Source organism: Malus sylvestris, chromosome 3 (assembly GCF_916048215.2).
Source record: "Malus sylvestris chromosome 3, drMalSylv7.2, whole genome shotgun sequence".
In the NCBI taxonomy this organism is placed as follows: Eukaryota; Viridiplantae; Streptophyta; class Magnoliopsida; order Rosales; family Rosaceae; genus Malus; species Malus sylvestris.
The window spans coordinates 13,622,837-13,683,784 of record NC_062262.1 but is presented as its reverse complement, the minus strand read 5'-3'; the positions used below and the strand labels follow the sequence as shown (position 1 = coordinate 13,683,784).

The 60,948-nt window shown below is 37.1% G+C and overlaps 5 protein-coding genes and 1 long non-coding RNA gene across 9 annotated transcripts; 2 read left to right on the top strand and 4 right to left on the bottom strand.

Annotated features, from left to right (window-relative positions):
• The first annotated feature begins 815 nt into the window (after positions 1-815).
• On the top strand, positions 816-2,080 carry LOC126615711 (uncharacterized protein At4g22758-like). Its single transcript, XM_050283589.1, has 2 exons — positions 816-1,535; positions 1,651-2,080. The coding sequence occupies exons 1-2, from the start codon at positions 1,130-1,132 to the stop codon at positions 1,836-1,838; spliced, it is 594 nt and encodes a 197-aa protein (XP_050139546.1). The 5' UTR covers positions 816-1,129; the 3' UTR covers positions 1,839-2,080.
• Positions 2,081-6,078: 3,998 nt separating this feature from the next.
• Positions 6,079-9,487, top strand: LOC126615312 (histone deacetylase HDT1-like). The gene is made up of 9 exons (XM_050283131.1): positions 6,079-6,226; positions 6,730-6,800; positions 6,888-7,107; positions 7,817-7,867; positions 7,961-8,121; positions 8,453-8,530; positions 8,642-8,726; positions 9,007-9,118; positions 9,199-9,487. Exons 1-9 carry the CDS (start codon positions 6,214-6,216, stop codon positions 9,257-9,259), a joined length of 852 nt encoding a protein of 283 aa, XP_050139088.1. The 5' UTR covers positions 6,079-6,213; the 3' UTR covers positions 9,260-9,487.
• An 878-nt stretch (positions 9,488-10,365) lies between these two features.
• On the bottom strand, positions 10,366-14,168 carry LOC126615311 (splicing factor U2af small subunit B-like). 3 transcript variants are annotated; one of them, XM_050283129.1, is made up of 7 exons: positions 13,846-14,168; positions 13,093-13,179; positions 12,893-12,974; positions 12,628-12,754; positions 12,115-12,549; positions 11,824-11,846; positions 10,366-10,574 (listed from the first exon to the last, which is right to left on the bottom strand). In XM_050283129.1, exons 1-5 carry the CDS (start codon positions 14,080-14,082, stop codon positions 12,135-12,137), a joined length of 948 nt encoding a protein of 315 aa, XP_050139086.1. In that variant the 5' UTR covers positions 14,083-14,168; the 3' UTR covers positions 10,366-10,574; positions 11,824-11,846; positions 12,115-12,134. The 3 variants fall into 3 exon arrangements, with proteins under 3 accessions (XP_050139086.1, XP_050139087.1, XP_050139085.1); XM_050283130.1 differs by lacking the exon at positions 11,824-11,846; XM_050283128.1 differs by having other exon boundaries at positions 10,366-11,846; positions 13,846-14,167.
• A 14,850-nt stretch (positions 14,169-29,018) lies between these two features.
• LOC126616468 (uncharacterized) lies at positions 29,019-30,041 on the bottom strand. The gene is made up of 2 exons (XR_007621171.1): positions 29,685-30,041; positions 29,019-29,604 (listed from the first exon to the last, which is right to left on the bottom strand). It is a non-coding gene; the product is annotated as an uncharacterized LOC126616468 (long non-coding RNA).
• Positions 30,042-31,072: 1,031 nt separating this feature from the next.
• Positions 31,073-36,695, bottom strand: LOC126616460 (uncharacterized). Of its 2 annotated transcripts, none has more exons than XM_050284518.1 (8): positions 36,514-36,695; positions 35,798-36,254; positions 34,961-35,575; positions 34,652-34,801; positions 33,941-34,087; positions 32,597-32,644; positions 32,027-32,469; positions 31,073-31,883 (listed from the first exon to the last, which is right to left on the bottom strand). In XM_050284518.1, exons 2-8 carry the CDS (start codon positions 36,120-36,122, stop codon positions 31,275-31,277), a joined length of 2,337 nt encoding a protein of 778 aa, XP_050140475.1. In that variant the 5' UTR covers positions 36,123-36,254; positions 36,514-36,695; the 3' UTR covers positions 31,073-31,274. The 2 variants fall into 2 exon arrangements, with proteins under 2 accessions (XP_050140475.1, XP_050140476.1); XM_050284519.1 differs by having other exon boundaries at positions 32,027-32,343.
• Positions 36,696-49,987: 13,292 nt separating this feature from the next.
• On the bottom strand, positions 49,988-55,565 carry LOC126616462 (glucomannan 4-beta-mannosyltransferase 2-like). The gene is made up of 9 exons (XM_050284524.1): positions 54,772-55,565; positions 54,527-54,625; positions 54,014-54,266; positions 52,539-52,649; positions 51,892-52,028; positions 51,672-51,785; positions 51,367-51,566; positions 51,036-51,278; positions 49,988-50,699 (listed from the first exon to the last, which is right to left on the bottom strand). Exons 1-9 carry the CDS (start codon positions 55,099-55,101, stop codon positions 50,537-50,539), a joined length of 1,650 nt encoding a protein of 549 aa, XP_050140481.1. The 5' UTR covers positions 55,102-55,565; the 3' UTR covers positions 49,988-50,536.
• Between the last annotated feature and the right edge of the window lie 5,383 nt (positions 55,566-60,948).

Here is a 60,948-nt window from a genome sequence, read left to right as displayed (position 1 = left end):
TTAAGGATATTCCCCTGGACGATGTGGGATGTCACAGTATATAATATTATTTGTTAAAGAAAAAAAAAAGAATCACATTTCAAAAACGCAACAATTATAAATAATATATTTGTAACTTTTCTAGACCAAAAAATTAAATGCAGTAGCATCGAATTATTAATTTATGATAGTTAACAAGTAAATTAGTGGGTGAGATAAATAATATGTTAAGAAATTAAAGGCGACAAAAGAAGAAAACTAATTTCAAATTCTTGTTTTATTTCCCAAAGAAAGAAGAATGAGAAATCTTGCCAAAGTTGCTGCATTATGAGATTGAGACCCCTTTAAATTTTTCAAATTCCGAGTCAGACTTTGGTTATATATTAGAAAGTTATAGGGGGGGGGGTGAGACTCTTTATAAATTTTTTGACACATTTTTGTACAACATTTTATAATATTGATATGAAAAATAACAGTAAATCGTGAGGTATTAGAGATAAAATGTGCATCTAAGAAGTTACTAAACTATCTTCAACCCAAATAACTGATAGAAAAACAATCGTAACCCCAATTATATATAATTATAGTCGAAAATTCGGTATATAAAACACCAAAAATACACTATGTAAAAATTAATCAAATTGCAAACTCGATATTTTTTCCATCACAAAAGAATTCAAGACACGAGAGAAATCCACGAAATACTGAAAGAACAAACAAAACGACGCTCCCTCTATTTAACGGGCAATAGCCAGTAACCGGTAACCACGCTAGGAAAATTCGTGTTAATTTCTAGGCTACCCCTTATCTCGTTGCGGGTATAAAACCCATACGAGGGCGGGGGCTGGTTTATCGATCGATCGTGAAGCCTTGTTAAGCTCTCTCCACCCTTACGTTATATTCTCGCTTTTGCCCTCGACGGATTTATGGTTATTACGGTTATACCAAGCAGGTTATGATTGCTATCGGCTGCCGGAAACTTGAGAGCCGAAGCTCTTCCCCTGCTCTCGGCTTCCCTCGCCCCAGGTTCTTCCGATACCGCCGCTTGAGGTAACCGGAACGGCGGAACCACTCCACCCGCTCAAAACGAAACACCACAAAAGTAGTTATTTCCGTTTTCGTCATCGACTGTATTAGTTATTTACGGAAAATGCCGAGCCCGAAGATTTCTAGCCGGAGGGGGCAGCCGGAAGAGAAGAACCGCAGGCCGAGACCGCTCTCTGTTCGATCGTCATCGTTCCACGGCCAGTTCACGGATGCGGCGGCGCCGCAGCTTCGGAGGCCCAAAACGGTGCCGGACATGGCGTCGTTCAGGAACGCAGTCGGAACAACGGTGTCGTCGACGGAATTACGGCCGAAGCTGACGAAGCTGCTCCTCAACGTTACGATCCAGGGGAGCGTTGGGGCCGTACAGGTTGTGATGTCGCCGGAATCAAAGGTCGGAGATCTGGTCGCGGCGGCCGTGCGGCAGTACGGCAAGGAAGGTCGCCGTCCAATCTTGCCTTCCGTTGAGCCGTCGTTTTTCGACCTACATTACTCGCAGTTCAGCTTAGAAAGTAAGCGCTTATTATCCTTTCGCTTTATAAATCAACGGCCACCATTTAACTTCGTATATAATTGATTGACACGTGTCCAGCGCGTATTGATTGCGATAATTTTTTGTTGGGCCAGGTTTGGATAGGGAAAAGAAGCTGATGGAGTTGGGATCCAGGAACTTTTTTCTATGCCCAAACGCAATAGCGGTGGGCGGTGGCGGCTGCGGGGGAGCGACGGCGTCGTCCGCTTCGTGTTCGAAAGAGGCGGAGAAAGTTTCACGAACTGGGTTTGCGTGGCTCAAGTTCATGGATTTCTTGTTGTAATTGGGATAATTAGTTTTCGCAAAATTAATTAAGATGTTAATTTTTTTTGCAAAAATGCATGTGGCAGTGTGTGTATATCATATATGTAGGTGGGTAGTGTTCCTTATTAGCAAAACAAAAAGGTATTTTGGTCACTGACTTTAGCCCTCCTTATTTATTCAGTGGCCTCCTATGTGAGTGCACTAAATTACAAAATATTCAAGTTGATGTGCAAAACGTGTATCAAAATTATTATTCTTTTAGTTTTTTTTTTTTGTTATATATATATATTTTTTAAGAGGACTGATGTTAAAATCGATTCTCTAGTGACTACAAAAATCTAATTTTTGGGAGAGAATGTGTATAATGATTGACAAATGTGTATAGGGCGGTGTTATTTACACACTTATTTTTCAACTATCTAATTGAATGAATTAAAGATGATCAAATAACAAAAATAACAGAGGTTGTGTAGAAGGTAAAAATGAGTGTGAATACTATCATCCATATGTATAATAGGAAGATAATTTAGCTTAAGTCTCAAATGTCTATATGATTGACAGACGAGTTTGATACAATCAAATAGAAAGCCCCAAGGGTGACATATTCTAAGAACTCACACTATATGATTGAATAAATCTCTCTCTGTCCGTGCAAGTTGAGGACTCATTTCCCTTTTCAAACTATGATTCGTGTTATTTATAGAGAGACCTCTTATCAACGATAGAGCAAGATCCATTTTCCATCATATCTAAGGAATCCCTTGGGTATTTGGATATTTTGTTTTCATAAATGATCTAGTCAATCATGAATAATTGGTTGTGTGATCATAGATATGAAAATACATTTCTCCCTCCGTCGGAACAATAGGAGGGGTCGAAGGGATAAGACAGCTTCACCAAAGTCAAGGTAGGATACAAACCTGAACATTACAGTCAACAACATCCTTCACAACATCAAGGACAAGCCTTTTCTTAAACGGCTGAAGCCCTTATGTACCTGAACACCTGGCCAAAAAGCAACCAAACGAGTATTGCTCCTTCCACCAGTGCACAAGTCATACTACTCGGAATTGCCAAACACTGAGGGACCACATTGAAGAGCTCCTTGATCAAGGCCAATACTGAGAGTCTATGAGAAGCAAGGGAAGGGGAAAAGCGAGATGACGGAAAGCCCAAAGATAAGTCTGATAGGTATGAGCTTACCGATAATGAAGACATGAGCATTACAAAGAAGGCAACTAAAAAAACTTGTGTGTTGCCACTTAGTACTATAGTATAGCGGTATTCTTCTTCATTTGTAAGTGAGAGGTCTTAGGTTCGATTATCGCCAAAAGCGAATTTGAACCACATTATTGCTAGCCCATTGTGAGAATACTCCTACTCCCTCTCTTTTAATGTAGATAATATCGTTTTTTCAAAAAAAAAAAAAAAAAAAAAAAAAAAACCCTTGTGTGTTCAACTTATTAATTAGTTTTTTTGTTCAATGCATATTAATAAGTTCGTAATTTCTTTAAATTCAATCAAGTTTGCTTTTATTCTCAATATTTAGATAAATTAAATACTATTCGAAAAATTTGTTGCAGATTAAGTGTGAGATTGTTTTCCTTGCAATGAATGATTAAGAAAACTAAATCACAGCATAACATAGACAGGATCGAGGATCACAAAATGAAAAGAAATGTGAGATTTGAATCATTTAAAAGTATTAGAGATATATGTTTGAAATCTAGTTGAATGATCGAGAATCCCTTCATTAATGTCCAGCTTCAAACTTGATTTTGAAAACGGAAACTTTATTTGGATCAAATTATTTTATTTTCTACACCAACTAAAAAAATAATATTTCAATTCAACTTCCAAGTTTGCCCATAATTAAATAAGAAATAGCATCTTACTCTTTACATCTTATTCTTTATTCTTTATTTGTAATTTTATTTATGTTTAATTTAGATTCTTTTTTTTTTCAATTAAATTTTACTCTTTTACCTCTTAGTGTTTATTATTTATTTGTAATTTTTAATTGTGTGTAGTTTGGATTTTTTTTTAAAATTAAATTGTTTTACTTTAGAATTTAATTAGGAGCTGGTATTTTGGGATATTGAAAGCCTCACCATTTTGGTGTGCTCCCTTTGTTTATATATATAGATAAGAAAATAAAAAGGGAAGTGTTATTGACACTCCAAAAATCTCATTTTACACTCTCGTTTGGGCCCAAAATATCAGTTTGGGCTGAGTATAAAATTATTCTCGGCCCAGAAGGCCTTACGACAAGGTTATCAGGGATCGTTTAGTTCTGGATCGGTTAGGTCGTGGGCTTCCAAACCTGGGTTGGTTAAGTCATGCTGCAAGGCGAGTCGAATCCTGGTGCAATGAGGAGTCTCGGCAAGATTAATAACCCGGAAGTGAATCCGGCACAATAAAGGACCAGGTTCACAATTATAGTGAAAATATGACTGGTCGAGTTAGTGTTTGATCAGGAGAAGAAGTCCTAATCCGGGTAGGTTTTTAACTCGACCTTGAAGGTATCCGGTGCTATAAATAGAGGAGGTTGTACATCGTTCGAGGCCCCCTCCAATTCAACACACAACTGCCCTGCGCAAACTCTCTCAACAACTTTGAGATTTTTATTTTCTCTTTTCGCTGACACATCTTCCGTTGGCATAAACAGCACTGTGAAAGCAACTGGTGATATCTTAAGTCGGCATAGATAGCTCTGTCGCCGTAGAATCAGCCGATCTCGCAGCATCTTCCATTGACATCAACAACATTGCGGCGAGGATGGTTGGTTACCTATCCAAGTCTCGGTTGAGAAGGATTTCCGAATCCTTATTGATTGAGGTCATCTCATTAGCCTTCTCGGCGAAGTGAGGTGTTACAGTTTACTAAGCTCGGCGCATTGCACGCCGAGTTATTTTATGATTGGATACTCTCAAGTGGGATTTAGAGTTCGGCATTCAGACGGCCAAACCACGTTCACTATTAAGACTTATATTCGCTTTGAGTATTTGTGCCCTTACACTTTGGTGTCAATTCAGTGTGAGTTTACTCTGACAAATAACATCACTGTGGCCGAACCCGACGACGGCGATTCGTGAACTTCGTAAGAATAGTAGCCTTGTCTTCAGGTTCGAGAACCCAAGAGGCCGAGACGTGTTCCTTCCTCGGTCGCAATCGCAAGACGCAGAAGTCAGCCGCGCACCCAACGCAACATCAATAAATTTACTCCTTGGCCGAGCTCGGCCGACTAGTTGGCACGCCCTGCATTCACCGAATAACGTAGTTAGCTTATAGATTACTTGGCCTGCGCGCCACATAGACTTGGTAGTTTTTAGGGTCAACAACTCCTCATAAATGTATTTTTCTTTCCAAATATAGAAAATTTGGAGTATAGAATGAGATTTTTGGAATATCAATAACAATTCCCAATAAAAAAGAGCGACTAAGCCAAAACCTAGCACACCACTGTACCATCTATAATTTCTTGCAAAACGAACCCAAGTGAGCGCAAAATATCTCCTCAAGGTCGTCCACGACTGTTATATCCTTCAAGTAATTTTAAATTTTGGAAACTATTAACACAACATCAAAGGTCGAGTATCCATACATACGTGTGATACGTGTGACACAATCAAATAAAAACGAGGGTGATGATGTTTCCCCAAATCCTCCAATTGGGGATTATTTATTGGATATTAGGGGTAAGTTAACAAAACCATACCCTCGAAGAGCAAATCCATGTCGTCTACCTCCACTCATAATATCTTCTAAATCCAATAATTAAAACTTTGATTATATGGCTTTGGATGAATATTGTAAACTGAAGATTATGAACATAATAAATTGGTCTTACGGTTATCTTCTTCAAGTTTGCTTTGATTACTACTAAGGAAGGAAGAGGATATTCTTATCCGAAAGGGTGTTTAAGATATTAAGATTTATAATTTTCCGTTGTGTTAAAATGGTAACTGGATTAATATAATTCAGTTTGGATTCATATAAAATTTCTCGTTTGAAAATCTATCTCTTTTGTATTATAATTCGGATTAATATCCTATCAGAGGCACATAACATATTTTAAAATCTGGCAAGTTGGTAATTATATTTAATTTGATTATAACCTTGATTAGGTTTATTTATTCAACATAGAAATACATCCAACGGGAAGTTTTCTTTTGAAATCATTAGTTCTGATATGGGCTTCGGCCCCGCTTTAAACTAAAGCCCAGGCCCAACCCCACACTGCGATTGTGAAGAAGTCTTCAAAAACCCTAGCACGAAACCTGGCAGCAAAGCGCTTATAAAACGCCCCTTAAACCCTCCATCTTCCGCCTCTCCAGTCGTGCTCTCTCAAAAACCCTAGCCCCCCTTCTCTCTCACTTTCTCACAGTTGTTCAATGGAGTTTTGGGGTAATTCGTCTCTACCTATATCTCTTTCTATTCTTCGTCTCGCATGAATTCATTGTCTAGGGTTTCCTACTGTTATGATCTGTGCTCTGGTCGTCTGCTCTGAGAAAACTTCCTTTCTGTGTTTGATAGTTTGAAAATTTTTGGCTTACTGGTTGTGTTTTTTTTTTTTTTTTTGCTCTGCATTCCTTTACCGATAATTTTTATGAATGTGATTCTGCGATTGAGATTGTTGTGGTAGCTAAAATTCTTGTGTTCAGAAATCGGTGTAATCATTTGACTTGATGATTTCCATGAGCGTTTCGGGTTTACGGTCTCTTAAAATGGTATCCTGCATCGTTTCCTACTCGGGTTTTTGTAGAAAATGTGGATTTAAAAGGACAGTGGTGATTAATATGCTTTTTGTGGTTATGTAATGAAATGTATATGGATATTTTGTCTTTGCAGATGTTTTGCTATTAATTATTGTTGTAGTCTGAATAACGATTCCGTTTTCGTTGGTTTAGGTGTTGAAGTTAAGGCTGGAGAGCCTCTTAAGGTGGTGCCAGAGGAAAGCTATGTTATCCACTTGTCACAGGTTAATTGATTTGTCCACTAATTTTTGTTTTGAATCACTGTACATGGCATGCGTTCGCAAGTTTCTTAATAGTTTCTTGTTCGCTAGGCAACTCTGGGCGAGTTAAAGAAGGGAGGTGATCAGTGTGTTATCCATGTCAAGGTTGGGGACCAGAAGCTTGTTTTGGCAAATCTCTCATCTGATAAAATGCCTCAGATTCCCTTTGACTTGGTCTTTGACAAAGAGTTCGAGCTCTCTCACAACTTGAAAAGCGGGAGTGTCCACTTTTGTGGTTATCAAACTTACATTGCAAAATATCCTTTCAATTGTTTGTGTTTATGCTAAATTGATTGTTGGAGCATGATATTTAAACTTTCTTTCTTAATGTGTTAATCTTGTTATGATAAGGTGGAGTCTCATGTTAAAAGCGGTTTTCAGTTGGTTGTTTCCTTTTGCTATTTTTTTTTTTTCAGCTGGTTGTTACTTTCTTTGGATGACCTTTAGTTGGGTTGTTGAATATTTCTTTTCATTAGCGGGTGTAGTATCGTTGGATTGGGTGGGGTGAGCACCTTAAATTTGGGAACATGTTAATTGGCTTATAGTACTTTCTGGTTTTACATTGTATTCTCAAAATTTGGTATACTGTAGTTTTATGAAGTTTTTGTTCAGTTGTCTTTTGCAGAAATGCATGCAAAACATGCAGCAGTTCTATCTATTGCTTTTGGGGATCAAAATTGTATGAGTTCATTATTATGTTTTTTCCTCCATGCTAGTTATCATTCGAGGAAAACAAGTTTTCATTAACTGGGGTTTTGTATTGCATGGAACTATTATAATGCTGATTTTGTAATTTAGTGTTAATGAATGTTGCAATATTTGGTCTCTCCATTTGTTCCTTGACTACTTGCTGTTTCTGCTGCCACTGAATCCGACGAGGACCAATCTGGTAAGTTCTATTATATTTTACTTCTCTGTTTTGTGTTTATCGTTAATGTATTATTCAATGTCAGCTGATGTGGTTACAATTTTCCTTGTAGATTTTGATAGTGAATCAGAAGAGGATCTCCCGCTGAATTTTACTGGCAATGGTAAATGCTGCACTTGGACTTCTCTTTTTGATTTTGTTGCGGGAATGTGTGGGAAGTTCAGTTCATTCTAACCAGTTTTTCGATTGTGCACAGGTAACATTGTTGAAGCAAAGCCAGCTCCACCCAAGACTAATACTGTCAAACCAGAATCTTCTGGAAAGCAGAAGGTTAAGATTGAAGAGCCAATTAAGGATGAGGATGATTCTGATGACTCAGATGAAGATGATTCTGATGATGATGAAAGTTCTGATGAGGTAACCAAAAGGGTTTCATAAGAATATAGCTATCCCTTTACAAGTATGAATTGAGTAGTGTTATGAATTGTACCAAAAAAACTACAGATTATGAACTATTTGCACACAAGTTAACTTATTTCAAATGTTCTGGTTTTAACCAATGTCTAAAATTAGTTCGAGTTTTATTTTCTTCCCCTTTGGTCCTGAAGATTTGTTCGTGGGTTGTGTTTCAACTTGTTTGTTGTTGGAGGTTCTTGGGTCAAATGTTAACTTTGGATTTAGCTTTTAGATTACCAGTTTCTAGCTTGTATCTAATAATCACTTTCAAAATTTGCGTTTCGTATTGTAGGACATGCTTGGAGCTGATAGTAGTGATGAAGATGATGAGGACAGTGAGGAAGAAGAGGACACCCCAACGCCTAAGAAGGTAATCAAATGAATTCATATGGTTCCTGTTAGTGTGTTTGTCGCTTCCAGTTTTTGAACTTTTATTTTTTTCTGTGAGTTCTAATTGTTCATAATTTGATTATTTATGCAGGACTCCAAGAAAAGGCCCAATGAATCTGCCCCGAAAACTCCTGTCTCTGCTAAGAAGGCAAAGCAAGTTACTCCACAGAAGACTGGTACTTTTCCTTTTTCTCACACACAAAAAAGCATTTTTAGTTTAATAACGCTGCAAATGATTCTTTCTGTTTTCTAGCGTTAGTGGGCATATTGGGAATGTTTCTTGCATGTTTTATGGAGGACATGTGATGTAAATGCATAACGATTCAGGAAACTGCACAACATGCAATACAAATTTCTAGTTCGATTCAGAAAACAAGAAGCAAGATAATTTCCCTCGTTTTACTCAGTGCTTGGTTTTATGGACTTGTGTCGTTAAAGTTGTTGCATCTGTTACAGATGGAAAGAAGGGTGCCCACACTGCAACACCACACCCTGCAAAGAAGGGCGGAAAGACTCCACAAACACCTAATTCTGCTGGCGGCGATCACTCTTGCAAAACATGCAGCAAGTATGTGAAGGCTATAACAGTTTATTGGCGTTGGACTGTATTTTGCTGGTGGTATTTATGTATTGTGTTGCTTTTTGCAGGTCATTTAACTCTGATGGCGCTCTTTCGTCTCACAACAAGGCCAAGCACGGGGCCAAGTAGAATGAGAGGGACGTGCGGAAGCAAGCGTTGGACGCCTATGATATGTTAATTATTTTGATAATTCAGAGTAGAGAGGGTGATGTGTTAAATGTTTTGGGCGTAGCGGTTGTCCTCGAGGGAGGTTTTTGAAATATGCGGCTTGTTATTTATAGTTAATATCTTGAATTGGACCTATGTTTTCCTCATGAATCTCTAGTATTTAAATCTCAAAGTCTAATTTGATTTTAATCGCACTTTAATCCAATTACCTGAGTCTTAAATTTTGTAAACATGAGCATTTTAACGAAGGAAAATGCTAACCGCTTAATCCCAATGGCTGGAAAAAAAACATGAAAATTGGTCGGGGTCAATTTTTATTTATTATATCGCTCGGCTAAAATCTTTGACAATTTCTAGCTCATGTGTTCAAATGATTGAAGCACGTTCAAACAGGTGAAATTCCCAGTCATTCTTGGTCCAGAATAAGTGAATATCCGTGGCTCGTCAACTGTTGTCTCTCTTTTTAGCTCTCTTTTTAGTCTGGAAAATTTAGGATTAAACTTGGCTGATAGGGATTAAGATTTCCCAATAAAAGTAGAAAAAATAATGCTTTAAAATTCACCAAAATAATTATATACAAACAAATAAATAAAAACAGAAACCGAACAACTTAATATGATCATTCCACGGACGGAGCCAACAAAGGCTCACTGGGGCGGATGCCCCCACTCAAGTAATTTGTTTATTTAGTTGCAGACTACAATTATATAATATACACGGATTATCTTTGAAGAAAATATATGTATCTAATATCCAACCATTCATTCTACTTATACTCCATATCAAATATTATATGGGCAATAGTGCTCTTGTTTTGTCATTCAAACCTAAAAAACCTTCTTCCGCCTATCATGTATTTATATTTTTCTCATCACTTTGCCACTTTCCTCTATTATATTCAATTTTTTGTAACATTGGAATTGTGATACATCATCATTTGAAACCATCCTTAATATCATATTGCTTATAACCATATTATAATAAGATTTTCTTAGTTGTTTTCCGTTGCCCCCACTAAAAAAGATTTCTGGCTCCGTACCTAGATCATTCCAACTAGAAACATCAAATAATAATCCTTGAAATCTCAAATATGTCAACCAACTCGTTCAACAACATAAGATGAGAGATTTTGGTTGTCAGACTCAACCTGCACCATAATTAGACTACCACTACAACTACCAACAGTAAACAACCTACAACAGTCGTTCGAAATGAAACCTGAAACGTCGAATAACCACAACATTCTCCTGAATCCTGAAACACTGCACCATCAAACCTGTACACAAATTCCATGGTAAGCTGCAATGAAAAGAAAAAGCTACGGACCATAGAAGCAGGGAAACCTGAACCTGCAAAACTTGTAAAGAATGTAAGATCTCGACTTTTTTTCCGAAAATTGAAACAGAAAAAGATATTAAGCTACAAAGGGAGAAGGAAACAAAACCCAAGACTGAACCATGATATTCCATCATTCACTACTCTTGATTTGTGGTGGTCACAGATCCTGACTGAAATTGTGATGCATACAAAACAAGCATACAAGTTTGCAACACATCGACTAGGGAATGCTTTCATGAACATAAATAAGAACGAAATAAAACCTTTTTCCGTCTTAATTGAACAAGAAAGATATACGGGGCCTATTTCATACAGAGATGCAAGAGTGACTGCGATCCGGCCCTACTTCCCAAACAGAAATTCTTAGCTGAGGGGGATGGCTATGCTAGAATATTATACTACTATGAACTAAACGTTATATTATTTTCTTTACAGATTCCCAAATCTAATTTACTTATTGTGATAAACTTTTGATAATTTGTGCTTCAAATAATCAAGCCTCTAAAGAATTTCCTATTTGAAGAATAACACTATGTTTGGATGAAGGAAATGAACTTAGAATTTCGATAAAAGTCAGAATTTATAAATTGATATGCACCAATTCCCTTGTTTAGATTCATAAACATAGAAATTTAGAATTTCCGCATGGTAAAAAAACTTGGAATTTAGGACTTTCAATTCCCAAGTTTAAATTCCATGTAAATATGTGTAATTTCCCAATTTCTATGATTGAGAGTTAAAAAAAAAAAAATTTCTGTATTCAATTCCATTGTTCTTTTAGGTTAACCAAACAAGAAAATTTACAAATTCTTGAAAATAAAATCCTGTCATTTCAATTTCCATCATTTTAAAATTCTTTGGTAATCTTAAATTTCTTCATCCAAACATAATTTAATATTGTTAGGAATGCTATCTAGGGTATACACTAATTGGTTTCCTTACTCTTGACTTCTCCCTATCCTCTATTTCTTTCCTTTGCGTCACTTTGTAGTTGTCACGGATGATGGAATGGTAATAATTTTCTACAAAGGACAAACTGATGAAGGAACACTGTTTGAAGTGAATGGTCCAATCTAAGAGTAGAGATCTAGGGCAGTAGGGAGGAATGTATTGAGGCATATCATGCAGAGAGCACACAGTCACACAATATGAATGATTAAAAATGCAAAGTTATTCCAATTCCATACCACAGAATGAACCTGCACACCACCTGCACAGTGGAAAATGTGCTGTAAGCTATATTTATTGAACATATGCTTCTTGTTGAAACATAAATTTCTTTCGTGATTGGGCATGTATAATATATATTGACGAGGGTGTGGGTGTGAGGGTGAGAGAGAGAGAGAGAGAGAGAGAGAGAGAGAGAGAGAGAGAGAGAGAGAGAGAGAGAGTGTGTGTGTGTGTGTACATGTATAGAGAAGAGGATAGACAGCGTGAGCAAAAACCAGAATAAAGCTGTATAATCTCAGTAGTCATACCCTCATTTCTCTGGAAGTTGCTATTGTTGCTGTTCCTCACGGCCATTGTTCTGTTGTTCCATTTGTGCATGCCCATTAATGTTGCTTCGGTCAATATTGACCTTACTAGCATTTTCATCCTGTTCTCTTTCCCTGTTCCACTGCTCAATTTTTGCCCGTCTCTCCTCGCTTCCTTCTCTAACAGGACTCTGGTTTCTTCTTCTTCTTCCAGGGCTTCTACTTCTACTGCGTCCTTTCCTTCGACCAGGGCTTACAGTCTTGTTCCTCCGGCTCCAGCTTTCAGGATAGCGATCCTCATCATCATACCTTCTGCTATGACCCCGGCTACGGTGAGAGCGCTCTTCATAGCTACGATGCCCGTAAGGGCTGCGACTCCTGCTTCGACTGCGGCTATGCCTTCTCTTATAGCTCCCAAATAATTCACGCCTCAATTCCCTGACACTTTAACAAAGTAAAAATAATATTAGCTTATCAGTACATTCTGCAATTAAAAAAAATAACAAGAAAACTTACCTGCCAATCCTTTTCAGGTGCATAAAATTGCAGTATCCACCACGGTTGCATGTGTTCTCCTCATATTGCCTGCAGGTGGCTTCACGGAAGTCTGTCACCGGTGAATAGTCAACAATGATAGGACGACCTGCAAGTGATTTACCAAGGGCCAGAAGTTCAGCATATAATAAATTGTAGGCCTAACATACAATATAAACCATAACCAGTAGAAACCTTGAGAGTTGAGACCAAATTCTAAAGATGACGGATGCAGAGAAAAACTAACCAGCATAAAATCTTCCACTCAGGTTCCGAAGCGCATTTGCAGCATGTTCTTCCTCCCTAAACTGAACACACACATTGCCCACCTGCCCAAATGAATGAATTTCCCAATAGAATCAAATATCAATAATCTTTCTGTTGAAAGAAAAAAAATAAACAAGGAAAACCGAACAAGAGCTTAACTCTCCGTTGAATATAACATACCATGTGGTCGGCTAGGTTGTCGCAGACATTCAGACTTTCAATGTCGCCATACTTGCTCAACTCGAGAAATAAATCCTCATAAAACTCCTGAGAAATGCCATAACACGCTTACAAGATATACACATAATGAAAAGGACTTAAACAAACACTCTTATAAGGTTTCAACTATTTCACAGCCTTCATATGAAGCATTCGGCGGTCTAAGATCATATAATTAACAACTAAAAGTTTAAATTAATCCCTAAAAGTTTATAGATGCACTTTTTAATCCCACTAATTCTGAAAACTTCACAAACGGGGAATCTGCATGATATGATCTGTGAGTAGTGATTAGCTTAATCACTATTAAGGGTTTAATTCTTGGGATTATTAGGCTTATTCCTGTTTTAGTGTGGTTTTGATGAGTTGTAACTTGTATAAGAGCGCACTAGCTCTCAGTATTCAAGAGCTCTGCTCTCTCTCTTCCTTCCCTCTCTATCTCTATCCTCTGTTACTTGCAGGTTCATTAAGGGCCTAGAGATTTGGATCATTTCACTGCATAACAAAAAACCCTAATCCCACAGAAACAACACATAATTCAATGATAAATCTAACAACCCTACCAATAAAAACAACACAAAATCCAAGCGATTTCTGTTGAATCACGAGTCATATAGCATAAACCAACATCAAATTAAAGCAAGTACGGCAAAAGGGTTCTCAATTTTCGACACAAAGAAGAAGAAGAAGAAGAAAAAGAAGGGCGAGGAAAACCTCAAAGTGCCTCTGCATCTGGCGGGGGTCGATGGGCTGGCCCTCGGCGTCGACGCCCGGGGTGATCATATCGGGTCGCTGGTACATGTTGGAGAGCAAGATCGTGGGGCTGACGCTGGGCTTGGTGTGGAGTCTGGAGCAGCGGTCGCCGTGCCTACACGCCCCAATTTTGAAGTAGAAAGGGCAGTTCACTCGGTCCTTCTCCGTCCCGAATATCGAAGCCAAATGCTCCGCCATGAGTGTCTTCGGTTCTGCGGTGTTTGCGAATCAATGGGGAAGGGCGGAAGCTTGCAACGGTAGCCGGTGGGGGAGGGTGCGCGTGCGTCTCTAAATATTGAGGGAAGGGGAGATAAAACGACGTCGTTTTCAATTCTGGTTCTTGTTCTCCTAGAGAGTTCGTTTGGACGGTTGGACGTGTAACGTGTTTATGTGAAATTGGGTTCACGCGCCCATCAATTACACCCGGCCCGTGAAATTCTGTACTCGGCCTAGCAAACGAGTCATGTCGGTCGTGTTCGTGTCGTTTTCGTGTAATACCTGTTATCTTAACAGGTCGTGTCGTGTCACACCCATTATCTTAACAGGTAAAGTGACCCGACCCGTTTAAAAAAAAAAAAAATTTTTTTCTTAAATTTGCACATACCACACAATGCCACATAAATATTACTTCAAAACATTAAAACAAAATTTTCATTTAAGTACTACATCTACACTTGAAAATAAGAGTCTAATAAACAAACATCCATACACTACTAGTTTATTACAAAATATTAAATTTGAAAGGATATGCAAAATGAAACAGTTTTTGTTTTCAAGGTTGTGAATCCTTTCTCAAAAGTTAAAATCTTGCCAATAAAACTCAAAGCTTACATGTTATTCTTTTTACAAAATCATCAATTTTCATTGATCACTAGTGTAAATATTTTAAATTGAAGATCGAATTCATTCATTGTATTCATATAGGGTCAATGAGTGTAACTGTAAAAAATCATCAAAATCGGAGTTAAAATAACCGTTAAATCGTGATTTTTCATTTATAACCGTCGAAAAGTTTTGTTTCGTTACTTGATCTCTAAATGTTTATTTTTTGCAATTTTTGGCATATGCGATCTTGAAATATATACAAACATGTTTGACGGTTGGATCATTGAAACTAGTTTCGTAGAATGCGTACCTATCAAAACAATAGATTCACTAACACTTGTTTATTCATACTTTCATTAAGTATAACATAAGATTTTATATCCACTAGTGTAAATATTTTAAATTGAAGATCCGAGTTTATTCATTGTATTCATATAGGGCCAAGGAGTGTAGTTGTAAAAATCATTAAAATTGGAGTTAAAATAACCGTTAAATTGTGATTTTTCGTTGATAACCGTCGAAAAGTTTTGTCCTGTTACTTGATCTCTGAATGTTTATTTTTGCGATTTTTTGCGTATGCGATCTTGAAGCATATACAAACAAGTTTGACGGTTGGATCGTTGAAATTAGTTTTGTAGAATGCGTATCTTATCAAAACGATAGATTTATTAACACTTAAGAGTTTATTCATACTTTCATTAAGTATATCCACTAGTGTAAATATTTTAAATTGAAGATCGAATTCATTCATTGTATTCATATAGGGTTAAGGAGTGTAGTTGTAAAAAATCATCAAAATCAGAGTTAAAATAACCGTTAAATCATGATTTTTTGTTGATAACCGTCGTAAAGTTTTGTCCCGTTACTTGATATCTGAATGTTTTTTTTTTTTGGTGATTTTTAGTGTATGCGATCTTGAAGCATATACAAACAGGTTTAACGGTTGGATCGTTGGAATTAGTTTCATAGAATGCGTATCCCATCAAAACAATAGATTTACTAACACTTAAGAATTTATTTATACTTTCATTAAGTATAACATAAGATTTTGTGGTATCCACTAGTGTAAATATTTTAAATTGAAAATTGAATTCATTCATTGTATTCATATAGGATCAAGGAGTGTAGCTGTAAAAAACCATCAAAATTGGAGTTAAAATAATCATTAAATTGTGATTTTTCGTTTATAACCGTCGAAAAGTTTTGTCTCGTTATTTGATCTCTGAATGTTGTTTTTTTTAATTTTTGACGTATGCGATCTTAAAGTATATACAAACATGTTTGACGGTTGGATCATTAAAACTAGTTTCATATAATACGTATCCCATCAATTTCATTAAGTATAACATAAGATTTTGTGGTATCGACTAGTGTAAATATTTTAAATTGAAGATCGAGTTCATTGATTGTATTCATATAGGGTTAAGGAGTATAACTGTAAATAATCATCAAAATTAGAGTTAAAATAACCGTTAAATCGTGATTTTTTGTTGTTAACCGTCGAAATTTTTTGTCCCGTTACTTAATCTCTAAATGTTTGTTTTTTGCGATTTTTTGCTGATGCTATCTCAAAGCATATACAAACAAGTTTGATGGTTGGATCATTGAAATTAGTTTTGTAGAATTCGTATCCTATCAAGTTCAATAGTGTGTGTGTATATATATATATATATATTTATTTATTTATTAAGTAGATTTAAATTTATTTATTTTGTACGTATAATACTTAAAAAATTGAATGATATGTATATTTAAGCTGATCCAATGGTCACCAATTTTTAATATTTAATATATATATATATATATGTGTATAATTATTATAATTTTTAGGGGTATAAAATTTTTAAATTAAAGGGCTCAAGCATGAGAATAAACAGTTGCACAGGCTCGCACATGACTATGCTACAAACATAAAGAGGAAGCTCGACCAGCTGTAGAAATCTGATAGTCAGATTTTACTTGATCATCAGAGGTTTGTGGGTTTGTTCCAAAGGCATTTATTGCCTTCGTCTTCTAGGGCTGTACTGCGTAATGAAGCTCCAAATAATCAACCTTCGGTGCCTCATCCTTCTGGGGTTTTGCCTAGTACTGAGACTCCGAATAATCACCCTCTGGTGCCTCCTCTTTCTGGGGCTCTGCCGACTGCTGAGATTTCTCCTGAGCAACCTTTGTGAATGCTCCCTCTTGTTTGTTTATTTTGATTCATGTATATGTACATATTTGTAACTTATCAGAGATATCAATAAACAAGTTTTGCTTCCTTTCAACGTATTGTGTTAAATACACCAAGGCCTTCTTCACTTTGAATTTTTCCTTTCGTTGAAGCTTTGTGAGTGAAGCATGTAGGTTGAGGTAGTGCTCCCTTAATTTCCCGAGTGAGGAAAACTTCTCGTTTGGAGACTTGAAAAATCCAAGTCACTGAGTGGTCGTGAGACTTCCGAGTATCAAGGTGCAGTAGCATATGGTAAGAGTCTCCCAAGTCTCCGGTCGAGGGAGTTGATGAATGAAACATATCCTTTCTAAGTGGTAGCCCAAAACTCCTTCTTCATATATATTTGTTATGAAAGTTGTTAGACCCAAAGAAGAGGAGGCCTAGGCAATTATTTTTTTTTTCAAATTTTTTTTCTTTCGAATTTCCGAATTTTTGAATTTTCGAATTTCTGAAAAAAAAAAATTAAATATATATATATATATTTTAAAGCTTTGTAGGTGAAGCTTTGGTGTTGAAACTTGGTAGGTGAAGCTTTGAGGTTGAAACTTTGTTGGGTACCATGAATTGATTTTGCTTCAAACTATCTTGATCAAGATAGTGTAAAACTTTGGTAGGTGAAGCTTTTGTGTTGAATTTTTGTAGGTGAAGCTTTTGTGGGTCAAGCTTTTGTAGGTGAAACTTTTGTGGGTCAAGCTTTTATGGGTGAAGCTTTTGTGGGTGAAGCTTTTGTAGGTCAAGCTTTGTTGGGCACCATGAATTGATTTTGCATCACACTATCTTGATCAAGATAGTGTGAAGCTTTTGTAGGTGAAGCTTTTGTGTTGAAGTTTTGTGGGTGAAGCTTTTGTGGGTCAAGCTTTTGTAGGTCAAGCTTTTGTAGGTCATGCTTTTGTGGGTCAAGCTTTTGTGGGTGAAGTTTTTGTAGGTCAAGCTTTGTTGGGCACAATGAATTGATTTTGTTTCACACTATCTTAATCAAGATAGTGTGAAGCTTTTGTAGGTGAAGCTTTTGTGTTGAAGTTTTGTAGATGAAGCTTTTGTAGGTCAAGCTTTGTTGGGCACCATGAATTAATTTTGCTTCACACTATCTTGATCAAGATAGTGTGAAGCTTTTGTAGGTGAAGCTTTTGTAGGTGAAGCTTTTGTGTTGAAGTTTTTGTTGGTGAAGCTTTTGTTGGGTACTATGAATTGATTTTGCTTCACACTATCTTAATCAAGATAGTGTGAAGCTTTTGAGAATTTGTAGTTGTCCTCCATTAATGAAGATTTTGTTGGTGAAGCTTTGGAGTTGAAGCTTTGTAGGTGAAGCTTGGAGTTGAAGCTTTTGTTGGGTACCACGAATTGATTTTGCTTCACACTATCTTGATCAAGATAGTGTGAAGCTTTTAAGAATTTGTAGTTGTCTTCCATTGATGAAGGTTTTGTTGGTGAAACTTTGTAGTTGAAGCTTTCGTTGAATTTCCCTTTTTTTTTTTTTGGGAAACTAGAAATTTGAAAATGTGGGAGAGACAACATATACAAATTTTGCTTCCACACTGTTGAGCAAGAGATTGGGATGCAAGCCACACCTTGTAATAGTCGAAGGTTTGGATGAACCATATAAATTGAATTTGCTTCGAACAATCTTGAATTTGTTTCAAAGGTTTGAGAATTGTAGTTGCCCTCCATTGATGAAGCTTTTGTTGGCACCATAAATTGGTTTTGCTTCACACTGTCTTGATCAAGAGTGTGTGAAGCTTTTGAGAATTGTGGTTGAACTCCTTTGATGAAGCTTTTGTTGGCATCATAAATTGGTTTTGCTTTACACTGTCTTGATTAAGAGTGTGTGAAGCTTTTGAGAATTGTGGTTACCCTCTATTGATGAAGCTCTTGTTGACACCATAAATTGGTTTTGCTTCACACTGTCTTGATCAAGAGTATGTGAAGATTTTGAGAATTGTGGTTGCTTTCCATTGATGAAGCTCTTGTTGGCATCATAAATTAATTTTGCTTCACACTGTCTTGATCAAGAGTGTGTGAAGCTTTTGAGAATTGTGGTTGAACTCCTTTGATGAAGCTCTTGTTGGCACCATAAATTGGTTTTGCTTTATACTGTCTTGATCAAGAGTGTGTGAAGCTTTCTACGAGTTGTAGTGTTTGCATTGTTACAGAGGGGAAATGTTTGAAGCAGATGCAAGAGAGCTGAATAGCTTGATCTTCGTATGCCATGCACTGAAGTTGCTGTTGGCTTGCAATAAGACTTTGTTGGTGATTATAACTCTTGTTGGGCATAAGTGCTCCCCTAGTTGAGTTGTCAAGCTTGAAGGTTTTTGATTATTTGTGAATGCTAGGAGTTCACATGTACAAGTTGTACTACTCGTCTTCTGGTAGGTGGAATGAATGGTGAGTTGCTTTCATCACTTGGTTGGTGGTACGAAAGTGAGTTCTTTCTTCCCCTGGTTGGTGGCATGAATGACAAGTTGCCAAATGATATTAAAGTACGGGTTGTACATTTCATCACCTGGTTGGTGGCATGAAGGAGAGTACATGTTGTACATTGCATCACCTGATTGGTGGCATGAAGATGAGTTCATTCTTCACTTGGTTGGTGGCATGAATGACAAGTTGCCAAATGATATTAGAGTACGGGTTGTTCATTTCATCACCTGGTTGATGGCATGAAGGAGAGTACTGGTTGTACATTTCATCACCTGGTTGGTGGCATGAATGGTAAGTTGCCAAATGATATTAGAGTACGGGTTGTACATTTCATCACCTAGTTGATGGCATGAAGGAGAGTACAGGTTGTACATTTCATCACTTGGTTGGTAGCATGAAGATGAGTTCATTCTTCACCTGGTTAATGGCATGAGTGGCAAGTTGCCAAATGATATTAGAGTACGGGTTGTACATTTCATCACCTGGTTGGTGGTATGAAGGAGAGTATGGGTTGTACATTTTATCACCAGGTTGGTGGCATGAAGATGAGTTCCTTCTTCACATTTCATCACCTGGTTGGTGAGAATAAGGGCAAGGTGTCTAGGCACATTGTAGCAAGTGTCGAATGACACAAAATATGTTGAACCCTTTCAAAGCACAGTTAGCTTATATATGAATGTGTTGAAATGTATGATTGAACGAATATACTGTGAAGCTGTTCGTTTATTTGTATAGTCTTGTTAACATATACTTAGACTTTGTTTCATGTTGGAAGCATTCATGTTGAAGCTTTGAACCCGAGTGTTTCATAGCTAGAAATGTAAGAGGATTAGGATCAAGTTGTCTAAATCACCTCTTTATTGAATTCATGCCAAATAGTCTTCGTTACATAGGATGCCGAACTGCTGAAGCTTAACACTTGTACAATGTGAGTTTACTTGTAATAGTACTTCAAGTGATCAGCGTTCCATGGATGGCCAAGGGTCTTACCATCGGAGCTTCTACGCTTGTAAGAGCCAGGGCGACTGATGCCAACAACTTCAAAAGGTCCATCCCAGTTTGGACTAAGTATTCATTCACTTGGGACTCTGTTGCAGAGTAATATTTTCTTCAATACCCAGTCCCTTACTTTGAAAGAATGAGGTTTGACCCTTGAGTCATAGTAGTTAGAGATGCGCTGCTTGTAGGCGACATTCCTCAAGTGAGCCTGGTTTTTGTGTTCCTCGACTAGATCTAAGTTAAGGGTAAGTTGTTTGTCATTTTCGCTTTGCACGTAGTTCTGGACTCGAAACGTTGCTTGCTCAAGTGAGAATGGGGTTTCTCATGTTGATGTCCGATACGAAATGCGGTATGACCAAAGAACTTGGGGTACAAATTCTGGCCAACAACCTTTAGCCTTATCCAAGCTAGTTTTCAAAGTTCGCTTGATTATTTTGTTGATGGCTTCAATTTGTCCATTAGACTGGGGATGAGTTGAGGAGGCAAAACATAAGTTGATGTTGAACTTAGAGCAGAACATCCTGAACTTATTGTTGTCGAACTGTCGCCCCTTGTCAGTAACTATCGCATTGGGAATGCCGAATCTGCAAAGGATGTTCTTCCATACGAAGTTTTCTATTTTTGCCTCAGTAATGGTTGCCAAGGGTTCTACTTCGGCCCACTTTGTGAAGTAGTCAACTGCAACGATTGCATAGCGAACCTTGCCCTTCCCTGTAGGCATTGGACCGATCAAATCAAGTCCCCATTGGGGGAAGGGCCAAGGACTGATCATAGGAGTGAGCAGCTCGGGAGGGGAGTGAGGAATAGTTGCGTAGCGTTGACACTTATCACATGAGCGGGATATTCTGATGGCATCTTGGTGGAGTGTTGGCCAGTAATATCCTTGGCGAAAAGCCTTGTGTGCTAGGGATCGAGATCCAACATGATCTCCGCAGACTCCTTCATGTATTTCCCGAATGACAGTTTTCGCCTCTGCGGGCGTAAGGCATCTTAGGTATGGTAGGTTAAAACCTCGCTTGTAGAGTTGGTCATTAATGATCAAGTAACGGGTAACCTTGTATCGAATCTGCTGAGCTTGGACTTTGTCATTTGGAAGGGTGCCATGAGTAAGGAATCTATAAATCGGGGTAATCCAACTATCTCCTTGTTGTAAGTTGCACATTTCCTCAGCCATGGTGATTGGTGCTGCCAACAATTCGACCTGAATTTTTCTCCCAATCTTGTCTTCCACCGCTGAAACGAGGTGAGCCAAAGCATGTGCATGACTGTTTGCCGCTCGAGAAATTTGGGTGATATGGTAGTGGAAGTGCTTGAGCAACAATTGTGTTTGTGCCAGATATGCTGCCATGGATCTATCCTTAGCATCAAAGTTATTGGTGACCTGGTTAACCACCAATTGGGAGTCACTGAAGATATCAATTCGTTTAACCCCAAGGTGTTTGGCCAAACATAAGCCTGCTAGGAGGGCTTCATATTCGGTCTCATTGTTCAACGCCTTGAATTTGAAACGAAGAGTATACTCCATCGCCACTTTGTCAGGGGTTGTAAGGACAAGTCCTGCTCCACAACCCTATTGGTTGGACGAGCCATCAACATATAGACTCCATGCTGGGGCTGTTGGTTCTATTTTCTGAGCTTCCGAGGGTAATGAAACCATTTCTTTAGGCATAGAAACAATGTCAACAGGATATGTGAAGTCGACGATGAAGTTTGCCACTGCTTGGCCCTCATCAGCTGACTTTGGTTGGTAGGAGATGTCAAACTCACCTAATGCTATCGCTCATTTAATCATTCGCCCAGAAGTGTCAGGACTTTGGAGTATCTGTCGAAGAGGATGATTGGTAAGCACGATGATGGAGTGTGCTTGGAAGTAAGGGCGAAGTTTTCGAGCAAACATGACCAATGCTAGAGCCAATTTCTCAATGTTGGAGTATCGTGTCTCCGCATCTTATAAGGCCTTGCTAGCGTAGTAGACAGGCCGTTCGACATTACCATCATTTCAAATGAGAACAGAACTTACTGCTGAAGCCGATACCGACAGATAGATAATGAGAGTGTCACCAACCTCAAGTTTGGAGAACAAAGGGGCTTTACTCATGTAGTCTTTGAGGTTCTTGAATGCCTCAGCACATTCATCAGTCCATGTAATGTACTTCTTACTTCCATTAAGTGCTTTGAAGAAAGGAGCACATCTGTCGGTGGCCTTAGAGATGAACCTAGTTAAGGTTGCCACATTGCCAGTAAGGCTCTAGATGTCTTTTGAAGTTACCGGTTCCTTCATGTCGAGGATTGCTTTGATCTTCTCGGGATTAGCCTCAATGCCTCGTTGGCTTATCATGAAGCCTAAGAATTTGCCAGATCCTACGCCGAAGGCACATTTGTTGGGGTTCAACCTCATTCGATACCTCTTCAGAATGGTGAAAGTTTCAAATAGGTTGGTGATGTGTTGCTCAACATGTTTGCTCTTGACTAGCATATCATCAACGTAAACTTCCATGTTCTTCCCAATTTGTTCGGCGAACATTGAATTGACCAGTCTCTGATAAGTCGCTCCTGTATTCTTTAGGTTAAAGGGCATGACTTTATAGCAATATAGTCCCCTGTCAGTAGTGAAGGCTGTGTGTTCTTGGTCCGGAGGGTTCATGAGGATTTGATTGTATCCTGAGTAAACATCCATGAAGCTCAGGAGTTCACACCCTGCCGTAAAGTCTATAAGTCTGTCTATGAGAGGAAGAGGAAAGCTATCATTTGGGCATCCTTTGTTTAGGTCGGTGTAATCGACACACATTCTTCACAAGACCTTTTGGAGTAGGAAACTTTCCTTGGTCGGATTCTTCTTAACAAGGGCAACATTTGCTACCCACGTTGGATAATTGACTTCGCGGACGAAGCCTATGCCTTTGAGTTTTTCAACTTCTGCCTTCATTGCCTCGTACCATTCAACGTCATAAGATCTTCGCTTCTGTCTCACTGGCTTGGTCTTGGGGTCAATACTTAAGCGATGACAGATGATATCGGGAGAGATGCTTGGCATGTTCTCGTATGACCAGGCAAAGACCTCAGTGTTCTCTTGCAAAAACGAGATCAATGCCAACCGAATGGGTGGTGACAAGGTGGTGCCAATCTCACCATGCGATCCGGATAATCTTTTGAGATAGAGACTTTCTCCAACTCTTCAACGGGTTGTGCTTGCTAGGTGAAAGAGTCATCCCGAGGATCGTCGGGTTGACTATTGCCACCGTGAAAATCCAAGTTGGCTTCGTCTGGGTTGGTATTTATGACTTGGTCATGTATAGAAAGGGTTTCCTTGGGCACAGACAGGTGTTGTTGCTTGACCGAAGTGTTGTAACATGATCGTGCACTAAGTTGATATCCTCTGATGTAACCATTGCCGTAGGGGGTTGAAAATTTCATCAACAACATATGTGTGGATACCATGGCCTTGAGATCATTGATGCCTGTGAGTCTGAAAATGACATTGTATGCCGTTGAGCAATCAACCACCGGGAAGTTAGTGGTAATGGTAGCTGTGTAAGTGCATGTACCAATGGTGAAAGGTAAATGTATGCTCCCCAAAGGTTGCACGATATCACCGGAGAAGCTTATCAGAGGGGAAATCGAGCGATCGAGCAAGTGTTCAGCTACATTAAGTGCCCTGAAAGCTTCAGCAAACATGATATTGACCGAAGCCCCTGTGTCTACCAGGATTCATCGTACTTCAAAGTTGGCTATGTGAGCTTCCACGATCAGTGGGTCATTGTGAGGGTAGATGATACCTCTTTCTTCCTCAGGGTAGAAACATATTGGATCCCAGTTAGGCTTTTGATACTTACCTCCCCTGATGTCTTCCACGTGAAGCACTTGGTGGCCAGACCTTAAAGCTCGTTCACTATTTTTCATTGCCCTGTTGGAAGATTTAGATATAGGTGTGCCACCACTTATGGAATATATCACATTTACCTGGCGTTGGTTACGGTTACCCCTTGGAGGGTGAAGGAGGAATTGATCAATTTTTCCTTCACGTGCCAAAGCTTCAATATGATCACGAATGGTGATACACTTATCACCGTCATGGCCGTTATGCTCATGGTAGCAGCAAAACGTGCTTGTGTTCTTCGTGGGCTTGTAATCCGGGTGCCTCAGCTTTGGCTTCGGTATCAAGTGTGCTATGCTGGGGTAAATGGCCACGCATGTGGTGTTCAAAGGTGTGTATGCCTCATATCTCGGGGTAGGGGCTGTCTTAACACGTGCTTAACCCACTGTGTTGACTGCCTGGGGTCGGGGATTATCATGGCGATACCCTTGGTTATCGCGGTAGTGTCCCTTACTCCTTTTACTAAAATGAGACTGGTGAAGATAGAAATCTTTCCTTTTGCCCTGAGATTGATATGTATGTTGACTTGGCAAAGTATTAAGTAAGGCAAGGGGAGGCACTGCTACCGTTTGGAAGGTCGAGGTCTTCTCATTTGGTTGGATCTAGCTTCTACTCCCTACTTGCTGATAAGGGGTGGTTGTGGGGGGTTTCCCTTGATATGTCCTTGCCTTGGCAGATGCATGGTTGTAAGCCCGTGCCATCACCTCAGAGTAAGTATTCCAAGTGTTGGCATTGATTATGTACTTAAAGAAACAATCACGTAGGCCTGCCGTGAAGGCCTTGAGGGCGGTCTTGTCATCTGCCTCAGCGCAGCGAGAATACTCATGGCTGAAACAATTAGCATCCTCTCGTAGTGACTCGTCCAGCTTCTAGCGAATAGTGTACAAGTCATCTGCAGAATGCAAGCGATCGGTCTGGAAGATGTGTTGAAAGACAAACAGTTTCCTCAATTCCTCAAATGAGTCTACTGTCTCAGGTGGAAGACGGCAATACCAGTTTAGAGCTCCGCCAGAGAGGGTAGAGGGGAAGATAAGACATTGCTCTTTGTCGGTGTGCATCCGATATGCCATGGTGGACTAAAAAAGGTTAAGGTGTTCAATTGGGTCATCCCTTCCAGTATAGAGTTGTAAACCAAGCTTTTGTTTTGTCTTCGCTTGAAGAAAGGTGTCGAGGATCCTCATTGTGAGAGGGGCAGACCTGGGTTGGTTCCAGTCAGGTATCTCGGCCTAACGTTCGGCCTTCAACTTGTTTACTTCCTCAATGAGCTGTAGGACAGGGGGGTCTTGAGTGAAGTCATGTACCACTGTGATTTTCTTTTGTAAGTCTCCATCGCCTCTTGGAAGTAGGAAAGTTTGAGCAAGGGCGTGTGATTTTTCCTTGGACTCGCCGTACTGACTTCTAAGGCGAGTCTGTCGGAATACCTCAGAGTCCCATGTACCTTCATGTTCCTCTATGACATGTCGTTCCTTCCCTAGATTGGTAGCTGGCCTGGGTCGTGGGAGGTGACCGAGTCTTTCATTAACCCTTGGGTCATTGATCTTCGAGCATATGTAGAGGGGATTCTCTCGACGTTGCTTTAGGAAGTCTCATCAGTCACTATAAAAGGCTTTCGATCCTTCGAACCCTTCTGCAAGAAGGTGTCTTCCTCCACTTCTCCTGCTTTGGGTCGAAACAGCTGGGTTAAGAGAAGTCTCATGTTGATCAATGTTTTGATGATTAGCTCGCTCATCATCAGGGATATCCATGTCGAATGAAGGTGACCCTCCATGTTAGGGGACACCCAGATGATGGCTGATGTCCATATGGGTAACAAGCTCGCGTGTTTGAGTACGCATAGTTTCATGGAGCGTCTTAAAGAGCTTCTCATACTGTTCCTGGAGGACTTCATTCTTCATTGCTATCTTGTTGTTTTGAGATTCTAGCTCATCGACTTTAGCTTGAAGAGCAACCCTTTTTCCTTCCTTCTTTCGTTGTTTCGCACTAGGTGCAAAAGGGGTGTCATTCTGTGTGCTGTGGCTTCCTTCGCTCCCCATGTTGGGAGGGATGCCTGGTCAAAAGAGATTGTACGAATGGTGGAAACCAGCTTGACAAAGCTGAAGAGAGTGGGAATAAGTGTCGTTTCCCACAGACTGCGCCAAATGTTGATGCACAAAATCAGTGAGGACTTTGGTACAACATAAAATGTTAAGTTTGTGACCTTCGCTAGATTGCTCCAGTCATTAGTGTGGATAAGTATGTAAATGAATAGAGACAAGGAAGCAAACACAAGATGTACGTGGTTCACCCAGATTGGCTACGTCCCCAGAGTAGAGGAGTTCTCATTAATTGTGAAGGGTTTACATAAGTACATAGGTTCAAGCTCTCCTTTAGTGAGTACAAGTGAATGATTTAGTACAAATGACATTAGGAAATATTGTGAGAGAATGATCTCTATTTATAGAAGAGAGTTTCTAGTTTCATTCTGACATTGACACGTGTCATGTTGTGATTGGCTTCTGATGTTGACACGTGTCGCGCCATGATTGGCTTCTGATGTCGACACGTGTCGCGTTGTGATTAGCCTCCTGGTTGGATGGAAACTCTTCTGGATCCTTAACGGTATAACGTTGACCGGTGTTCAGTAGTTTCGGGATTGGTCAAGTATGGTACAAACACAGTGTATAATCGAAAACATGTCAAGGCTCTTGTATTTATACCTTGTATGGAATGATATAAATTGTTTTGGTGAAGCCTTGTTGGCAAGAATACATTATATTTCGCTGTGATAGTGGAACTCATCGATTGGCAAGATTTGGTCTGGAATTTTCGTTTCTCGTTTGCTTCCGCTGCTCTTAATGAAAATTTGCTGATTAATTAGTATGTATTCTTTAATTCATATCTAATGTGATCTCAAAGTTCATAAGATATTAATTTTGAAAATTTGACAACTTATGGGTTTTCCATTGATTGGAATTGTTTGGGATTTTGAAGTGTCAATTAGTATTTTTGCAATTGATTTTTGGACTAGATTGAATTATGATACATGTCGATCTTGTTAAAGAATTATTATATGTAAATCATATTGTTGAAAAGTTGAGATCTTGATTATCTCGTTTTAATCAAGATAACTTGTGCTTCTATGTCCAAACATTATCAATTTTTAGTTGATCTTGCTCGATAAATATTGAACAGTTAGGATCAAATTGAATGCAAAAATATTGTGCTTGCTATTCTGTTTTTTATCATTGTTGAAACTAGTGATTTTGGGTTTATGTGGGATAAGTCTAAGTCTTATTCTTTTTTTCCTGGGCATTGATTTCCTCCTGTATAGCGTTTTTCCGAATGGATTGTGACTATCTTTTGATACATAGACTGTTTGCATAATGGTTTAGGTGTATATGACTAAACTGAGATTATGCAATTGGTGAGGAATCAGGAACCAATTGGTTCATATCTCCGGTTTCTTTATCAGCTGTGCAGTACATTCTGCTTATGCTTAAGTGGGAGAATCATATGTTCGAATGTAAGCTTGGCTAAGAGTATTTAAGCCAGCCATTATAATTCATCAAGATGCTTAAAAACCAGTTTATGGTTTTATTGAAGCAATTGGTTGAATTATTTGTGTTACTTAATTTGTTTAAGTAATAAGAAGAATCCTATTATGTTAGCATTCAAAAGGAAACGAATTTGGTTTCCATATGGATTCTAATTAGTCATTCATTGTATTGGAATGATTTTTAGTTATTATAGTTGCTATTAACTTGTACTTAACTTGGTTGTGTTAAGTATGGCCTAGATAAGTGGGAGTGTACTGTTTAAAGGCTTGAAGAAGTCTAGTTAGCTTAGTTATACTTATCTAGTTGTTAGTGTTTGTTTTGGTTTTCATTAAGGGTTCAATTTTTCAAACTTTGTGATCAATTGTACCAGAGAACATATTTTATTTGATAGTTTGGTTTGCTAGAAAGTCATTTTGTGATTTTGTTGCAGAATACTTTTTTTTTTTTGAACTATTGAATATGCTGTTTTGATATAAGATGGTTGTGGTTAATAAGTTTTGATCATTAACTGATGTCTTGACAATTATTGTGTTGAGGTTATATTGGAAAAGTGGGAGTAATGATTTTGACATTACTGAATATATACGTTCACATGAACACAGAGAGCAATTTAGGCATGCTGTGATTCTTAAGTTAATTTTGTGATGGACAAAAGAGACTTATGAGTTCCATGCTTTGAAGTGCTTGAGTAACGTCGAATGTGAAGATAAGTTTTCTGTTGGTATGAACTTAGTGATCACTTCCATGATTTATAAGGCTATTAATCATATGTCATAATCAAGTGGGAGAATGTAAAAGTATGAGTATGAATTGAAAGAGCCGAGTAGTATAAATCTTTTGAATGGAATAGTCCTGTTGATAAGCTTAGTGAAATCCATTTTCTTGTAGGATTATAAGTACAAGTCCTTGTTGTTGAGGGACTTATCTCTGTACTTTATCTTTTAAGGGTCACTTGTAATATGAATTACTTGTTCGAGTTCTATAAGAATTCTAATAGGGGAATGATTAGAACGACCATATATATATATGATCATAATCACTGCTCTTGCAATGTCTGCTTCTTTTGTACCAAATACCTATTGTTTGGAAAGCACTTGTGTTTGCTAAAGAGGAGAAGGTTATTAGATCAACAAGCTGCGATGGCTTCATCTTCCATATCGAGTTCTGCAGGTTAGTGTTTCTGCAAATACATCAGTTTTCCATAAACACGTTTAATGGTGAATAATTAGTTTGTTCTTGATTTATGGTGATTCAATTGGCAAACTTGTGATTAGTAATTTAGGTATATATATATTCTTGTTAATCTTACATGAGCATGTATAATATATATTGACGCGTGTGTGGATGTGAGGGTGAGAGAGAGAGGGAGTGTGTGTGTGTATATGCAAAAACCAGAATAAAGCTGTATAATCTCAGCAGGCATACCCTCATTTATCTGGAAGTTGCCATTGTTGCTGTTCCTCATGGCCATTGTACTATTGTTCCATTCATGCATGCCCATTAGTGTTGCTTCGGTCAGTGTTGACCTTACTAGCTTTTTCATCCTGTTCTCTTTCCCTATTCCACTGCTCAATCTTTGCCCGTCTCTCTTCACTTCCTTCTCTAATCGGACTCTAGTTTCTTCTTCTTCCAGGGCTTCTACTTCTACTGCGTCATTTCCTTCGACCAAGGCTTACATTCTTGTTCCTCTTCTCCAGCTTTCAGGATAGCGATCCTCATCATTATACCTTCTGCTATGACCGCGGCTACCAAGAGAGCGCTCTTCATAGCTACGATGCCGGTAAGGGCTGCGACTCCTGCTTCGACAGTGGCTATGCCTTCTCTTATAGCTCCCAAATAATTCACGCTTCAATTCCCTGACATTTTAACAAAGTAAAAAAAAAATATTAGCTTATCAGTACATTCTGCAATTAAAAAAAATAACAAGAAAAATTACCTGCCAATCTTTTTCAGGTGCATAAAATTGCAGTATCATGTATTCTTTCTGTGCAATTGTGGAAGATGTAGAGTAGGGTTGTAACAGATGGGCTGGCCCTGGGCGTCGACGCCGGGGGTGATCATATCGGGTCACTGGTACATGTTGGAGAGCAAGATCGTGGGGCTGACGCTGGGTTTGGTGTGAAGTCTGGAGCAGCGGTCGCTGTGCCTACACGCCCCAATTTTGAAGTAGAAAGGGCAGTTCACTCGGTCCTTCTCCGTCCCGAATATCGAAGCCAAATGCTTCGCCATGAGTGTAGTCGGTTCTGCGGTGTTTGCGAATCAATGGGGAATGGAGGAAGCTTGAGACGGTGGCCGAAAGCAGAGGGTGCGCGTGCGTCTATAAATATTGAGGGAAGGGGAGATAAACCGACGTCGTTTTAAATTCTGGTTCTCGTTCTTCCGGACAGTCGATGTGTTTATGTGAAATTGGGTTCACGCGCCCATCAATTACACCATGCCGTTAATGTATATTTTGTACAATGGAAATTTTATTTTGCCCATTTTCTTACGAGTGAATTAATGGTTGAGATTTAACGAAAAAAATAGTTAATAGTTAAATCTCAATCCGACACGTGAAAAAAAAATGTACAGGGTGAGAAAAGTTGTTTTTTTATTTTTTATATTTGGATCATATTACTTGACTAAGAAAATAGGGTTCGATCTAATTTTGAGTTGAAAAGTTCTAAAATATTTAGGTTGTTTCAAATCCGACATCTGAAAAGGGTTGGACAAATTTTTGTAAAAGGGATTTATGATTGAAGATGATATTAACACATTTTGTGCAGAGAACTACGTGTTCTTTTTCAGATGGAACCTTGAAGATGATGACATGCCTTAATTATAACTTTCCAGATAGAAGGCGACTGGAAGGGAGAGAATCCTACTCCTTTAATTGTCTTTCTAGGTCCAATTATATATGGATGGTGGTTAATGCATGTATCTTGGCCTGTTGTGGTTCTTGTGGAGAGATTTTATAGTATATCTGAAATATGAATTGATACAATATGTGTCATAATGCTTAATATATTCATCATTGCTAACACTATTGTGGAAAGGTTTCTCATGTCCTCAAAGTCCAAACATTGTTGGATTTACGTGTAATTTTTAAATATGATGTTTATGTCCAAAGTAGAGCCTATATAGAGTTTACTTAAGTGTTTGTTGCCAATGTGTATTGTGCTGCGCATTGTATTGTTGCATTCAGTAAAAGCAACAACATGCTCTCATTGTATTCTTGTTAATCAAGTAACAAAATATAGCATTTTTCTCCTTAAAATTCCGCTTCTATTTCTCTCTTCTACAATATTAACAAGGGTAAATAACTCAAAATAGAAACTCTGGAAGTTAGAATTTTTCTTTTAGGATTGAAGATCATACATTATTGAAAAAAGAAAACACACACACATCATTGGCCAAATAGAAAGCCGTATACATTGGCTTCCCTTCACAAGTTTCTTAACATGTGGCGAATTCTCAAGTGAACAACACAACGTGAGATTCATACTCTCAACTCCAATACAAACCCAACTAAAGATAACATAGGAATTCAAAACAACTTTTTCTTGTTCCTATCAAATAATCCTGGTCCAAACGTAGAAATAACTAACTCAACAAGAAATGGAAATTGCATCCATATGAATGAGGTAACTGGAACACTAGCAAGCAAAATGCTTGGGATAACAATCGATGATTTCCCCTTAAGCATAATGTAAAGGGCACAAGAAAAGACAATCATCATGGTGGCGATAGATAAAAAGAGGGTAAAAAGGCCTATTATCATTTTTGTGGGCAAAGATTTGCGGAAATCATCTTCAGAATAACGTGATGTGAGAATCCCCAGAAACATAATAACTGAAGTTGTGGAAGAAAAGAGTGAGATTGCATCTGAAACTATAAATGTTGTGAATACCCTTTCGGCTAAGAATGTAGGAAGACCTGTATGTCCATCATTTCCACCAGGAACTGTGATTGCAGCAGCAAACATGATGGTGACAATGAGAGCACCTACAACTGTACAAGAAGTTGCTGTTTCCTTCATTGACTTTTCTGCCTCTTTACCCATGTCGTTGTGATTATCCGTAAATACTTGTCGTGGTGTCCTATTATCCACGTTTACATATTCACAATCTTTGGGATCTACAATGCTCTCCACCTCCTGCATTTTTTGGTGAAACTTTTTAGGGATGTGACTATGACAATGAGGTAATTCTTAATGGAATAGGGTTGTCAACAATGGAACACGTAAATGATATAGAGAACGATAGTATAATAGGTAGTTCAAAATGGAAAAATAGTCACCTTGAACCATTGTAGTTCTCTTTGCATTTGCAAAGCTGCACCTCGAATGTGATAAATCTGTGACAATGAGGTAATTCTTGCAACTGTATGTAATATATTATTTTCAAAGTTATCTCTCGACCCCAATATCATCTGTATTTTTTTTTGTTTGTCTGGATCTTCTTTGAGAAACTCATCAAGGAGATATATAAGATTATAAACTTTGTGGTAACGACATTCAACGGCAATTTGGAACACGTTCTGGCGCTTGTCGTTTGTAGCCTGTATATCTAAGGCTTCTCCAAGGAAATGAGTAAGAAACTCTGCATGCCCTCTTTCTGCGGCCACACACAATACTTGTTTAAGTTCTGGTAAGAATAAGTTTCTTTTTTCTTCAGATATGATAGGTAAAAACTGCTTCACTTGCTCATGTATCAATTTCATCTCATATATACGATTGATTCCTAAGTTCATTCAAGAAAACAAATTTAAAATTATAATAATTTAAAAATAATATTGACAATTAATAAAACAATCATCCCAAAATTAATTAACGATATAGTTGATTATATGAATGTATATGTGGCCTACCCAAAAGTTTTTGAAGATTCTTCACGAGTCCGATGAATAAACCCATTCCTGTATTACAGGTCAAATTTTGTATGAAAAATTAATAAGCATAAGTTATAACATTACACAAAATTACTCCAATTATATCTAGTAACTACAGTCTCTATATAAATCAGAAAAGTAATGAAAAAGGGTTTTCATCAACAACAACAACACACATATAAGCTATAGTCAAACCTTTGCCACTAGATTTCACGCTATTTACAAAAAAGTGGTGAGTTGAGTTGGGTTGAGAGGGTAATTATCAAAAGTTAGGATGATAGTTTTGTATAATAGTAACTTAATCGTACTTAAATTAAACATGTTGGACTAAATTAAAATTACTGTTGCTTCTGAGTTTCTATGAAGAGTCCTTGAGGTGAGTGAAACCTAAAAGACAACTATGAATATAGTAATCAGGCCTCGCGTTAATTTTTCTCAGAAGTCTAACTTGATTATGTTAATGAGTATTCTGTATTCTTTTGTGGTACATTGATTTTACTGTCATCAACTAAAAAGAAATACATTTCCGTTTATCCACTTGATTGATAGGTGAGTTTTCTGTTCAGGCTTGCAGGGTGAAATTAGGAGACCTAGAAGGAGCATTGTTGGACACAGACTTTGCATTGCGTGATTGGGAAGATAATGTGAAGGCTTTGTTTTGCCAAGGCCAGGTAATAATCTTTAATTGGCAGGAATTCATAAAGCCTTCTGGTTGCTGTTTATTACATTTTTTAATTAAAGTAGTTGTGTCTCTTTTTTGCATGGGATAGAAACTGACTCAAATGTGGGTAAGAACCGTGAATCTCTAATCCTCTTCCTCTTTTCAGTTCTCCCAATTGATCGTTTTTTTGTGGTTTTTGTTTTCTGGGGTTTTTTGGTTGTCTAGAAAATGCCGTAAATGAAGGAAAGTTTTGAAGCATTTTTGTTTTGTTTTGGGTTGTACTACTAAGTTCTCTATATTTGTAGATGATGTGTTTACTTCGTTTATATGACTATCTTTTATGTCTGAAAATTTTGTGTTATAGTAACTGTGTTTTATATTTATTTATTAATGTCTGCCAATTTGGGAATTTTTATTAAAAGATAGAACCAACGTAGACTAGTAAATTAATCGAAACAGCTTGAGCTTAAATGATATCAAGCTTGAACTTTTTAAGCTCAGTCTAGCTCGGCCCGTATCATAAGCAAGCTAAGTCTAGCTTGAGCTAAAGATGTTAAATAAACCACACTTGAGCAGTAGAAAATATGGAATGATTGAAGAATTATGGAACAATTTACCATGGCATTAACAAAAACAAATTGCATTGCAGACATATAAAATACCTGAGCAACTGAAATGCCTTTGATTCTCTTTTTGGTCTGAGAGAGGCTTCTGATTTTCATTTTTGTTTGACAGATGCCTTTGATCACTCTGGCCACTTTCATTGACACGATTATCATTGATGGGAGGAAGAGGCCTTATGCATATGCCTATCAAGATAAGAACGCAAGCCCAATCATTAAATCCAGCAAGTATTCTTGTGAAGCAAGATTTTTATGTTAATTGTGTACACACAAAATCAAAGTTTGAACGAGCAAATGGTGTTCGAGCGAGGCAGGTATAGAAGACGAATATATCATATTTTATACAGGAGAGTTGAAAATAAAATAAAATAAATGATTATGTGCATCTGCATATTTATATCAATTTGTGCATCTACATATTTTATGAGGTTATGTGCATCTACATATTTATATCAATTTGTAATCTTAGGCGTATACTGGTATGAAAATAAAAAAAATGATGACGTGTAATCCTAGTCATTGGATCAATTTCACATAAATAAGAGGTCGCACTTGGTGCGATGACAAGTGTCTTCGCCCATGAGCGGTAGGTCTCGGGTTCGAGACTTGGGAGTAGCCTCTCCATAAATGGGGGTAAGGCTAGCCGACATTCACCTCTCCCAGACCCTGCGTAAAGCGGGAGCCTTGTGCACTGGGTACGACCTTTTTTTTTTATGAGGAGAAAGTAAAAAGCAATATTTATGTACTAACCGTTATAGATTAATTTTTTCCAGAAATTGAGCCGGCTTCCACTTAAGAATCCATGACGGTTCTTGGCCAATGTTTCTAAGGGGAAATTCCCGTTGTAGTCTTTAGCCATGGCCAATTGTGGGTAACGTTGAATCAAATCCCACGCAATATCTATATATATATATATATATATATATGTAAATGTGAAAAATTAACATTGTAAGTATGCACAAAAAACTTGTAACAAAAGAAAATTAGACAAAAACTTGTAACAAAACAAAATCAGACGGGAAAAGATTGACATTGCAAGTATGCCGGGAATAATTGTACCGAATCTATTGAGCTGAAAACCGAGAGAAAGAAGTTGAGCGCCATCGGTAACTCTTAGTGTTTCATGTGGTGTAACGGAGTAAAGACAGCGAGCCATTCCTTTTGCATTTTCCATCGTCTCCGCCAGGACAACCAGAGGAGTCTTGCCCTCATAACGACACAAAATAGTAACTAACTTGTCGTTCTTTTCAAGCATGCATTTAGCTAATTCAACCCTTTCTGGATGATAAAGCATCAAGCGAAAAAGAGCTGTCTGACCAAAACCGTCTTGCCTTTCCAAGTCTTCCTTTGCCATCAACTCCACCAACTGCTCAACAATGCGCACGTTGACGGTCCTGTGCGGAAACGGGCTGATTGCGTGGTGAAGAGCTGTACCACCTTTGCCTTCAATTCCCATATCCGTGTAAACTGGAAGTCTTCCTAGCTGGCGATGTTCGCGAAGCAACTTGATCACATTATCCCAATCTTTATACTTGACATATTTGATGAAAGTTGCATTAATATCGTCGGCATTGCTGATCTCATCGTGTCCTGCATTGAGCCCTTCTTCCATTGCAGCATCACCATCATTTCCATCAATCCGGGTTGGATACGCTTCAACAAGTGACCTCTCATCTGAAAATGGAAATCTTGATGTTCAGATGTTACCTTTCAATTCTTAATTTGTCTTTTCTTTTTCTACATTTCCAATTCATGTATATCTTAATTATGAATAGTACAAAATATTTCTCATCAAATTAGATCATAGATCACCTACAAGGTACAACCATATTGCCATATATATATGTTTATCGGCTCCTCTTTTTTCCTTCACCCTTTCATGTATATACTACGTACCTTTATCGTATGGTGTATGACTTAGCATCAAAGAATCATACAAAGCATCCCATGCTTCTTTGGCATTGGTTTTGTACTCGATTATGTAGTAAATATCATCCACACAAGAACTTTGGATTGCATATAAGGCCTTAACATTCTTCTTCTTCCAAGCCTCACGTTCAGCTTCAGCATCTTCTTCTTCATCTTCTTCTTCTTCAGGAAGTTGATAGGTGCCTTCGACGATGTCCCAAAGATCTTCGGCCAACAAGTAGGTCTTCATCCGAGAACTCCATTTCCGATAGTTCTCACGGTTAAGAACTGTAGGAACAACTGTAGCTGCCATGTTCAATCTACCTATTTATTTAATGAGATTTTATGTCAATCGAGCGTATAAAAAGGTCGTACCCAGTGCACAAGGCTCCCGCTTTACGCAGGGTCTGGGAGAGGTGAACAATACCTGAGGAGGCCTATTCTCCTGCATGTATCGTATGCACATTGATTAATCAGAATGTCAGATGACATCCTTAATTGCAATTGAAAGATCACACTTATCATACAGTTTCAATGTTATAATTTCATGTGAGCACTTTTCTAAGTGAAAAATAAAGCCCACTAATAAATAAAATAAGCTAATAAATTTCATCTCACCTTATTCTAATAAACAAATAAATAAAATAAAGCAATTTATTCTGTGTGTTTATATTTTCGATTTTTTGACTTCCAATTCAACTTACCGTTTTGCTTGATCTTCAGCAAAAGGGTTAACCAAATGGGAGGCAACAAGATCCAAGAAGGAACTTAAATCAAAGTACTGATCTGGCAAGGAAGAAGCAACAATCCAAAGTATAAACAAATTTGAAAAATATGAGTCTCCAAAATGGTTACAGGATTTGGAAGATGAAAAGACAATGAAATCAAATGAGAGAAGTGTAGAGAAATTTATAGAAACTAGGAAGAATCATATTCTGGCATGAGATGTGAAATTTGAACAACTACCACGAGAAGTAAAGAATCGCATTATAAAGAAAGTTGAGGTTACACCATAAAACCGACTAGCAATATGAGGAGTACCCCAACTTATCTATAAGTTCATGCATGACCTATTCTTCTATCAACGTTAGATTTATTCTCAAAGCATTTTCACAAAAGAAAAAGTCAAAGTATAATCTCACCTTTGTCTTTTTTTTTTTCTTTTTGTCTCATCTTTTATCATATTTCACATGAAATTGATGATAAATGTGATATATGTACATCTTTCTGGAACATATTTGATAGATTCTTTGCTTCTCCCACCATGCATACAACTGGTTTGATTTTCTTCTTTTGAGTAGGAGCATCTTCAAAAGGTCTGGGCAATTGGACATGAAAAACAAGGTTATGGGAATTATGGGGGCACAAAAAGGGAAAAGAGGTTTGGGGGAGACGAAGGAGGGAGAGAGGAGAGAGAACAAACTCAAATGTGGGTAAATTACAAACTCATACCAGTTAGAATTGAAATAAAATATTATTTATACAAAAATAAAAACATTTTTCATTATTTATATAATTTTAATTTATATATTAATATTTAATTAGATTTGTAGGATCTAGTTATGTGTCATATCAGCACATAACATAATTTTTAACAAAATTATGACGGAATGACGATTTTGATTTGCAACACCCATTTTCAAGGATTACAGTGATCGATTTTGAATTTCAAGAACCATTTTAAAGGATGGGTCAATTTCAGGTATCATTTGTGATAAAAACCAAAAATTATAATTAAGCTCTATTTTATAGAGCAGCATGTCCAATTGCCTAGACCCTTCGAAGATGCTCCTACTCAAGAGAAGAATATGCATGATGGGAGAAGCAAAGAATCTATCAAATGCGTCCGAGAAGGCTGCACATATATCACATTTATCACCGATTTCATGTAAAATATGATAAAGATGAGAACAATAATAAAAGAAAGATTACAAATCAATTAAATGTGAGATTATACTTTGGTTTTTTCTTTTGCGAGAATATGTTGAGATAAATCTCACATTGATGAAAGAATAGATCTTGCATTAACTTGATGTTGTGAGACTTGATAAACAACTTTGTACCGTTGAAGCTGTTACTATGAAAATTGACAAATGAAGAATTGCAATTGAAAATAAAGCGTAGTCTAATACCGAACCTAAAAACGATGAGAGTGGTTGCAACCTATCAGCATCCTTGCATAACATTTTGATACTGTTACATTAAATTGCAAGAACCCCTGTCAAAATCTTAAAATTTGAAATCGAATAGTCAAAATTTAAAATCTTAAAAAAAACCCAAGTTGGTTTTTACCTTTCATCTTGTTATGGGTCCAGCTACAATTGAGCGGTACGAGTTTTATACAATATCTAATTATTGCAAAGATTTATTAGATTCTTATATAATTGATTTAATCGTTGATTTTTCAACCACTCAGTGGTATGTACCAAAAAGAAAAATTGCTGATACACGTGAGGGTCCAAAGGTCCAAAACAGAATAAACGGAACCAGATAATACTGGGCCAACTAGGCCTAATACTTTTACTAATTATCATGGGTACTGCCAAGGTTCGTTTAGGTTGGATCTTCCAGCTGTGGTATATGATATGGGGCATGGGAATTGGATCATTTCTTAAGCACAAGCTCAGGATTCTCATAATCAGCCCATGTGAGCTGTTAGATTTTGATCCAACGACTACAATTATTATAACTTGAAAAATACCCCTTATTTGTAACTGTTGGATTGGGCTGGTCAGCAGGATCCTGAGCTTGTGCTTAGGAGAGGATCCAATTCCTGGGGCATGAACAACGAGGTTGATTTGGGAAAAAAATGAATGATGTAAAGGGTTGACTGCATTTTACACCATAAAGTTTAAGAATCATTTACAAAAATAAGTCACGATATTTCAATTATTGTATTTTAAACAACATGGTTTTTGAATTGCAGCAAGATCCAAGAAGTAAAACAAACCGAAGTACCGATATGGCAAGCAAGAACCAGCAATCCAAAATATAAACAAATTTGAAAAATATGTGTCTCCAAAATGGTTACAGGATTTGGAAGATGAAAAGAAAATGAAGTCAAATGAGAGAAGTGGAGAGAAGTTTATAGAAATTGAAAAAAAATCTTATTCTGACGTGTGATGTGAAATTTGAAACCAAGACAAGTAAAGAATCTCATTATAAATAAAGTTAAAAGTTACACCATAAAACCAATTGACAATATAAAGAGTACCCTAATTTACTTATAAGTCCATGCAAGATCTATTCTTCCATGATTATGAGATTTATTCTCAAAGCATTCTCACAAAAGAAAAAGCCAAAGTTTAATCTCACCTTTGAGTTGTTGTCTTTTTTTTTTTTTTTTTTTTTTTTTTTTTTTTGGTCTCATTTTTATCACATTCCACGTGAAATTGATGGTAAAATATATGTACAGCCTTCTTGGACACATTTGATAGATTCTTTGCTTCTCCCACCATGTATACAACTGGTTTGATTTTCTTCTTTTGAGTAGGAGCATCTTCAAAAGGTCTGGGCAATTGAACATGTTGCTCTCTAAAATAGAGCTTAATTATGCGTTTTAAATACCATTATCCTTACCATGAAGGTACATACGTAACCAAGAAATTAATCATGCATTTAGTCCTCTAACCTCACACGTACTTATGATTAACTACAAGGAAACAAAACACAATCAGGAAAACAGCTTGAATGAAGCTGGTGCTAAAGTTCATAAATCCGATGAGTGGGGTGGGGAAGGTTCATTGGAACAACCATGTAGGTTTACAAAAACCTAATAGTGTGGTAACAAAACGACAATGAAGCTGATGCTTATGTTTTATAATTCTGGTAAGACTAAGTAGATTCATTGCACAAAAAGGTTTACTAACTATTTTCTTCTTCTTCTTCTTCTTGCATTTGTGGAATTTTGGAAACAATTAATGGTTCATACAGGCTAATAATGATGCAAATAAGTCAGAAACCCTTAACATTCAAGTGATGTTATTCAAACAGCACGTTGGACCCAGTCTAATTTATATATCAATATTTAATTAGATTTGTAAGACCCAGTTATGTGTCATGTTAGTACATAATAGATTTTTTAACAAAATTATGAGGGAATGACCATATTAATTTGCGACACCCATTTTCAGAGACTATATTGATCGATTTTCAATTTCAGGGACCATTTGCTATAAAAACCCAAAATTATAATTAAGCTCTTTTTTATTGTTAAACAAACAATATTATCTACATTGAGGGGAGGGGTGGGCTTAGCCTCACAATGAGCTATCAATAATATGGTTCAAATTCTCTTTTGGTGAGATCAAAATTAAGACCTCTCACTTACAAGTGAAGAGAAATATCACTAGAATGTAGTATTAAGTTGCAATTAAGCTCTATTTTAGAGAGCACAACGTCCTATTGCCCAGACCTGCCCAGACCTTTTGAGGTGCTCCTACTCGAGAAGAAAATCAATCCAACTATATGCATGATGGTAGAAGCAAAGAATCTATCATATGTGTCTAAGAAAACTTTACATATATCACATCTACCACCAATTTCACATGAAATATGATAAGGATGAGAGCAATAAAAAAAAAAAAAAAAAGACAACAAATCAATTCTCACAACGATGGAAGAATAAATCTTGCATGGACTTGATGATGTGAGACTTGATAAACAACTTTATACCGTTGATGCTGTTACTATGAAAATTGACAGATGAAGAATTGCAATTGAAAATGAAGTGTAGTCTAATATAGAACCTAAAAACGATAAGAGTGGTTGCAACCTATTAACATCCTTGCATAACATTTTGATACTGGTACATCAGATTGGAAGAATTCTCTCAAAATCTTAAAATTTGAAACCTAACAGTCAAAATTTAAAATTTGAAATCTTAAAAGAACCCATATTGGGTTTATCTTTGATCTTGTTTATGGGTCCTCTACAATTGAGCTGTACGAGTTTTATGCAACATCTAATTGTTGCAAAAATTTATTAGATCCTTATATGTTTGATCTAACTATTAATTTTTCATACCGCTCAGTGGTACGTACCAAAAAAATAAAAAAAAATCAGTTTTATTTCCCAAGCTCTCTTATATATTTTCTTTTCTTTCTGATACACGTGAGGGTCCAAAGGTCCAAAACAGCAAAAACTGAACCCGATACTACTGGGCCTACTGGGCCTTACTTTTACTAATTTTCATGGTTTCTGCCCAAGGAAGAAAATATCGGTAATATCGGAAATATCGGTAGTCCGAAAACACAGAAATATCGATGGAAATATCGGTAAAATATCGATATCGATAAAAATTACATGGAAATCACGGAAATTGTAAGAAAAACTTAGAAATTTTTATTGAAACTTTGTAGGATGTTTATTTAGTCAATTATCTATTAGTTTATCACAAAAAATTGGAAAGAAATGCATTGCATGATGGATTTAACATTATCAAGTTGATTATATAGCGAGCTGACAAACATTGTGAGTGTAGAAAATATGTAGTAATTAATGAAAGAAGTCTAAACACACCATAATCATTTATATATAATGAATTAGTACAATATTTTACACTTTATACATTGCATGGTAAGATACATAAGTGACTTAGTACCACATAGAGTTCCTATGAGGTTCAAAATTTTCACTATCTTCATCATCTCTATGTGTAGAGTGAGTGTATTGTGAAGAGTAGTTATCCAATTTAATGAATAATAATCCAATTTCATAAAAAAATAATCCTAATATAAAACATGGTGATGAATAATAATCCAATTTGATAATAATCCAATTTAATGAATAATAATCCAATTTGATAATAAAAAAAGGCGATAACAAGCCAATTGGCAAAAATGATTAAAAAAATCTAAATTGTCTAACTGATCGACACTCTTATAGACTCATTATATCACTTTTATAGACTCATCTTACCCTTATAAATTCATTATTTTTCTTGAAATTGATTAGAATCATTAGAAAAACAATTTTTTGCATTTCCATATGCCTAACCAATAAATACAACTTCTACTATTTCCCTGAAATTATATATTTTCACTTTTTCCCTGAAATTGAGTCCTTTATCCTAATCTAATCTAGACCCCCAGATTAATTTATATTTTCACTCTTTTTCTGAAATTATATAAATTGTGCAATTGAGTCCTTTATCCTAATCTAATATGGACCCTCCATCTTGATTCTCACTCTCTGTCACGCTGCCACGTGGCAGCCCACTAACCCTCACCCTATCTCTCTCTCTTTTCCTGAGTCCCTCTCGGACCCCTCACTCTCTCAGAGTTCTCAACTCTATCTCTCTCTCGAACTCTCGTTCTCTCACTCCATTTCCCCAATCGCACCCACACCCAGGCACACCCAAATCCGTCCACCACGATGCCAGCGCAGCATCTCCACCATCCTCCTGAACTCTCCCTCCCTCTCCTCCGTCTCTGGGAAGCACGGCGACGCGCAGAGGAAGCTCGGCTTCCCCGATCGCACCCACACCCAGGCACACCCAAATCCGTCCACCCCGATGCTAGCGTAGCATCTCCACCACCCTCCTGAACTCTCCCTCCTTCTCCTCCGTCTCTGGGAAGCACGACGACGCGCAGAGGAAGCTCGGCTTCCCCGATCGCACCCACACCCAGGCACACCCAAGTTTTCAGGTGAGATCCGACTAAACCCTATGTTGATTACCTCTTGCATGCGTGAAATCTGAAGTTTATATGTGAAATTGATGTTAAAAATTGTGTTTTTGCAAGGTTTTTGGGACGAAATCGGCTCGGGAATAAGCACACCATCTCCGGCGTTCTTCTCCGACGTTCGGCTCGGAGTTTGATTGCACCGTTCAAAAAAATATCGCGATATTTCCAAAATATCGCGATATTATCGATAATATCGCGATATTTGGATGAAAACCATTCGGATACCACTTAAAATATCCATCCCCCGAAAAACCGATAATATCGGCGATATTTCGCCGATATTATCGGCATTTTCTTCCATGTTTCTGCCAAGGTTCGTTTGGGTTGATTTGAAAAAACATTGAATGATTTAAAGGGTTGACTGCATTTTACACCACAAAGATTAGGGATCATTTACAAAAATAAAAATAAATAAATAAAATAACGAGATTTCAATTGTTGTATTTTATACGATATGGTTTCTGAATTGCACCAATTTAATCTTTCTGTCAATTTTACATTTAATTATATGTTACGTGTTTATGTGACATAGACTTGGTTCACATTTTATGCATGTTGACTGTCAATTTCAATGTTTGGTACTTTACTCTTTTACTCTTTTAATCCTTTTATGAAATTGACAGTCAATGCGTGCTTAAAATGTAGTAATTAGACGATGAAATTAACAAAGAGGTTAAATTTGTGCAATTCAAAAACCGCGTGGTGTAAATGTAGTAATTGAAATCTCGTGACTCATTTTGCAAATGACCCCCCTTGTGGTGTAAAATATAGTTAACCCTAATATAAATAATATAGTTGAGTTTAAGGCTAATTTAGTAGTATAACATAGTATACATGCAACTATTTGAAAGTATATTTTTCGGTTACAACCGATATTACTATTATAAGTTATACTAAGAAGAGCAGGGAGAGTTTGAACTTGGGACCTTGTGGATTGAAGAGGAAAACTCTATCCATGAGGGCAATCTATTACTTTCTTCTCTTCCACAACTTAGAAATTCTCTATAAGAGCATCTCCAATGAAGTATGCAAATAAGTAATCATATTTTTTTTGATGATCAAAATCAAGCTCCAATAGAATAGGCAAACTTGCAAACTCCCCCAAAGTAGGCAACCTTACCTACCATGAGTAGGCAAATCAAATCCCACAACTCTTTTTATAGCAAAATACTTTGTTGAGGAAGATGACAAAACTAAAACTTAAAAATAGATATGTTATAGATGAAAGAAAATAATAAAACATAATTTTGCCTACTTGGTTTGCCTTGCCCAATCTATTAGTGTGACAACTTTTTATATAAGACAATAGATCGGGTAACATCTCACATAAGTCATTATTATACAATTTTGCCTAAATGCTGAGGGGGGTGAGCGCAACGTGATTCTCACCGGTTGTAAAATATGAAGTCTCTATCTCGTAAATTGTAAAAGTTGAACCTTAAAATTTGCATCAACCATTCAACCTCAAATCGCTAAGTCAACAACACTATTTTCCACCTTGATTTCTTTTTCTACTAGAAAATAAATCCAAAAAGTTAATTAAAAAGAATACTTAGAGTTCTGTGCTATGCATGTTAATTCCAGCAGGAAAATTGGACTTTTAGTCATCATATTCTGCGATCATTTCAGGCATGTGTTATATATGTATATATAGAGAGAGCTTAAGGGGAGGGATCCCCATTTTTTGAAAAAAATGGGGATTAGGTGTGGAGCCCACTTCACATCTAATTTCAACGATCCGAACCGTCTATTTTGTTAGTCTCGATTCATAGATCATCCTTGCAAAATATTAGCTAAATTGGAAATGTTTAAGACATCTAATTGGGTTCAAGGAAATGAACGAATACTTTGTTATATAAGAAAATATGAAATTTGATATTGATAATTAAATAGGCAAATGGTTTCGGATTGAATTGAATTTTTGTAAGGATGATCTATGAATCGAGACTAACAAAATAGACGGTTCGGATCGTTGAAATTTGATGTGAAGTAGCCCCCACACCTAATTCCCATTTTTTTCTTGTATATGCTTAATCTCTTTGTTACTTAATATATCTCTGATCTCAAGCGAATTTGCTAAAAGTGTTTTACTTAGAAATAAGTTGAATCACTTATCAAGTATATCTCCAAACAGAAGAACTTGTAAGTTTTTCTGTCAAACAACACAAGAAACCGTTTTTAACCGCTTCGAAAACCGTCTAGAACATAACATTTTACACTTTCTATTCTACATTGATAAGGTGAGAGAGAGAGAGAGAGTGAGAAACTTGTGGAATATTATTAAATGGGGGCTGACCCCATTGTTGCAGAAGAAATGGGCCTAAAATATTCCCAAAGGCAGATATGTCAAGATGCTAGAATTGATGCTTCATTTCATAATTGAGGACTGTGAGGAGACCCTTTACCAACTCATGACGTAGTTTCTAACCATTTTGAGACTTACAACGCATCAATTATCAACCTACGTAGACAATTAACAGTAAATTTTTTTTATACAATGACTGATTATAACATTCTTTCTACAATTATTTTTGCTCACCATCATAATTATGGTGTATGCTTTTTCATACGAGTCTTTTCAACTATCTTGAATTTGGACTCCCGCCTGCCCTAATTCTCTTTATGTCGGTTCAAGTTCAAGACATAGTGGGACTAAATTTTTAGAAATTCATTTAGTCTTGCCATTAATCAATTTTTGTTTTGTTTTAATACTTGAGTAAAGTACTGTAAATTTAGATCATCCTGCTTTAAAATTATTTTTCTACATATTTCCTAAATCTTGAATGTAGGGAAGTTGAAAAGGACAAGTGATGTAAGCATCTACTAGAACATGTGCCACTTTATAAAAATACGCTATCGTAAGGAAATCACTTATCTAATTTTTTGGTCATAAAGGAATCAACAATCACCCATTGAATATGTTCAAGTTAATCACAATATTGCCGACACTTCAAAACATGCTTTCGCCTCGCATACATCAGGTTTTTTTTTACTCTCTCATGTGCTACCATTTTGAGGAGAGATTCATGCAACTAGTTTTTAGTCCTAATAGCGTTACAGTCTAATAAACGATTGTTATGTAGTTAAAAAGTGTATATATTATCTAAAAAATGATTGACACTTAGTGAATTGGTTGCATGAGAGAATCTCTCCATTTTGAGATACAATGCACTAATGCAACGAAGATTTTAGCTACACTTTAGCTTTTTTGCATCACAAATTGTATTATCATCAGCCGCTCAAACATAAATAACTAATAATTGTTTGATTAGTGCAATGCGAGTTTTGTGTTTAGTTTGGCACCCGTCAATGATATACCTCACATTATAATTTAAGCAATGTGTATTATATGCTAAATTTGATCTAAAGAAAAGCCTTCATCAAGCAACTCTAGGTTTATGCAAATCTAGCTCGTTAGATATATTTGCCTTTTGTTAGAAAAAAGAAAAAGAGGACAAAAGGTTAATCTAAATTATAAAAAATGAAAAAAATAAACAAAGAGAAAGAAAGTATGCATTGTGTGTGTGTGTGGATTGGCAATAATAAAAAAAATGGAACTTTAACGAAAAGCTCTTGGTACTGTTCACTTTAACGAAAAACCACATTTTTACACTAAAAAGTCAATTCTGGTACTATTCACTTTACCCTTTATGTTGTCCTTATCATTAAAACTCAAAATTTTCAAACCCTTTTCATTAGTTTTCCTTAAAAATAATAATGTGAGAAACACACAATGTGGAATTGCTGACAAGACTAGTTGGTAAAATAGGACAATGCAATGCCTTTAGATACAAACCTGCCTGGTATATTTTTACCATGGAGAGTAAGTGCCAAGTGGGTACCCCTCCAATTGAACATGGCCAGCTCTCTTCGAACAATACTTAGTTATTGAATTTTCAGCAGTCACTCCTATCTTCATCCAATTAAATTTGAACACCTATCTCGTTTGTGTTTACAATTTCAATTATTTGAACAGTGTTCAAATCTGATTGAATAAAAACAGGAGTGACTGCTAAGGCCAAGTATTGTTCGCTTTCTTCACTCTTTTGCACATCATCTGATTGTCCCCTAGGGCCCTACCCAAGAAATAATAACATTAATTTTTTTTTCCTTCTTATATGATATCCTCGCCAAGTAATTAAATGCAATGCTTAAACCATCACAAATAGTGGTTTAAATACCATTTAGTTGGGTACGATTCATGCATCTAGAAGTTGTCTTGGGTACGATTCGTGCATCTAGAAGTTGTCTTGGGTACGATTCATACAAATACAGTGACAACATATTTTGTATTGAATTCGATACTTAATTATGGCTAACTCCATTATGATTAGGCGATCTATGTTGAAAGTGTGCTATATCTCATTGTAAAAGTATTCTTGTAAAACTTCTATTTCTTGCATTGTTAGCCAAAAAAAACAAAAAAACAACTAATGTATTTGACCACACAAAAATAGAAGTAAAGCCTACAATTAAGTGTACTAGTATATGCCCAAACACACAAAGTGCGTGTGAAATTTTTTATTTTTTGTTTTTAAAATTGAAGGATAGAGGAAGAGAGAGAGAGAGAACGTGAGAGTAGGGAGAGAGGGAGAGGTTTATTTTTTCAATTAGATATGTTAAAATCACTTGCATGTGAGGCTTAAACAAAAAACAGCAAAATTTCGTTTTGTAAAATTACGTTAGTGCTCTTAACTTTTTTTTTGTTGTGATAGAAGATTAAATAGTTTTTTCATCCTCTTTTAGTTGACAAATAGCTATTAATATATAGTTTAGATGTAGAATCTATTAGAATGTGGCACAAATGTATTAATTTTGTGTGTCTATATAGCAGTATGAAAACAAAAATCGTATATTTAGTCTTGTTTCTCGTAAACTTCGTATTTGTTGTTGGGTAATGCTAGGTAAACTAAATTTGTAGATTAACTTTGCATACTAAATAATGTGTCACCGATAAGAAATAAGCACGTTATTCAACACTTGAGTAATAATTCAATCATTAATTTTCATATCATTTAGTTTATATAATTTAGTCTATACACCAATAAGTAAAAGTATTGATGACCAAAAGTCTAATAAAAGATGGTTGTCCCTCCAATTAATCAGCCCATTGTTTTTCTGCCATATTAATTTTATCTCTTACTATGGTCTAGTAGTATTCATCTTCACTTGTAAGTAAGAGGTCTTAGGTTCAATTCTCGTCAAAGATGAATTTGAATCTTATTATTGCTAGCCCATTGTGAGGCTTAGCACCTTAGCCCACTCCATCAACCCCTTAGACCTACTCCAACTCTTGGAATAAAACTCAAATTGTAGTCACTTAGCACTATGGTCTAGTAGTATTCTTCTTCACTTGTAAGTGAGAGGTCTTACGTTCGATTCTCGCCAAATGCGAATTTGAACTGCATTATTACTAGCTTATTGTGAAGCTTAGCCCACTCCACACTCTTAGTGTAAATAATATTGTTTATTAAAAAAATATATATATCTCTTAGTGACAGACCTATCACCCGTCAGAGCAACTTGCTTTGATTTCGAAGTTTCCGTTAAATATTTTACATTCATGAAAAAAAAAATAATAATAATAATTTATCTAAGTAGACAATTATTGACAACTTTCAACTTCATTAAAAAAAATTGCTCTTTTAAAAACAGCTTAGTCTCCCTTGTATTATATTAATTTTATCTAAACTATAATTATTATTACAGCACCTGCATTGGAGGTAAGCATGCTGGCTGGAGGTCTCTCAGACACTCATTGATGCAAGTAAAGAAAAAGTAAAAGACAGACAATGACACTTGAGATGCAAGTAATCCCTAAACCATGATAGGCTACTTTATAATTTTAACCTCTTTTCTCCAAAATTAAACTTATCTTTTGATCAGTTATTTAGTTAAATACAACAAGGCAGTAGTAAAGGTGAATAATAAGAAGATGATGAAATTATATACAATATAACACATTCATATCATCATTTGGTGATTGAGACAAGGCAGGAAAAGTGTAATTAAAATGTTCTAGAATGCCCTTCCCTACTTGCCGGAGAAGCCTTTAGTGATTGAATGATGTTTTGTTTCCTAAATCTTGTATAATCAATTGGTTTATCAACAACACAATTACCAAGCCTTATCTCACTAATTGAGGTCCGCTATATTAATCCTAGAACGTCATTGAGCTTGATTTTGCACCAAGTCTTTCGTTAGGTCTAGTACTCTATGTCTTTTCTTATAATCTCTTTCAAAGTCTTACTAAGTCTTTCTCTAACCCTTTTACTCTAAGCCTTTGCCTTATAATGACATTTTAATTAGAGCGTCTGTAGGTCTTCATGTGTCCACACATCCAACAAAGCATTATGATCTTCGCTACACTCATTTTTTTCACGTGTTGCTTTTTGACCGTCCAACATTATGATCCATAAAGCATCGCTGACCTTGTTGTCGTCCTATAAATTTTTTCTTTGAGCTTTAGTGGCAAACGACGATTGCACAACATACTGACGCATTTTTCTACTTCATCCATCCAGCTTGTATTCTATAATTAAGATCTCTATCTAATCTCCGTTATTTTGCAAGATAGATCAAAGATAATGAAAATGTAAGCACTTTGATACTTCCTCATATTCAATCCTCGCTCCTCTCTCTTTGGTACTTCCTGATACTCCACATCATCTAATCCTTTTTATTGTCAACATACCAAATGTTCTTATATCAATAATTTGCGTTGTCAACTGTAAATTCCAACCGCACAAAATATCTGATCTTGTTCATAGTTCAGTTTTACAATGTGACAATATAAGCATATTATGTAGCAAGATAGTCCATTATCCCCTTTCTTAGATCATTGCAATTCATATATAATAGAAGAGAGCAGGTAAACTTTTTCAGAAAAAGGATATGGTAAGTGGTGTCCTGTAAATAGTCAACCAATGCATTTCTTGTATACTGCTTTTAGCGCTTTATTTCACAGCCGGCAATTTCCATGCGCAAGTGGGGTCCTTAGAGCGACAAATCTCTGACTCGGAGTCAGACAAGAAACGTGCATGTCCCAAACTTTATAAATTCCGTTGCACTACATTGCATGCTGGTTAATAATCATTAGTAAAGTCAGGAGTTATGTAAAAGAGGACAACTTATACCGTTTATTGTAACAGTGTACTCGTGTCATATATTTTTTTCATAGTAAAAAGTTCCCACAAAATTCAGTAGGACTAAAGAAATTTAATGAATCATTAACCATTTCTTAAAATGATCGTATACACTGGTATTTTTGGCTGCTAAATTATTGTTCATTAAATACTTAATCGAGCATCGAACCATCCATTGCTCTAGTAAAATGTTATATACTACACCATAATAGAAATTTCCAATTTCTCTCACTATAATTGAAAGAGTTTGCTATACTTAGCATAGTCACCAACACACAAGCAAATAGTCGACTCCTAGTCGTTGATGCATGTGACGACCACACTGCATCAACGGCTAGGAGTCGTCCTGCCAAAAAATGGTTACTCTATGTAAAAATTGGATTGGTACAATCTAAAATCACCACTCATATATGATGATTATCAAATGATAAGCAAATTCTGATTACAAGTTCAACTAATTTGTTTTTTTTTTCCAACCCAAAAGCTTATTCCTCGCAATCCAAGGAAAACTATAAGAGGCAAACCAAGAAAGAAGAACAAAACTTCACAATTACAAGCAATCCATTTAAAAGAAAAATACTACTATCTCCTTGTCTTTGAAAAAGAAAATGAAATCTGCCTCTTCCTTCACAATTCACTCTGTAAAATGTATTCAACCATTCGTTCTTTCTCTGAAAATTTCCATGTTTACTCGAACGATGACATGAGATTCGTTGAGGAAGACGCAGTAAGAACCTTTCCTTTTTTTTTTTTTGGCCGGCAAGATGAGTTTTAATGAACCCCACTTACTTAAATCTGTGTTGAAGAGAGAAGGATGCTGGCATGGCAAGAGAAACAATAACTGACCGGTCTGTATCAACTAAATCTATATAGAACTTAACCACGAAGCGCTGCCACTAAGAGCTGGGGATGATGGTTCCAACGTAGCCAAATCCGCATATCAAGAACGTAATGGTTTGGAGGAAGAGGTATACGAAGTAGTTGTTCTTCCCGTGCACAAAGTCGTAGCATCCACACATGAACAGAAACACCCCGAATCCCAGCTCCAACAGGTGAAGCCTGTTAGAATTGAATATTAGGTGAGAATGTAATAAAAAAAAAAAGAGTATACGAACAATCTTGGGATGCTTTCTTGTATATTAATAAACTTATCAACGTTTATAAAACAATGCAAAGATTTGTTGAAAAAAAAAAATTAAAAGTTAAGGAGCATGTGATTGGTTTTGTGCCAATTCTTAGAGTTATGCAGAAGAGACAGCTCTCTGTTTGCCAGTTAAAATGTGGTGTCAATGCAAATAGTTACAAATTTCCATGCACATTGCACATGACAAAATAAAATAAGCGTACCAGAAAGTCTGCGGTAGAAAGAACAAAAGGTGTTTAACGAAATTTTACCTGTTTCCGAACTTGAATCGTGGCCTTTTGAAGAGTTTGCTGGCTGGTTTAGTCTTGTTAGCATCTGCTACTTTGTTCTTGGCAGCCTCGGCTGCTTTGTTCTTGACAATATCTCCGAGCTTTTCAGTGACAACCCACTCGTTAGACCTCGCAGTTTCTAGCAGGCCAATCAATGTTGCCTTGGTGCGGTGCAAAGACATCACATTCTCAAAAAGAATCCAGTAAAACAGAAGGTGAATTGACCTGTAATTTTCAAGAAGAATATTAATATGTGAATCCTATAAAAGAACACGTAACAAAAGACAACTGATCAAGAAATCAAGTGCGAGACCTTGGGGTTCCAACGGAGTTTAGAATGGTGATGATGGAAGGAATATATACTGCTCCCCAGATTGGAACATAAACTTCAGGAACCAAAATGGTCAGAGGAAGTACAACACAGTAAAAGAAGAAGGTAACCATGTGAGCAATGATCTTCCGGACAAAGAAGAAACTGTATATGGTGTAAAATTTCTTCCACACTGTAACTTTCTGCAGCAATACATGCGAAGAACACAATTAGAAGATATGAATAAGAAGGAAGAAGAAGAAATTTCATTAGAAGAACACGTGAATAGTGTAATAAAATGAACTCACCTTAGTTTTGATAATTTCCATCGCCATTTTCCTAAACAGATTAGCAGGACCACAGGACCATCGGTGCTGCTGGAAACGGAACGCGTTGAAAGTACTAGGAAGTTCACTTTTCACCTGAAACAAACATCATGATCAGGAATTGTGCTCATGTCATGTAATTAATTTCTCTAAAACTTGAAGTGCTAGGGACAAACCACATAATTTGTACAATGCGGTATACCTGTAGGTCACCGAGATACAAAAATTTCCAGCCTCTGAGACTAGCACGGACAGCAAGATCCATATCCTCCACTGTTGTTCGGTCTTTCCACCCACCTGCCTCATTGATAGCAGCAATTCTCCATACACCAGCAGTCCCTGCAATGTATTCATATGTCAAATACAAGATTACAAATCTAAAAATAAATAAATACAGTAGAAAGTTACTTGAAGAAGAAGTAATTAGTAAATACTGTGGCCTTATTAGTAACTTGACAATTAGATTCTCAGTTGACTATCCGTATACGACCTTAAAATTTACTTCTGTTTTAAAAGTCGACTTCTGCATCGGTATGATTTTAAGCCAGAAGTCAACCAGACTAACCAGTGCATTGTTTAATCCAAAACATATTAAATCAAAACTTGATAATGATTATGTAAATAATTATGATGAGGATGATGGCAGCATAACATGGCTCCCTGCATTTGCAGACTTGGTCAATTTTCTACTTTTCTCATCTGTTCCTTCACTCTCACACACCAACTATTTTGTGTTTTTAATTAATAAGCAGCAAGAAAAGAAAGAGACATATTACTGGAAATAAAATTAAAAAAAAAAAAGAAAGGAAAAATGGTTTTTGAGAAAAAAGAAAATTTAGAGGGTTTTACCATTGAAGCCAAAGAAGGCATGAGTTGCTGAGCCAACTTCTTGCTCAACTGTGAAATGGTAATCCAATGACATCTCCTGCATTCTTGTCAACAAGCACTCATCCGCATTCACTGCAAAACAAACCACATACCAAAATTTAGGCCCGGAGCGACGGTGTTCAAAACTATTCTAAATTACGAAGAAGTAAATACAGACACTCATTTGTTCGACTGACCTCACTCGCATATGCATACTGACACAAGAAAAAGAAAGTGCACACTGTAAAATAATTAAAGTAAATTCAAAGAAATTAGTTATAAAAAATATAATACGTGGACCCCGTCAATAATAGGAAAAGTGGGGAGTTGGTCTCGTGGTCACGTGATACAAACGAGGGTCGGCCACGATAGCATGAGCACGACAAAACAAAGTGTCGGTAAAGCAGAGAAAGAGGTCCACCACAGGGCCAACTGCCCCTCCAGTTTTAGCAAACACCACGTGGACAATGCCCAAGCAAATAAGGGTCACCCTTGGGGAAAGGTAAAATGACGTAACTGCCCCAATTACTTCCGGAAATTGACCCTGTTCCGGCATCTCGCAGAGTAGTTGACCGTTTAAACCGTACAATCCGGGGTTTACCAAGCCCACTTATAATGTCACAGAACCACCTTACTTGTTTTGCAGCAAAATGACAAACCTACCCCGCATTTCCAGCATCTGATCGTGCCGGATCACATGAAGAAGGTGACACTGACTTTTGTGACTTAGGGGAGGATAAGGATTCACATCCTACGTAAAAAGGACTCTCACGTCATTTAAAACTAGGTTAAATCATTTTCTTGTCAATATGACATGTTACGTTGTTGTGTAGTCAAACATGTGAATCACGACCAAAAAGTGAATTGGAATCATCAATCACGGCTGAACTCTATATAGTTATTCCACTGACTTGATTAACAGTGTGATTATATAACATATAACACAAAATATTTGTCTTTAAATTAGGCCAATTGAAACGTAATCTGAAAGAGGGACCCAATCCAATCCCTTGCATAGAATAAAGAGAAAATTTTCAGTATACGAGAACACGATTCAGTACATCAAGTGTTATGATACAAATGATTGAAAGTTTTTGTTTCCTTCAGATATTCAATAACTTGTATTATAACACTTGTTCTTCCTACACACTCGAGAATCTCACGTAGAATAGAAGACATAGCCAAGAAGGGCTGCTAAGTGGGCCCGACCGCGTGACTAATGCAAACTACCCACAAACGAACCCGCCGACGAAACAAAAAACCAAAAATAAAGCAACAATCCCAGAAGAAAAATCCAAGAGAACCAGACCACCGACACTCTCCGGAAAAAAAATAATTAGCGCAATTAAATCGTAAATAAACCAAATAATATCATAATTAACGATTTAACAATAACAATAAGTAATTTTTAATAATTAAAAATCAGATATTGGAATTAAAACTCAGAAATTAATTACCGAATCTCCATCGAGCTTGAACCAAGGCAATGTCAGGGTTGTGGACCAAGAAAGGGATGGCTCGCCGGAGGTAGTCGGGCTCGGGGCGGAAATCGGCATCGAAGATGGCAACGTACTCGCAGTGTTTGACGTAGCTGCGTTTGAGTCCTTCCTTTAGGGCACCTGCCTTGTAGCCTCCCCTGGTTTCTCTGATTTGGTACCTTATGTTTATCCCCTTGCTTGCCCACCTCTGGCATTCCAGCTCAACCATTTGCTGCAAAAATTTCAGATTATTTATTTGCCGATTTTATTGAAAACCCACTTGCACATTGTGAATTGGAACAACCCCATGTCAGAAATTGGGTCTGAAATCAAAAGGGTTGCTCCAAAACATTCAATTATTGGTATTTTTTCAGTGTGGCATTTTATCAAACACATTGAGAACTTTGGAGCTCTAACTAATGGACTTAAAGAAAGAGGACCCATTGAAAGGATGAGTTTTTTAATTGGAGATTTGGGAGGATTGTTTTTTACCTTGATTGTAGGGTCGGTTGAATCATCAAGGACTTGGATCACGAGACGATCCGACGGCCATGAAAGTCCACATGCAGCTCCAATGGAGACCTTGTAGACCTGCCCAAAAAGCACCAAACTTTAAGGCTTTTTATTTGATTTTCTCACAAACCCAGAAAATAAAAAAGGCAAAAAACAAAGAGAATTTGATAGCAACAAATACAAGCATATATATTACATATACATATATGTGTGTAAGAAAATACCTCTCTTTCATTGAACATGGGGATTTGGATGAGAACAACAGGAAAATTGGAGCTTCCCAGTTCAAGGTCGTCCTGAATGGGCTCGTATTTGTAGCGTTGCTCTGGTTTTTTCCAGAAGAGCTTGACGAGAACGATGACTACTCCCATATAAACCCTCTCAAAGAAGAGCATGAGAGACATGGCCAATGAGACATAGACCCCAACTGTGAGCAGAGGGACTATCAATGGCGCTTTGATTAGCTCCCATATCAGCCCAATTTGCCCTGCAAAGTCATACGTCCCTCTCTGAAACGTTTCTGGTATCAGAATTTGGGTTGTGGTATCAGCCATTGTACCCACTTCACACTCTCTCTCCTCTCTTTCTCTCTCTAGAAAAGAACGAGACAGAGATACTAATGAACAAACTGGTTGTTGTTCAGATCGCTCTCTCTCCTTTTCTCTCTCTCTTGCTTTTGTATGAAATGTGAGCAATCTGAATGTGGCTCAAGGTTTTTATATGGGGAAAAATGAAACAATGGGCCGGAAAATCCTTTGATTTCAAGAAAAAACCCAGAGAGGGAAATTAATAAGGCACAAAAATACAGATTGGCTCTCTCTCTTTCTCTCTTCACTCAGAAGTGGAAAGTACAGAACAACAAAAGCTTTCTCTCCCCTCTCTTTCTCTCTCTAAGATCTGTGCCAAACCAATGCCAGTTCCGCCTCTTGCCAAAATGCAGCAGAGGGCAGGACAGAGGTGTGGGAGTAATAGAGTAGTGAGAGAGAGTATATGAAGGGACCGTGAGGGAGAGAGAGAGAGAGAGAGAAAAATAGTCATTTTATAGTCAGTTTTGGTCCGATTTGGGATTTGCATATTAATTTCTATTTATTTATTTTTTTTCCTTCTTTTTTTGCCAGACTATTTGTATTCTAATTTACTCTGTTTTTTCGGTAGATATCATCGTTGAGTAATCATGAGAATCCTCTTACTTTTAACTGTTCCAACTCAACTCCAAGTGTGAGCCGATTCATTATTGCCCATCCTTTTACTTGCTTGTTGCAAATTACAAGGTATAATTTCTTTCTTTTTTGTCAAATGAAAGGGATATTAACTAATTTGACAAAAAAAATAAAAATATTTACCAATTACTTTTACAATGGGCCTTTAACTATGCCACAACATAACATATAATAACATATGTATTAAACATGTATGTATTTTTTTTATTAAACTTTCGTGTTTAAGACTATGAATAGAATAAACAAGATACTAAAACTTCAAAATACGATACCCATACTTACGTATTGTTCACGTTTAAAACATGTTATTTTCATATAAAATTTACGCATTGTACACATATAATTAATTAATTAATTAATTAAAACAATTATTAAATTAAAAAAATGGCTGAATTTTTTTCAATGTATTATTTTAGAAAAGGTGTTGAATAATACACATAGGTATTTTTCACGTACTATACATGTTTTGTATTTTAATAACTATTTGTAGCAATAGCTACTTAATACTACATTCTAGTAGTATTCTTCACTTATGAGTGAGAAGTCTAAGATTCGACTCTTGCAGATGATAAATTTGATTCACCTATTATGTATGTTATTTTCAATCCTTGTACACTAAGTAAATGTATCATTGTATTGAAAAAATCTACACCACAATAAGGCACAATGAGTCACTAGGTGTTAATGCTCAAAACTAGGAGGTCAACAAAAACAAGTATGGTAAACCTTCGGTGGGCTTGGGATATGAAGCTATTTTATGAACAACAAAAGAATTTAAGTGGTTTACCCCTAAAAAATAGGCTACGTCCACTGTCATCATTTGATATATTTTGATGTGGATTACAAGAGCACCTTACAATAATGTAATGTCATTTTCTCTCCTTGATCTTACTGCTTATAAGGGGTAATTGACCCCTATATATAGGCCCTACGTGAGTGCCAAAAGTCTTGGGTCCTTAATTCTCTCACTGTCCTATCACTTAATGGTCCAAGTACGTAGATATGACCTATAAGCTATCCCTCCATTATCCACACAACACGTGGAATGGAAGTGACATTTGCTCAAATCTAATTGCATGATTTCCCAAATAGACACATAGTGAGTGTATCGCTCACCTAAGAATGGTTTGAAAGTACTTTAGCTGAGTGCTAAACCTGACAACATTTACGCCTTTTCATAAACTTCTTTTATCGATGATGGCCAATGCATGGTTGGGAGTTGACATCTGGATATACCTGTCCTTAGAGCTCTGTGCCATAAAGTTGTCGTTTCCCAACTAGCTCGAGCAGTTGGGAAGTACTTTTAAGTTATGTGCTCGTCTCTTCTTGTTGGTAGACAATCTTTGGTTATGGGTAGTTGATGGTGGCCATCTTTCGCTCTTGTGATTGGTGTTCAGCTATCTGGATTCCTTGGGCTGGCATGTAGGCCCAATGTCTTGATGTTTTCATCCTTTAGTAGGCTCTTTTCATGCCCCTCTTATTAGGTCCAACAATAATTATATATTATTTTAATAAATCTAAAAGGAACTCGCGTCAACAAGTATTCCAACTCCTTATTCAAAGGTTTCTTCTTGGGCATGGAGTTGTTCTTTGAACAAGGAGTTATGACAATCGGTCAAACCTTAAAGTAATATAGAGTTGTTTTGTTGTTCTTGCGTCTTTTTTATTTTTTATTTTTATTTTTTTGCAAGTGTATAGCGCTCTGGTTTTTCCCCTTTAGATGAAGCGCTCGGTTATGCAAAATGTCAATAGTCTCCCAACTCCTTCCATGAGAAGGAAGCTAAATCGCTCGGGTTTTATAGTGCATATAGTGCACATGTCATATTCTTGTTGATGGAGAAATCATATCGTTTTGGCATTGATAATAGTTTATAATAGTTTCTTGCATATGTCTGTGGGATATATAATAATTGTAGTCTGTTGAAAAATTAACACAATCGAATGAAAATTTTCTTGTGCTTCAAAGCAGTAGTGTAGGAAAACAACGAATTTTTGGATTTATAGAATGAGTGGGCTGAATGAAAGGTAGGATGATGTTAGCTGTCCTAGAATATAGGCTCTGATACTGTACTATTCCCTGCCTCGTGTTTCTAATACCCAAAATACTTGTACATATCGATCAACAATTAACATGTCGAGCGCTTATGGTTCTGAGGATGATGACCAAAAGGCACAAGACTACGAGGAGGGGGTTGGTAGTGATATCGATTGGGATGCCATCGAGAAGTCTGCTGATGAACTCAACAATGGTCTATCGGTAGCGCTCAATAGAGACATCATTCACTATCCATAAAACCTTACCCCTATTATAAACTTGGAAGATTCTTCTTCATTGGCCGCCAATGATGAAGAATCTACTTGTAAGTATTGTGAGATTAATCTGGAGAGAGATGAGGACATAGAGGATTGAGAAGAACCAAGTGAGATAGGGGACGAAGAGCTAATTAATATTTCTAACTATCCTAATTAGCCTATTGCCCGAGTTGATATACGCGATTTGGATGATCAAGGGAAACCTATCCCTGTTTTCATTAATAGGGAGATTGAAATCCTACTATGCCTTTATAGGTGTGGGGTCTTGGTCGACCCTTACTACTATGAGGTCTTGGAGTATACCCCCGATCTCACCAATAACATGATGTCCCAACTGTGACTCTGATCGATATTATGCTCCAAGCACCATTAAAGGGAGATAAGCTGAACCAACTGCTTTGCGGATGTGTGGCACTCTTTGTTAAGTTGTTGAAGTTTGGGGTTAGGTTACTATTTCACCCATTCTTTCAATGCATGTAGCCACACTGGTCTAGCTCTTCACTAGCTTAACTTGAACACCATTCGTTTCTTCTTTAGCATATACTTGCTCTGGATAAAGCAACATAAAGTATAACCTAACCTCAACTTGATCAAATACTGCTATAAACTGAGGTTCAGTCCTGAACAAGTATAACTTTATTATGTTATCAGCCTGGACAAATTGCTGATTGATAATCCTTCAAACCAAAAGCTCTACAAGGAGAACTGGTTCTACACCAGTAGTAACTGGGAGTTCATACTGAGGTGGACTTTGATATGGCTTGCGTATTGAGGAGGTCTAGGCTTAAAGGTCGTCACTACTTCCTATAACCTTACTAGTTTCTTCTTGTAGTCTTTCTCTTATGCTAGCTAACTATTATTCATTTTGATGTAGTTGACTGGGAGTAAAAGATCATGCTTACTGAAGATGAGGAGGTTCAACAATGATGAGCTCTCTCAATCTCGAACAACGATCGACAATTTCCATTTTAATCTAAGGCATTTTGAGAGTTGTTGGTCTGGTGAAAAGTGAAGCTGGTAAATACTTATCCTTATTCATAGTTTTTCCATGTTTGTGATATCTTTTCTCTCATTTAGCTATCATTTTTGCAGAGATGTGAATGACAGATATGGATGTTAAAGCCCAAAGAATTGCTTTCTGAGCGATGGGGAAGAAAAATGCCTTATATGAGCAAGGAAATCGTTGGCAGAGAAATGCTAGGGTTGTGGAAGCTTGAGCGGGTCACTTTCTGTAGGCCAAGGGTTCGGGGTAGTTGTTTAGCCTAGGGCAAGCCTGCTAGCAACGGGCAATGGTAGGACAACCGGTAAATGCCCTATAGTCAAAGACTCAAGCACCCTAACATTGACGAGGTAGGAGGGTCGGGATCAGTGGTCGTGATGGTCGACCAAGCTGGGGATACATCTTCTAAAGAGAGACGTTTTTTCAAACAGTCAGCGGGGCTTGACTAACATATTACACATGTCGTTACACTTGTTCTTTTTCCAAGATTGGTACAAAGCTTATCGCAATAACGATATTAAAAGATATAAAGTGGCTTATCATGCTCGGGTTCGATAATATCAGTGCTCAGCTAATATGGGCTTTCAAGTTGTTGCATGCCTGTTGACACTCAATCATACACTTGGCAGTTTGAGTAGCTCATTTAAACACTTTGACCAAAGTGGTTCAAGGAAACCACTTGACTAGTGAGGCTTTGAATCTTCTTCTTTGTACAATAGTGTGTCATATCTATGAGTGTCTGGATCTTTTCTCAGTTAGCCTATGTTCTCCTCTAGCTCACCATGAAGACCAAAACCTTCCCCGATCCGACTGCATATGCACACGTCGTAAAGTTCAGCTTCATCTGGTAGGCATCAATAATCTTTGACACGTTGGTTAATTATGTCACATGTTGGTTCTCTTTCTTATTCTTCACGAGCATATCGTGTACATAGACCTCCATAATTTTCCCAATGTGGTATGCGGACATTTGGTTGACTGACCGCTGGTACGTGGCTCTTGCATTCTTGAGTTTAAAAGGCATCACATTCCAGCAATAAAGCCATTGTTTAGTGATGAACACATTTTCGTCTTGGTCAGCAAAATGCATGTGAATCTAGTTGTACCCGGAATAAGCATAAAAAAACTCAACAGTTCTTGTCCTGCCATTGCATCGACAAGGCTGTCGATGCGGGATAAAGAGAAGTTGTCTTTAAGGCATTCTCCCTTGAGATTTGCATATTTTGTGAACATGCACCACTTAATTGGGCACTCGGTTGTTGTGGTCTTCATAACCATGATCACATTTGCTACACATGTTGGGTAATCTACCTTCCTGATGAGTCCTATACTTGGTAACTTGTCCACCTGCACCTCTATGGGTTCGTAGTGCTCGGCATCATACGATTGTTTCTTCTACCGCACAGGTTCGCAATAGGGATCTAAGCTAAGGCAGTGATATATAACGCTCAAGTCAATGCCATGCATGTCTGCATAAGACAATGCGAAGAAGCGGATGATTTTTTTTTTTATAACTTTATCTTTTATTAGCGATTTTCTGCAATAAGGTATGATGGATTTGAGTAGGCCTAGCAAACAAGTCGTGTTTGACGTGTTTCATTTCATTTTCGTGTAACACCTGTCATCTTAACGGGTTGTGTCATGTCACACCCCGTTATCTTAACGGGTTCTTAACAAGTTAGGTCACTTTACCCAACATGTAAAATGACCAGACTCGTTATGACCTGTTAAGAAAAGTATTTTTTTTCCTTAAATTTGCAAATACCACATTGCCACTTAAATATAACTTCAAAACATAAAAACAATTTTTTCGTTAAGTACTACATCTATACTCCAAAATAAGAGCCTAATAAAAAACACCAATACAC

Coding starts and splice junctions, on each gene's coding strand:
- LOC126616462 (XM_050284524.1), bottom strand. CDS start 55,101: ATGGCTGATACCACAACCCAAATTCTGATACCAGAAACGTTTCAGAGA. Junction 54,626..54,771: donor CCATGTTCAATGAAAGAGAG/GTATTTTCTTAC, acceptor CTTTTTGGGCAG/GTCTACAAGGTCTCCATTGG. Junction 54,267..54,526: donor CAACCGACCCTACAATCAAG/GTAAAAAACAAT, acceptor AAATTTTTGCAG/CAAATGGTTGAGCTGGAATG.
- LOC126615711 (XM_050283589.1), top strand. CDS start 1,130: ATGCCGAGCCCGAAGATTTCTAGCCGGAGGGGGCAGCCGGAAGAGAAG. Junction 1,536..1,650: donor CTCGCAGTTCAGCTTAGAAA/GTAAGCGCTTAT, acceptor TTGTTGGGCCAG/GTTTGGATAGGGAAAAGAAG.
- LOC126615312 (XM_050283131.1), top strand. Junction 7,108..7,816: donor TGCAAAATATCCTTTCAATT/GTTTGTGTTTAT, acceptor TTTTCCTTGTAG/ATTTTGATAGTGAATCAGAA. Junction 7,868..7,960: donor GCTGAATTTTACTGGCAATG/GTAAATGCTGCA, acceptor GATTGTGCACAG/GTAACATTGTTGAAGCAAAG.
- LOC126616460 (XM_050284518.1), bottom strand. CDS start 36,122: ATGGCAGCTACAGTTGTTCCTACAGTTCTTAACCGTGAGAACTATCGG. Junction 34,088..34,651: donor GAAAAAATTAATCTATAACG/GTTAGTACATAA, acceptor TTATCTTGATAG/GCATATGCATAAGGCCTCTT. Junction 32,470..32,596: donor GAATCTTCAAAAACTTTTGG/GTAGGCCACATA, acceptor GAATGAACTTAG/GAATCAATCGTATATATGAG.
- LOC126615311 (XM_050283129.1), bottom strand. CDS start 14,082: ATGGCGGAGCATTTGGCTTCGATATTCGGGACGGAGAAGGACCGAGTG. Junction 12,975..13,092: donor ACAACCTAGCCGACCACATG/GTATGTTATATT, acceptor TCATTTGGGCAG/GTGGGCAATGTGTGTGTTCA. Junction 12,755..12,892: donor GAGTGGAAGATTTTATGCTG/GTTAGTTTTTCT, acceptor AATCACTTGCAG/GTCGTCCTATCATTGTTGAC.